Genomic DNA, 72,089 nt, shown 5'->3' with positions numbered 1-72,089 from the left:
ATTTTTTTGTGTGTGGTGAGAATGGTAAACATCTATTTTGTGATTTTGAAATATGCAATACATTATTATTGACTGTGGTAGCCATGCAGTGCGCTAAAACTTACTCCTCCACTCTAACTGAAACATTGTAGCTTTGATTCATATCTTCCCTTTCCCCATTCTCCCCTTCCTCCGCCCTCTGGTAACCATGTTCAGCTCTGTTTTGATGAGAGCTCATATGTGGCATCTAAAATAATTGATCACATTGTGATTTATACTAGCTGTATTTCATTGCTCCATAGCCATATGTGGCCAGTGACTATCATAGTGTACAGTTTAGGTCTAAATACTCCATCTAAAAGTCAAAGATTGTCATTGAATCAAGGAAAGCAAAACTTAATTTTATGCTGAAAGCCACTTTATATGAAGACACAGATAGGACAGAAGTAAAGGAATGTAAAAAGATATTCTATCCAAAGACTCATCAAAAGAAATTGAAGTTGCTGTATTAATATCAAAGTAGATTTCAAAATAAGGAGTTTACTAGAAATAAACAAAAACACTTCATAATGATGAAGTGGTAAATTCATTAAGAGAACTCATCAAGCCTAAATGTTCAGGCATCTTAATAAAAGAGCTTCAAAACAGATGAAATAAAATCTAATCGATGTGAAAAAATAACTAGGCAAACCTACACTTATAGTTGGAGATTTTAACAGCCCTCTCAGTAGCAAAGGGATAGAAGCGAGTATTTTGGGGTGATGAAAATATTCTATACCATGATAATGATAGTGGTTACATGATTATACATTTGTTATACTTAATTATTCACTTAAAATTCATGAATTTTATTAGATATAAGTTGTACTTCAATAAAGGTTGATTAAGTAAGAAAACTTTGAGCTACAAGTCATGTCTTACAAGTTGGCTTTCAAAAATTGTGTGAATATATATATATACTTATTTAAAAAATAAAACAGAAAAAAGGCTATAAAATGAAAGTAAAAGTTGTTTTCCCTTCAAATTTCCACTTTTTATTCATATTATTTCATATCACTCAACAGACACAATTTCTTATGTAAATTTCTAAAAGTCTTTAATGTACGGTATAAATAAACATTGATCAGGTATGCCTATGTTCAAAATTTTCTTTTCTTTTTTTCTTTGTATAAAAGTCAATTCATATTCTAAGACTGAAAAAAATCTTGAACACTGAAACAGGCAGGTTTACTTTGTTTTTCTTTTCTTACTGGCTGAATATTCTTGTATTGCATTGATTATTCTAATTGATTTAGCCACTTCTATACTGGGAGATATTCAGATTTCTTCTGTGTTCTGAGAAAATAAAAAATGTTACAATGGATACTCGTGGGCAGATATTTTTTCTGTCTCATACTTGCTCTTTAAGATAGATGCCTAGCCATGGACTTGTGGGGCCATTGTTTATATAAATTAGAAATTCTGATGAATGTAGTTGAACTGCGTTTCTAAAAACGTATTCATTCACTCCAACAATACCTGTTTACACATCTTCATGCTGATTTGGGGAATTATCAGACATTTTAATCTTCACCAATCTAAAAGGTAAGAACATGCTGCTTTCTTATTTTTCACTAAATTGTGACATTTTCCTTGCAATAAAAGAGGATAGAACTGTTAGGACTGTCTTTGATAGCCAGTAGACTTCAGAATGGATATATCTGCCTCCTAGAACCCCTAACTTCTGATGAAGACCTAAATGATTTCTACGGCTGCTGAGAGAAATCATCTATTTTTTTTTTAATTATTTAGGAATCCATCCTCTTTTCCTTTTATGGTCTTATTGCAGTATGTTTTCCATATAGATCTACCACTATAGATCTTACGGAGTAGAATATGTATTCACGTGTCTCTTGGAGTTTATGCTTTTAGTCTCTTTCTTTAAATACTTTTGCTCTCCCCAGTGTTGACCTCCCCATGGGCATTTAATCATGTATATGACAAACCAGCATTACATGTGATTCTCCTAGTAATGCCATATGGTTTCCCTGAATGGGAATGGATGGAGGAATTTATTGACTTTGATCATTGCACTATAACAAATACAATTATGGCATGGGAAACTTCCTACTTTAGTTCAAGAGAAAATGGGGTAACCCCCCTCCTTTGGATGATTTGCGTGTCTGAATGAATCAGGAGGTTTTCCCCAGATCCCATCCTCTTTCATATACAATAATTGTGCTGATGTGTCCATATGCATTACTGGTGAAGGATTTCTCTCCACCACTGCCTTGCCAATCAAATAATCACTCCTTAAAACAGAGGGAATGATTTAGCAGTTGAAGTGTCGGCTTTGAAACACTTAGACTTGGTGGCATCTTTTAAAGTTTCATCAGGATTGACTTAGTCCCTCATCCTGGAAATATCACAACCACATGGAACCCTAAGTCAAGGCAGAAGAGCTGTTTTTGTAAGAAACCCCGAACCTGGGGGCCCTATTTTCTCTGAGACTTTTGAACATGTAAAAGCATGTGTTTCTGAACTGTGGCCTTAACCATACAAACTAAGAACCTAAAATTCAGGTCTTTGTTACGCCCGGCCAGTTTGACAATTTTAAATGGATACTGTAGGCTGAATATTAGTACAATTTTTAACTTACAGTACTATGTGCATTTTGACATATTCAGAGTTCTTTTATTCTTTTTATAGTTCTATAGTTGTCTCTAGGAGTGAATAAGTCACTTTATTTGGGTAAATTACCAGTTGGGTGTTGTTCTCTGAAACCCTGGCAAAATTAGCCTTTTCCTTACTTTGAATTCTTAAGAAAAGGAAAAGAGAGAGTAAAGTGAGCTTCAAAGCAGGACACTCAGCTGGAATTCCTGCTTTACGCACTGTTTCCAATGGAGGCAACTGTCAGGGAGTTACATGCCCATTTAGCCTTGGCCTAGGCTCTTTAGGGACTGTCTCTGCCACTATTGTGACCTATAGTTTTGGTCAAATAATAAAGAATGAAAAAAGTCTCCTTTGCCCACAAAGCAATGGTACATGTAACACAGTATCTGAGGAAGGCACTTAGAGGTGGAAACAAGGGGTCAAAACAAGGGTCATTGGAATACAAGGAAATGTCTTTGTGTGGGAGACACAACCTGCTGTGTGATTGCCAAGCTCTCTTTGGAGGAGAATCAGGCAAATTTGTTCTCACACTTGATGGGACAGGAAGGGTCCCAGGGGTGTGCAGTCCATTAGGAAGCTGGGTCACTGAGAAACACAGGAGCCCACTTAGCACAGATCTGAATGGAAATCCTTTAAAACAATAAAAACTTAGCAGCGAGGCCCTTTGTTTCAGGCTTCAATTAAATGGCAACAGTTCTGTGTCTTTTGGCAGCCCTGAAGCTCCGGCCCTGTTGTCCCCTAAGTCTGGCACCTCACAACATCAGAGAGCTGCTTGGACAGTCCTTCTCCTGCACTCCCTCTCCAAGGTGACTATGATCTGGGCTTCCTGGGCTCCTGGGTAATTTCTCATGTGTTTTTCATCTGTGAGACCCTGCTTGTGTTCTTGTCTGGGAAGTCTGTGGCAAATCCTCCCAGCCTTGGGAACAAAGGGGGTTCTGATAAGTGTCTCATCAGCAGCTGATCTCTATTAAACAATACATGCCTTCTCTTTTTGTTTTTTTTCCCTAACATCCTGCTGGTTGCCAATGGCACTGTGTCCCCCTCGCCCAAACACCACTAAGGAATGGGATCCTTGTGACTTTTCTTTCTAAAACAGCCAGTAGGTCTCAATAAGGGCTCTTTCTTGACATCAATCACCGTCCTGTTGAGAGTCCTGACCAGGCCATTTTAATTGACCAGAACCAAATCCAGTTGTTTGGTCATGGAAAATGAATGCTATTAGATTGGTTGTCCTTTGCACACTTTGCAGAGTTAACAGTTAAACATACAAGCACTCTGTTACTAAGATGTAATCAGCCAAAATAATTTCAAAGGCGTTTTTAATCTTAAAAATTAGATGGAATTTCAGACATTATGATGAAAATAATGTTTGTAATAATAGAAGGTTCTATGACTCTTTTATTTTTCCATTACATAACTGACATTGGGATAGTATGGGTAGGTGGTTTAGGGAACTATTTAACCAGATTTGCAAATTTGGACAAATTTTTGAGCCACACAGAAAACTCAGTCTTTTTATTTATACAATGGGGATCATAATATCACTTATCTTCCAGAGATATCATGAAGATTTAGTAAAAAAGTAAATACTAGCCAACAAAAGTCTGCTTAGTATGCAGAAATTTTATAGTTGGCAAAATAAATTTAATTAAAATAACTCTATGACAATAAGGCTTTAAAAATTACAGAGGGAAAAATTATAGTTTTGTGGTCTACATTGGGTGCATTATGTCACTATGCAAGATAAACACTTTTTGTTAGCTCCTTCTTCCATTTCTACCCGGACTTGATGTATTCAGTGTTTAATTCCCCAGGGAAAATCAGGGAAGTACATGTGACTGATTTTGTTTTTTCACTCCCTTCTCTGAGTCCATGCCCCTCTCCTGTGCATATATTTCTCATAGCACTTACTAAATTGTCTTGAGATTATCCATTTACCTGTCTGAATTTCCCTCTAGGACAAGAGCTTTTTGAAGGCAGAGACTGTCTTATTTCTCTTTGTATCACGAGCACCTTTCATAACACTTGGCACATAGAGCTGTGGTAGGTCCTGAATAAATGTTTCATGACTGACCAAATGTATTTTTAAGGACTTTTTGCCAGCTTGGAGCAGTACTTAGCTATTATTAACTACAACTGGAAAAATTAAAAAAAATAAAATGTTTTCATATTGAGCAAATATTATTACAGTGAAAAATATATTTTACTTTTAGTATCAAATAATTTAAAAATAATTCTTAAATTTTTGAATGTCTGAAAAATACTGGAAAACTCATAAAAGAAAATGACAGATACCTATACATCTATCACTAAAATTAAACAAATATAAATGCTTTGCTTTAGCTTGGCTTGTTTTCTGTGTTTATAAAAAGTTTAATATTAAAGATGGAGCTACCCTCACCCACTTGAGCTTCTCATTCTCTTCCTCCCATTGCTTCTTTCTTCTGCCTCCCTCTCTGGAGGTAATTATCATACTGAAATTGTGTGTATCCTGTTTATAGTAAAATTATAAATCAACTGTATTTTTTTCTTCCATCAAAGTAGAGATTTAAAAAAAATCTTTAAAATTTTTCTCTCTTTTTTGGTAAAATGCTGTTTTCTCTTAACCCCAAAGCCATGCTATCTAGAATAGGAGAAATGTCATGGCATGTCTTTGGTTAGAGGGCCTGACTGGAGAGGGGTACTGATTTTAAACATGACCATCTCATGACTTTCGTTTGCTTAATAAAAAAGTGTGATCTGGGAATTGAGACACTTTGCATTTCTTGGTCTGAAAACCGCAAATGCTGTATCTAAGAACTAGGCACTTCATTTTTCACAATCTACATATGTTCTGGAAATAGTCATTAACCTCCTTGTCATGTGTGAATAAGAATTTTTCTGCTTGAAGAAAAAAATATTTATTTTGTTTGTTTTCCTAGCCATACACCTTCGCCTGTTCTCTTTCACTTTACTTCCCTTTGTGCATGTAACATAGCAGAGTACACCCTAGGACTTAGTGTAGTTTTACACAGCTCATTATTTCCCAGATTCACATTTTTTGAAAAAGTAAGGTTTAACTCACATATTATGAAATTCACCCTTTTAATGTGTACAATTCAGCAGATTTTAGTATATTCATGAGGTTGTGCAACTATCACCACTGTCTAATTGCAGAACATTTTCCTTATCCCAAAAAGAAACCCATGCCCATTAGCAGGCATCCCCCATTTTCTCTCCTCCCATACCCCTAAGCAATCACAAGTCTATTTTCTATTTCTATGGGTTTGCTTGTTCTGGACATTTCATACAACTGAAGTCCTAGGATATGCGACCTTTTGTGTCTGACTTCTTTGACTTAGCATGAGGTTTTGAAGTTTCATCCATCCTGTAGCATGTGTCAGTACTTCATTCTGTTTCATGACTGAATAATATTCCCTTCTATGGATATACGACATTTTATTTAATCTTTAATTGGTGATAAACTTTTGTGTGGTTTCTACTTTTTGGCTGCTATAAATAATGCTGTTATGAGTATTAACGTAAAAGTTTTGTTTTCAGTTCTCTTGGGTATATGCCTGGGAGTGTTATTACCAGGTCATATGGAACCCTACGTTTAACTTTTTGAGGAACTGCCAAATTGTTTCCCAAAGTGGCTGCATCATTTTACACTTGAGAAGCAGTGTATGAGTGTTCCAATTTTTCTTTTTTATTGCATTTTAGGTTTTGGGGTACATGTGAAGAACATGCAAGATAGTTGCATAGGTAAACACATGGCAGTGTGATTTGCTGCCTTCCTCCCCTTCACCTATATCTGGCATTTCTCCCCATGCTATCTCTCCCCAACTCCCCACCCCCGGCTGTCCCTTCCCTATTCCCCCCAACAGACCCCAGTGTGTAGGGCTCCCCTCCCTGTGTCCATGTGTTCTCATTGTTCAACACCCACCTATGAGTGAGAACATGCGGTATTTCATTTTCTGTTCTTGTGTCAGTTTGCTGAGAATGATGGTCTCCAGATTCATCCATGTCCCTACAAAGGACATGAACTCATTGTTTTTGATTGCTGCATAATATTCCGTGGTGTATATGTGTCACATTTTCCCTGTCCAGTCTATCATCGATGGCCATTTGGGTTGGTTCCAGGTCTTTGCTATTGTAAACAGTGCTGCAATGAACATTCACATGCATGTGTCCTTATAGTAGACCGATTTATAGTCCTTTGGATATATACCCAGTAATGGGATTGCTGGGTCAAATGAAATTTCTATTTCTAGGTCCTTGAGGAATCGCCACGCTGTCTTCCACAATGGTTGAACTAATTTACACTCCCACCAACAGTGTAAAAGTGTTCCTATTTCTCCACATCCTCTCCAGCATCTGTTGTCTCCAGATTTTTTAATGATCACCATTCTAACTGGCGTGAGGTGGTATCTCAATGTAGTTTTGATGTGCAGCTCTCTAATGACCACTGATGATGAGCATTTTTTCCATATGTTTGTTGGCCTCATGTATGTCTTCTTTTATAAAGTGTCTGTTCATATCCTTTGCCCACTTTTGAATGGGCTTGTTTGTTTTTTTTCTTGTAAATCTATTTGAGTTCTTTGTAAATTCTGGATATCAGCCCTTTGTCAGATGGGTAAACTGCGAAAATTTTTTCCCATTCTGTTGGTTGCCGATCCACTCTAGTGACTGTTTCTTTTGCCGTGCAGAAGCTGTGGAGTTTCATTAGGTCCCATTTGTCTATTTTGGCTTTTGTTGCCAATGCTTTTGGTGTTTTGTTCATGAAGTCCTTGCCTACTCCTATGTCCTGGATAGTTTTGCCTAGATTTCCTTCTAGGGTTTTTATGGTGCCAGGTCTTATGCTTAAGTCTTTAATCCATCTGGAGTTAATTTTAGTGTAAGGTGTCAGGAAGGGGTCCAGTTTCTGCTTTCTGCACATGGCTAGCCAGTTTTCCCAACACCATTTGTTAAATAGGGAATCCTTTCCCCATTGCTTGTTTTTGTCAGGTTTATCAAAGATTGTATAGTTGTATGTATGTTGTGTTGCCTCCGGTGCCTCTGTTTTGTTCCATTGGTCTATATCTCTGTTTTGGTACCAGTACCATGCTGTTTTGATTACTGTAGCCTTGTAGTATAGTTTGAAATCCGGTAGTGTGATGCCCCCCGCTGTGTTCTTTTTGCTTAGAATTGATTTGGCTATGCGGGCTCTCTTTTGGTTCCATATGAAGTTCATGGTGGTTTTTTCCAGTTCTGTGAAGAAAGTCAATGGTAGCTTGATGGGGATAGCGTTGATTCTGTAAATTACTTTGGGCAGTATAGCCATTTTCACGATATTAATTCTTCCTAACCATGAACATGGAATGTTTCTCCATCTGTTTGTGTCCTCTCTGATTTCGTTGAGCAGTGGTTTGTAGTTCTCCTTGAAGAGGTCCCTTACGTTCCTTGTGAGTTGTATTCCAAGGTATTTTATTCTTTTTGTAGCAATTGCGAATGGCAGTTCGCTCTTGATTTGGCTTTCTTTAAGTCTGTTATTGGTGTAGACGAATGCTTGTGATTTTTGCACATTGATTTTATATCCTGAGACTTTGCTGAAGTTGTTTATCAGTTTCAGGAGTTTTTGGGCTGAGGCAATGGGGTCTTCTAGGTATACTATCATGTCGTCTGCAAATAGAGACAATTTGGCTTCCACCTTTCCTATTTGAATACCCTTTATTTCTTTTTCTTGCCTGATTGCTCTGGCTAGAACTTCCAGTACTATATTGAATAGGAGTGGTGAGAGAGGGCATCCTTGTCTAGTGCCAGATTTCAAAGGGAATGCTTCTAGTTTTTGCCCATTCAGTATGTTATTGGCTGTTGGTTTGTCATAAATAGCTTTTATTACTTTGAGATACGTTCCATTGATACCGAGTTTATTGAGGGTTTTTAGCATAAAGGGCTGTTGAATTTTGTCAAATGCCTTCTCTGTGTCAATTGAGATAATCATGTGGTTTTTGTTTTTGGTTCTGTTTATGTGGTGAATTACGTTGATAGACTTGCGTATGTTGAACCAGCCTTGCATCCACGGGATGAATCCTACTTGATCATGATGAATAAGTTTTTTGATTTGCTGTTGCAATCGGCTTGCCAATATTTTATTGAAGATTTTTGCATCTATGTTCATCATGGATATTGGCCTGAAGTTTTCTTTTCTCGTTGGGTCTCTGCCGGGTTTTGGTATCAGGATGATGTTGGTCTCATAAAATGATTTGGGAAGGATTCCCTCTTTTTGGATTGTTTGAAATAGTTTTAGAAGGAATGGTACCAGCTCCTCCTTGTGTGTCTGGTAGAATTCGGCTGTGAACCCGTCTGGACCTGGGCTTTTTTTGTGTGGTAGGCTCTTAATTGCTGCCTCGACTTCAGACCTTGTTATTGGTCTATTCATAGTTTCAGCTTCCTCCTGGTTTAGGCTTGGGAGGACACAGGAGTCCAGGAATTTATCCATTTCTTCCAGGTTTACTAGTTTATGCGCATATAGTTGTTTGTAATATTCTCTGATGATGGTTTGAATTTCTGTGGAATCTGTGGTGATTTCCCCTTTATCATTTTTTATTGCGTCTATTTGGTTGTTCTCTCTCTTTTTTTTAATCAATCTGGCTAGTGGTCTGTCTATTTTGTTGATCTTTTCAAAAAACCAGCTCTTGGATTTATTGATTTTTTGAAGGGTATTCCGTGTCTCAATCTCCTTCAGCTCAGCTCTGATCTTAGTAATTTCTTGTCTTCTGCTGGGTTTTGAGTTTTCTTGATCTTGCTCCTCTAGCTCTTTCAATTTTGACGATAGGGTGTCAATTTTGGATCTCTCCATTCTCCTTATATGGGCACTTATTGCTATATACTTTCCTCTAGAGACTGCTTTAAATGTGTCCCAGAGGTTCTGGCACGTTGTGTCTTTGTTCTCATTGGTTTCCAAGAACTTCTTTATTTCTGCCTTCATTTCGTTGTTTACCCAGTCAACATTCAAGAGCCAGTTGTTCAGTTTCCATGAAGCTGTGCGGTTCTGGGTCGGTTTCTGAATTCTGAGTTCTAACTTGATTTCACTATGGTCTGAGAGGCTGTTTGTTATGATTTCAGTTGTTTTGCATTTGTTGAGCAGTGCTTTACTTCCAATTATGTGGTCAATTTTAGAGTAGGTGTGATGTGGTGCTGAGAAGAATGTGTATTCTGTGGATTTGGGGTGGAGAGTTCTGTAAATGTCCACCAGGTTTGCTTGCTCCAGGTCTGAGTTCAAGCCCTGGATATCCTTGTTGATTTTCTGTCTGGTTGATCTGTCTAGTATTGACAGTGGAGTGTTAAAGTCTCCCACTATTATTGTGTGGGAGTCTAAGTCCTTTTGTAAGTCATTAAGAACTTGCCTTATGTATCTGGGTGCTCCTGTGTTGGGTCCATATATGTTTAGGATCGTTAGCTCTTCTTGTTGTATCGATCCTTTTACCATTATGTAATGGCCTTCTTTGTCTCTTTTGATCTTTGTTGCTTTAAAGTCTATTTTATCAGAGATGAGAATTGCAACTCCTGCTTTTTTTTTGCTTTCCATTAGCTTGGTAAATCTTCCTCCATCCCTTTATTTTGAGCCTTTGTGTATCCTTGCATGTGAGATGGGTTTCCTGGATACAGCACACTGATGGGTTTTGGATTTTTATCCAATTTGCCAGTCTGTGTCTTTTGATTGGTGCATTTAGTCCATTTACATTTAGGGTTAATATTGTTATGTGTGAATTTGATACTGCCATTTTGATGCTAAGTGGCTGTTTTGCCTGTTAGTTGTTGTAGATTCTTCATTATGTTGATGCTCTTTAGCATTCAGTGTGATTTTGGAATGGCTGGTACTGATTGATCCTTTCTATGTGTAGTGCCTCTTTTAGGAGCTCTTGTAAAGCAGGCCTGGTGGTGACAAAATCTCTGAGTACTTGCTTGTTCACAAAGGATTTTATTCTTCCTTCACTTCTGAAGCTCAGTTTGGCTGGATATGAAATTCTGGGTTGAAAGTTCTTTTCTTTAAGAATGTTGAATATTGGCCCCCACTCTCTTCTGGCTTGTAGTGTTTCTGCCGAGAGATCTGCTGTGAGTCTGATGGGCTTCCCTTTGTGGGTGACCCGACCTTTCTCTCTGGCTGCCCTTAGTATTCTCTCCTTTATTTCAACCCTGTTGAATCTGACGATTATGTGCCTTGGGGTTGCTCTTCTTGCGGAATATCTTTGTGGTGTTCTCTGTATTTCCTGCAATTGAGTGTTGGCTTGTCTTGCTAGGTGGGGGAAATTTTCCTGGATGATGTCCTGAAGAGTATTTTCCAGCTTGGATTCATTCTCTTAGTCCCCTTCTGGTACACCTATCAAACGTAGGTTAGGTCTTTTCACATAGTCCCACATTTCTTGGAGACTTTGTTCATTCCTTTTTGTGCTTTTTTCTCTGATCTTGGTTTCTCGTTTTATTTCATTGAGTTGGTCTTCGACTTCTGATATTCTTTCTTCTGCTTGGTCAATTCGGCTATTGAAACTTGCGTTTGCTTCGCGAAGTTCTCGTATTGTGTTTTTCAGCTCCTTTAATTCATTCATATTCCTCTCTAAGGTATCCATTCTTATCATTTCCTCGAATCTTTTTTCAAATCTTTTTTCAAGGTTCTTAGTTTCTTTGCATTGATTTAATACATGATCTTTTAGCTCACAAAAGTTTCTCATTATCCATCTTCTGAAGTCTAATTCCGTCATTTCGTCACAGTCATTCTCCGTCCAGCTTTGCTCCCTTGCTGGTGAGGAGTTTTGGTCCTTTCTAGGAGGCGAGGTGTTCTGGTTTTGGGTGTTTTCCTCCTTTTTGCGCTGGTTTCTTCCCATCTTTGTGGATTTGTCCGCTGGTCGTCTGCGTAGTTGCTGACTTTTCGTTTGGGTCTCGTTTGCGGATTCAAAGAGAAGAGCTCCAATCCTGGGTTGTTCTCACAGCACCATCTTGAGTCCTCTCCAGGATTCCATTACTCTTAATCATGTGCAGACAACCGGAAATGAGCACACATCTAGGGAAAACCTCTCTCCGCAGACACAACGAGAACTCCAATCCTGGGTTGTTCTCACAGCGCCATCTTGAGTCCTCCGGCCAAGATCCTATTTTTCAAGCCAAAAATCAGTCAACGGCTCTCGAGGCAGCACATTTTCACTTCCTGGAGTAGAGCTTGGCCGGCTCCCAGCCGTATGCTGAGCGCCCCCTCCAGCCGGGGTCTCAGCCGCACAGCGGCACAGTCTCTTCTAGGGTTTTTATGGTGTTAGGTCTTATGTTTAAGTCTTTAATCCATCTGGAGTTAATTTTAGTGTAAGGTGTCAGGAAGGGGTCCAGTTTCTGCTTTCTGCACATAGCTAGCCAGTTTTCCCAACACCATTTATTAAAGAGGGAATCTTTCCCCATTGCTTGTTTTTGTCAGGTTTATCAAAGATTGTATGGTTGCAGATATGTTGTGTTGCCTCCAAGGCCTCTGTTCTGTTCCATTGGTCTATATCTCTGTTTTGGTAGCAGTACCATGCTGTTTTGATTACTGTATCCTTGTAGTATAGTTTGAAGTCCAGTAGTGTGATGCCTCCTGCTGTGTTCTTTTTACTTAGAATTTACTTGGCTATGCGGGCTCTCTTTTGGTTCTATATGAAGTTTAAGGTGTTTTTTTCCAGTTCTGTGAAGAAGGTCATTGGTAGCTTGATGGGGATAGCATTGAATCTGTAAATTACTTTGGGTAGTATGGCCATTTTCACAATATTGATTCTTCCTAGCCATGAACATGGAATGTTTCTCCATCTGTTTGTGTCCTGTCTTATTTCGTTGAGCAGTGGTTTGTAGTTCTCCTTGAACAGGTCCTTTACGTACCTTGTTAGTTGTATTCCTAGGTATTTTATTCTCCTTGTAGCAATTGTGAATGGCAGTTTGTTCTTGATTTGTCTCTCTTTAAGTCTCTTATTGGTGTAGACGAATGCTTGTGATTTTTGCACATTGATTTTGTATCCTGAGACTTTGCTGAAGTTGCTTATCAGTTTCAAGAGATTTTGGGCTGAGATGATGGGGTCTTCTAGATATACTATCATGTTGTCTGCAAATAGAGACAATTTCACTTCCTCCTTTCCTATTTGAATACCCTTTATTTCTTTTTCTTGCCTGATTGCTCTAGCTAGAACTTCCAGTACTATATTAAATAAGAGTGGTGAGAGAGGACATCCTTGTCTAGTGCCAGATTTCAAAGGGAATACTTCCAGTTTTTGTCCATTCAGTATGATATTGGCTGTTGGTTTGTCATAAATAGCTTTTATTATTTTGAGGTATGTTCCTTCAATACCAAGTTTATTGAGGGTTTTTAGCATAAAGGGCTGTTGAATTTTGTCAAAGGCCTTCTCTGCATCAATTGAGATAATCATGTGGTTTTTGTTTTTGGTTCTATTTATGCGGTGAATTACATTTATAGACTTGCGTATGTTGAACCAGCCTTGCATCCAATTTTTCTACATTCTTAGCAATACTTGTTATGGTTTGTCTTTTTGATTATAGCCATCTAGTGGATGTGAAGCTGTATCTCATTATGGTTTTGATTTGCATTTCCCTAAAGACTAATGATAGTGAACATCTTTTCATATGCATATTGGCCACCTGTACATATTCTTTGGAGAAATGTCTATTCTAATCCTTTGCTCGTATATTAACTGAATTGTCTTCTATTGTTGAGTTGTAATATCTCAACAATAAGAGCTCTTACAACTCAACAATAAAGGATTCTGGAAACTAGATTCTTTTCCAGATGTATGATTTGGGAACTAGTGTAGCCATTATGGAAAATGGTGTGGAGATTCCTCAAAAAATAAAAAATAGAACTACCATGTGATACATCAATTCCTTTCCTGGGTATGTATCCAAAAGAGCTGTTGTGTACGTGTGTGTGTGTGTGTGTGTGTGTGTATGTTTTCATGGAAGCAGGTTGAATTTCATCAAATGCTTTTTTTCCATTACTATTGAGATGATTATGTGGTTTCTTTGGTTGATATTCTGTTAATATGTTGTAAACAATTGATTAGTTTTGATATGTTGAAACAACCTTGTATTCCTCAGATAAATCTCACTTGATTATGGCATATAATTATTGTTATATGTTATTGAAATCAGTTTGTTAATATTTTGTTGAGAATTTTTGTATCTATATTTACTACATGTATAAGAGCTGGTGTTCCATAGCTTTTTTTTTTCTTGTGATCACTTTGTCTAATTTTGGAATCGGGTTAATACAGGCCTCATGGAATGATATGGGAAATACTTCTTCCTTTTCTATTTTTTGAAAATGTTTGTGAAGAATTAGTGTTAATTATTCTTATTAAACATTTGGTAGAATTTACCAGTGAAACCGTTTGGTTCTGACCTTTTTTTGGTAGGATTTTTTTTGATTATTAATTTAATATTTTCATTTGCTATAGATTCACTCAAATTTTCTATTTCTCCTTGAATCAGTTTAGGTAGACTGTATTCATTTAGGAATTTGTCCATTTCATCGAAGTTATCTAATTTGTTGGCATATGATTGCTTATAATATTCTCTAGTAATTGTTTTTATTTCTCTAAGATTGGTAGTAATGTTCCCTCTTTCATTTCTGATTCATAATTTGAGTCTTTTTTCTTTTTCACCAGAGGATTTATTAATTGTGTTGATCTTTTCAAGAAACAAACCATCAGACTTTGGGGGAAGATAGCAGATAGGAAACAGGGCTAATGTGCAGCTCCCACGTGAACGGACAGAGTAGCGTGTGGAGACGCACATTGTGATCTTTTCTCCAAGGATTGCTGCAGGAACATACCAGGAAAACTGAAATAATTCACAAATCCTTTGAAAGAAGCCACAAATCCTTTGAAAGAAGCAGCATGCCACTGCAAATTCCATGAAACTGGTGAAAAACTGTGAGTTCCCAAAGTGTGAGTGGGGATACTACCTCCAAACACACATCCCGCCTGGGGAATCTGAAAATCTAGATCACAGGAGAAGGAGTCAACCTTACCTAGAAATGAAATGCTTCACTTAAAAGACAAAGAATGGCAAAATGATTAAAAATCCACCGACCAAGTGTCTGTCTTCAAGAGACTCACTAAACACATAACGACTCACGTAAGCTTAAGGCAATGGGGTGGAAAAAGATATTCCACACAAATGGAAACCAAAAGTGAGCAGGAGTAGCTATTCTTTTATCAGATGAAAGAGACTTTAAAGCAACAATAGTAAAAAAAGGCAAAGAGGGACATTATATAATGGAAAAAAGGAATAGTCCAACAGGAAACTATCACATTTCTAAATATAGTTGCACCTAATGCTGGAGCTCCCAAATTTATAAAACAATTACTACTAAACCTAAGAAATGAGATAGATGGCATTTGTAATACTAGTGGGGGACTTCAACAGCACTAGACAGGTCATCAAGACAGAAAGTCAACAAAGAATCAATTGACTTAAACAATGCCACAGAACATATGGACTTAACATTCTACCTAACAACTGCAGAATATACATTCTTTTCTTCAACCCAGGGAACATTCTTCAAGATAGACCAGATGATAGACCACAAAAAGCCTCAGTATATTTAAGAAAATCAAAAGTATCCTCTCAGACCACACTGGAATAAAACTGGAAGTTAACTCCAAAAGGAACCTTCAAAACTATAAAAACCCATGGAAATGATATAATCTGCTCTTGAATAATCTTTGGCTCAACAATGAAATCAAGATGGAAATTAAAAAATTCTTTGAACTGAGCAATAAGTGTTACAAGTTATCAAAACTTCTGGGGTACAGCAAAAGCAATGCTAAGAGGAAAGTTTATAGCATTAAATGTCTACATCATAAAGTCTGAAAGAGTGCTAATAAACCATCTGTCACACTTCAAGGAACTAAAGAAACAAGAACAAACCAAACTCAAACTCAGTAGAAGAAGATAAATAATAAAGATAAGATCAGAACTAAACAAAATTGAAACAATAAATTAATACAAAAGATAAATGAAACAAAAAGCTGGATCTTTGAAACGATAAACAAAATTGATAGACCATTAGTGTGATTAACCAAGAAAAGAATAGAGAAGATCTAAATAAGCTCAATTAGAAATAAATTAGGAAATTTTACAACTGATATCACAGAAATACAAAAGATCATTCAAGGCTACTATGAACACATTTACACATACAAACTAAAACATCTAGAGGTGATGGATATATCTCTGGAAATGTACATCCCCCCTCAGATTAAATCATAAATAAATAGAAACTCTGAACAGATCAATAACAAGTAGCAAGACTGAAACAGTAATTAAAGAATTACCAACAAAAAAAGTCCAGGACCAGATGGATTCACAGCTGAATTCTATCAGACATTGAAAGAAGAATTGGTACCAGTCTTACTAAAATTATTCCAAAATATAGGGAAGGAGGGAATCCTTTTCAAATCATTCTACGAAGCCAGCATCACCCTAATACCAAAACCAGGAAAGGAAACAACAAAAAAGAAAATTACAGACAACATCCCTGATGACATAGATGCAAAATCCCAACAAATACTAGCTAATCAAATCCAACAAAATATCAAAAAGATAATCCACTGTGATTAAGTGGGTTTCATACCAGTGAGTCAAGGATGGTTTAACATATACAAGTTAATAAATATGATACACCACATAAACAGAATTGAAAACAAAAACCATATTAGGTAAGTGCAAAAGTAATTGTAGTCTTTACATTGTTGGAATTTGCTGTTTGATATGGGAATACATTCTTAAATAAATGTGGTTAAGTTATACATCATTTTAATGGACATTTCTTGCTTTACGTATTTTTGCCAATGACTTATTTGCTATTTATTTATGTTTATTTTATTCTATGGAAATGATGTTACATAAAAAGCAAACGAGTGATTTTCTTATTTGAGTCCAAAATGGGTTGTATCACAGTGGAGACAACTTGCAACATCAGCAACACATTTGACCTGGAACTGCTAACAAATGTACAGTGCAGTGGTGGTTCAAAAAGTTTGCAAAGGCGACAAGAGCCTTGAAGATGAGGTGCATAGTGGCTGGCCATCAGAAGTTGACAACGACCAATTGAGAGCAATTATTGAAGCTGATCCTTTTACAACTACATGAGAAATTGCAGAAGAACTCAACATCTACCATTCTATGGTCAATTAGCATTTGACACAAATTAAAAAGGTGGAAAGCTCAATAAGTGGGTGCCTCATGAGTGAAAACAAAAAGAAATTGTCATTTTGAAGTGTCATGTTCTCTTATTCTTTGCAAAAACAATGAAACATTTCTTGATCAGATTGTAACATGCGCTGAAAAGTGGATTTTGAATGACAACTGGCAATGGCCAGCTCAGTGGTTGGACTGAGAAGAAGCTCCAAAACACTTCTCAAGGCCAAACTTGCACCACAGAGGTTATCATCACTGTTTGGTGGTGTGCTGCCAGTCTTATCTACTACAGCTTTCTGAATCCTGGCAAAACCATTATATCTGAGAAATATGCTCAGGAAATCGATGAAAACTGCAATGTCTGCAGCTGGCATTGGTCAACAGAAAGGGCCTAATTCTTCTCCACAACAATGCCTAACTGCACATTGCACAACCAATGCTTCAAAAAATTAAATGCATTGGACTATGAAGTTTTGTCTCATCTGCCATATGCAATTGACCTTTCACCAACTGACTACCACTTCTTTAAGCAGCTCAACAGCTTTTGACAGGTAAAACACTTTTGCAACCAGCAGGATGTAGAAAATGCTTTTCAAGAGTTCATTGAATATCAAAGCACAGATTTTTATGCTACAGGAATGAACAAACTTATTTCTCATTGGCAAAAATGTGTTGATTATAATCGTTCCTGTTTTGATTAACAAAGATGTGGTTTGAATCTAGTTATAATGACTGAAAATTCATGATCAACTGCAATTACTTGTGCACCAAGCTCATATGATCATCTCAATAGGTGCAGGAAAAAAATTTGACAAAATCCAGCATCTTTTTATAATTAAAACCCTCAGCAAAGTTGGCATAGAAGGGATATACCTCAAGGTAATAAAAGCCATCTATGAAAAACCTACAGCCAACACTATACTGAATAGGGACATACTGAAAAGCATTTTCCCTGAGAACTGAGACATGACAGAGAGGCCCACTTCCACCACTTGTATCCAATATAGTACTGGAAGTCCTAGCCAGAGCAATCAGACATGAAAGAAACAAAGGATGTCAAAATCAGTAAAGAGGATGTTGAACTGTTGTTGTTTGCTGACGATAGGATTGTACACATAGAAAACCCTAAAGACTCATCCAGAAACTCCTAGATCTGATAAATGAATTCAGTAAAGTCTCAGGATATGAAATCAAGGTACCCAAATTAGTGGGACTGCTGTACACCAACAATGACCAAGCTGAGAAACAAATCAAGAACTCAATTCCTTTTACAATAGCTGTAAAAAAGTTAAAATACTTAGGACTATACTTAACTGAGAAGGTGAAAGATCTCTACAAGAAAAGTTACAAAACATTGTTGAAAGAAATCATTGATGACTCAAACAAATGGAAACACATCCCATGCTCATAGATAGGTAGAATCTATAGTGCGAAAATGACCATACTGCCAAAAGCAGTCTACAGATTCAGTGCAATTCCCATCAAAATAACACCATGGTTCTTTACAAAACTAGAAGAAACAATCTGAAAATTCATATGAAACAAACAAAAAAAAGACCCAGATAGTCAAAGCAAGACTAAACAAAAGAACAAATCTGGAGGTATCGCATTATCCACCTTCAAACGATGCTACAAATCTATAGTTACCAAAACAGCATGATCCTGGTGTAAAAATAGGCATGTCGACCAATGGAACAGAATAGAGAACCCAAAATGAAGCCAAATACTTGCAGCCAACTGATCTTTGACAAAGCAAGTGAAAACACAAAGTGGGGAAAGGACACCCTATATCAACAAATAGAGCTGGGATAATTGGCAAGCTACATTTAGAAAAATGAAATGGATCCTCATCTCTCACCTTATGCAAAAATCAACTCAAGATGGATCAAAAACAATCTAAGACCTGAAACTAAAAATTTGAGAAGGGAACACTGGCAAAACTCTTCTAGACATTGGCTTAGGCAAAGAGTCCATGACCAAGAACCCACAAGCAAATGCAAGAGAAACAAAAATAAATAGATGGGACCTAATTAAACTAAAAAGCTTCTGCACTGTAACAGAAACTATCAGCAGAGTAGACAGACAACCCACAAAATGGGAGAAAATATTTGCAAACTATGCCTTCGACAAAGGCCTAATATCCAGAATCTACAAGAAACTCAAACTAATCAGCAAGAAAAAAACAAATGATCCCATCAAAAAGTGGACAAAACTGAATAGACATTTCTCAAAAGAAGATATACAAATGGCCAACAAACAAAATAATGGCATTTGCAGCAACTTGGATGGAGTTGGAAACCAGTATTCTAAGTGAAGTAACTCAGTAATGGAAAGCCAAATGTTTTATCTTCTTGCTTATAAGTAGGAGTTAAGCTGTGAGAATGTAAGGCATAAGAATGATATCATGGACTTTTAGGATTTGGGGGAAGAGGGAGTGGGGCATAAAGGACTACACATCGAGTACATTGTGCACTACTTGGGTGATGGGTGCACCAAAAACTCAGAAATTACCACTAAAGAACTGATCTATGCAAACAAAAACCACCAGAAAATGATTGAAATAAAAAAAATTTAAAGAAGATAAAAATAAAGAGAAAGAAGGAAAACCTTTTGAAGTATGACACAGAAGCCATACAATATGACTATAGAATAATATGTATTTTTAATTTTTTTAATCTTACTATACCAAATAGAAAATCATCAAATATTTGATAGCACACTCTTCCCACAAGGAGTGTATGAGAAAACGTCATCCTATATATTGCCATACTGAAATTTGGGACTATCTAACTAAAGAAAAATTCATACGTTCTTGGACTCAATGAAAATTTGCTTTTAAATACTTATTTTAGAAATATAATTGCACATTTAAAGGAAACATATATAAGGTCATTGTATACTTCAATACTGCTTATAATAGCAAAAGATTGAAAACAACAACTTAAAATTCCATTAAGAGGGGTCTTGTTCTTGTTAAAATATTATATAAATTACACGATGAACAACTAAAAATTGTGCACCTGTATAGAGAATACCAATACTCTATCCTTACTGATAAAGAAATACTGCAAAATATTTGGTCAAGTAAAAAAGGCATGGAAGGAAACTGTACGCGTATTGTGCTAAAAATTTTATGGGGGAGAGAAAAAAATGTGTACCTGTAAAACTTGTAGACTGTTCCTCCAAAAATATATAAGCTTGTAAGAGAGAATGCATCTGGGGTGGAGAAATGGATGGCTGAGTAGATGAAATGGAAATAAACTTAATTTTCATCATTAAAAAGACCATCCGTTTTGTTGATAACTTCTCTATTTTATTCATTTCCACTCTATTATGTATTATTTGCTTCCTTTGTTAGCTCTGGTTTTAATTTACTCCTTTTCTAGTTTCTTCACCTTTGAGTTTAAGTTACTGATTTGAGATCTTCATTCTTTTGAAAGTAAGTATTTACAGTTATAACTTTCCCTTTGAACACTGCTTTTATTGCATCCCATGCATTTTGGTATGTTGTGTTTTTGTTTTCATTCATCTTGAAGTATTTTCTAAATTCCCTTGTGACTTCTTCTTTGATTAATTATGTGACGTATATCATTTAAATTCCACATATTTGGTAATTTCCCAAATTTCCTGTTGTTACTTATTTTAAATTTACTGCTATTGTGGTTAGAGAGCACATCTTGTACTATTGTAGTATAATTTTTTTTTTCAACTTATTGGCACTCATTGATACGAGTTAATGGTTTCTTTTTGGTTACTTGTTTTCAACAAAATTTAAGAAATAAGATCTTTGGAATGTGGATCAGCAAAAGGCAAGTAATTAAAATTTAGAGATAAGCTTTTCTACTGGGGGAAAAGACAAAGAAAACAGATGTAGCAATAAGTATTGAAGTAACATTAATTTTTGATTTTGACTAATCCAGCTATGAAATTCTCTTCTTTCTTAAAATTTATCTTATTTGTTTTTAATAGTCTGTGGTTTCAATTAAATGCATTAAAATTCACAGTGATTTCAATCCCAAATACACTTACTCCTGTTTATTTTCATAGTCACTTAAATATAGAGTAGGGATGGCTGGTCTTTTTTTCCTATTCTGCCAAGTGGCCTTTGTCTTAGTCAGCTTGGGATGCTATAATAAAATACAATAAAGCAAGTGGCTTAAACAACAGACATTTATTTCTCACAGTTCTTGAGGCTGAGAAGTCTAAGATCAAGGTGCTGGCAGATTTGGTTCCTGGCAAGAGCCGTCTTCCTGATTTGAAGACAAATTATCTTCTCATGTTGTCTTCACTTGGCAGAGAGAGCTCTGGTCTCTTCCTTTTCTTTTAAGTACACTAGTCTCATCATGGGATCCTCAGCTTCATCTAAACCTAAATTCCTCCCAAAGTCTCCATAACTGAATACCATCACATTGAGGGTTAGAGCTTCAAGATACAAATTTAGGAGGAATACAACCATTGAATCCATAACATCGTCTTTCTTGAGAGGTATGGGTTTCAACTAGAGTCAGTCATACTTCATGCATGCTTCATAGTTATATTTTTCTCTAATTATACCTTTTCTTTATAATCTGTTTATCTCTATTCTGAAGGACATGATGCAGATTTGAGTTTTTCAAAGTTCATCAATATTTTAATATTCCTTTGCCTTTGTGAACTCTCAGTTTTTGCCTGAGTGACTTACTTGACATGTGATTGTTCTGGTGATCGTTTGTGAGAACCTGAGTGGAGAACAAGCAAGTTTAGTAAACCCAGGACCTGTTGGAAAATGTGGCTGAGATTAAGGATCCATGTAAATAAAGAACTATCCTTCATTTGTTCAACAAATATTAAAAGAACTCCTACTGTATTGCCAGACACTGTTCAACAGTTAAGAAAAAAAGAAAGACAAAGTTTCTGGCCTCATGGAGCTCACATGCTTGTGAAGGAGAAAAGAACAAAGAAAAAAGGGAACAAATATATGTGTCCTGTTTTAATAGATTCTAAGAATAATAATAAAGCATGTCAGGGATAATATTTAATCATATTTAAATAAGGACATATGGTCAGGGAAGGCCTTTCTGATAAAAAGCCATTTATCTGAAACATGAATAAAAAGTCATTTATCTCTATGAACATCTTGAGATGAAAAAGCAAGCCTTTGAGCTAGGAGTGTGCTGGGTGAGTGAAAGGAGCAACAAGGAGCCAGTCTGACAGGAAACTGAAGGTGCGAGCCAACAGGCAAGGGCAGAGGGTTAACATGGCCAGGCCAATTAGAGCTTTGCAGCCCATGGTAAGAACTCCCATTTTGTCTGAGTTGGGTGGGAACCGTTGGAAGTTTTCAGCAGAGAAATGACAAGATCCAACTTAGGCTTTAAAAGTATCACTTGGGCTTTTGTGTGGAAAACTCATTGTAAGGGAACAGGATTAGAAGCGAACAGACAATTTCTAATGTAGAAAACCGTGTCATATTCCAGGCAAGTTATGGTGCTGATCTGCACAATGGTGGGAGCAGGGTTCTAGAAAAGAGAAAGGAAATATCAAGTACAGTATGTTTGGGATGGTGAGATGGAAATGGAGGGGCTACGTGACTTTTCTTATCACTTTTCTTTTTAATTAGGTATAGAATCTACAGGAACAGCATAAAGATTTACCCTCAGATGAACTCTTCAGTATTTGTTACCCAAATTAATAAATAAAATTATTGCCAATACCTTGAAAGCCTTTGTGATCACCTCCCCACCTCCCCAATTACACTCCTCTCCTGTCTCCCAGGTGTAACATCATCCTGCCTTGTTTTGATAATTCTCTTGTGTTTCTTTGTAGATTAATAAGTGACATATATATTCATACATGATATATATGTATGGCTTAGTTTTGAAAAACTGTAGCAAGCACAAACCTACCTTTGTAGAAAAAAGATGAGATAGAGAGTTCTGGGAGAAGATGACTGAATGGAATTGTATGGTCACAATCTGGCGTCAGGTTCTCTGAAAGTTTATAAGACGTCCATCTGGGGAAGTCATCAGGCAAAATCTTGAGAAACAGTGTGCTGGTATATCAGAGTTGGGCCAGCAAGCCAGACTGCTTCATGGGGGATGTACTTGTCTAGCAGGAAAGTCGTAGAGGAGAGAATTGTTCTGTATTTTCTTCTTCTCCGCTTACCACTGCTACTAAGCTTCTAAGCCTACCTCCTGCTCTCAGGAGCAGATCTAAGTGGCATACATCTGTGGGGTGAACTGCATGTTCTCAGCTGATCTAGGCTGTGGGAAATGGGTGGAGACCAGTAAATTCAGCAGGTGGTTAAGATGAGCCAAATACAAATAAAAGCCTGGGCTGGCTCACCCAGGCATTTTCAACTCATGATTAAAAGGAGATAGATACATGGCAGCAGTGTCTTGATGATAGTCTTCAATGTGCTTTTGTATCTTGAGTCAGTCTTTTTCCAATCTTAAGTCATTGCTTTCTCTTTCTGGAACAGCTGTCATCCTGGGATCTCCCTTCACCATACTCCTGGGAGCTCCTACAATTTTATCCTGCCCCCTGCATCTGATGTTTTTTGAGGTTTGGGCTTAAATATATCATTATTACTCTTTTATACAGTCAATAATAATTTAGATTAACTTCCATATATACCAAATTTGATGCTCTTAATCCCTCTAGGACCATTGTCTTTTTGTGTAAAGAACACCCTTTGGGCTGGGCACAATGGCTCATGCCTGTAATCCCAGCACTTTGGGAGGCCGAAGTGGGTGGACCACCTGAGGTCGGGAGTTTGAGATAAGCCTGGTCAATGTGGTGAAACCTCTTCTCTACCAAAAACACAAAAATTAGCCAGGCGTGGTGGTGGGCGCCTATAATCCCAGCTACTCAAGAGACTGAGGCAGGAGAATTGCTTGAACCCGGGAGGCGGAGGTTGCAGTGACCCAAGATCATGCCACTGCACTTCAGCCTGGGCAACAGCCAGATTCTGTCTGAAAAACACCCTTTGGGAATTTCTTTGGTGCATGTCTGTTACAGGTAAACTCTTTGGAGTTTCTTCTCACTATTTAAAAATATCTTTGTTTTACCTTTATTCTGCAATAAGAATAATCAGTAATTTTAAAAATATTTATGTGAAAATTTATTGAGCTTTACATTCTTTCTCTCAGTGTTATTTGCATGAGCCTGTTTGGCCCGCATGAATGGCTCTTTTGTGCCTCTCAGCCCATCCGCATTCAGTCATCTGGCTCCTCTAAACATGAAAACATCAGCATCTTTTCATCAATTCCATCCTCCCTCCCCTTTCCTCACTGGTTGGCCCTGTTTCATGTAGAGAGCATCTCCTGATATTCTAGACTTTCTTGGTCCTCTCTTTTGCCTTCAGACCTTATTTTACATTCTCCTGTCTAGCAGACATGCTTTGCCCATTCACTCCATGGTAGGCACAGTGTTCTTGGTTAGGCTTGCATCTCCGTCCTTGACTGCTACCCAAGTTCCCTTCCAGCTATGTCGCTATCCAGCCACCCTGGATAAATATCTCTCCAAGTTTGGCTTGAATCCTCAAAGCTCTGACTTCAGAACAATTTCTGTGGATACAACTTCTGGTAGATTGGTTCAAAAATTAAAACTCTGCTGACAACACATTTAATAGAAAAAGGGACAGAGAAGTTGAGGTGTTCTCTCACAGTTTTTCAAGGTTGAAATGTAAACATTACTTTGAAGAAACCAAATGAAAATTCCAACGTATGCACATGAAACTTTGGTTAAGTAAATATAAATTTTACTTCAAATATGTAAGCAATTTCCCTGTATTGGGGGTTTAGTACAATGTTTTATGATTTTTAAGTCTTACTGAAAATAAGTAAAAAAAAATTATTCTCAGATAATCAGATATGATTAGACCTTGCCACTTTATCGAATTACTGGAACTAAAAGGTAAGTTGGTAAAGGGAAAGATATATTACCAAATAATTTTCACATTATTACAAATAAAATAAAATCTGGCTTAAAACATACATTTGTCGGAGTCCTGTTAAAACAATTGATATTACAGTGGCTCTGTTTGACTGATTGAATACTTTTAAATAAAAGTTCTAGAATCTAAATTTAAGCTAAGATTTGTCCCCAGAACTCGGCCTGAATTTGGTTTCTTTTTGAATAGAGCATGCTATCAAGAAAATGGCTTTTATAACAGGTTGTGGAAAAAAGTCGCAACTCAGTTTGCGGCTCTGATTTTCTCTGTGTGAGGAGGACTTACTTTGTCGGCCTGGATCTTATTTTTCCCAGTTATGAAATGGGGAGACTGATTGTTGCAACGTATTCTGTGAGCTTGAGATGAAAGATAACTATTACAGCGCAAAGAATAACCAGACATTTTACTACATTTGTCTTACTCTGATTTGAAATTTGTGCTCTTTTTCCAGTCTCATAAAGAAAACAACATCTGCATATTTCATCCTGCGGTGATGAATTGTAAGAAGGGATGTGGAAGTCAGCTCTGAATTTCCTTTTCTTTTGGTGTGTGTAAACCCAGTCTTTCATGTTATTGCCCTGTTATTTTTGTGGTTTCCTTTCTTCTGCGTCAACTGCATTCGTGTGAAGGGCTTTCTCCAAGATTAAATGTTTGCCTCATTGGCTGCATTTCTGAATTTTCATCTGCCAAAGTCTTTACATGCAGACTGCATAAAGCCAAGTTTTTCCAGTTGAAAATCTGACTATATCCTGGTGCCTCATTACGGTCAGAACCTTGATAGAAATTAGGCAATTGTTGTAATGCAGTATTGAATATGAATATGAAATTGTGACGTGGAGAGGGAGGTGGAAGAGTACAGAGAGAAGATCTTTTCCATCCAGGAGTCTCTGATTAGACAGAAATGGTGCCAGCAAAAAAAAAAAAAAGACTGGAGCTGCAAAAGTCAGACAAGTTAGGAAAGGTGGGTGTGTTCGGGGTATTCCTCCATTCAAGAAAGTTGTTCCATTTTTGGAAACTGGAGCTAGTCTGAATTTATGAGGTTAGTACTACAGCTGGGAAGCTGAATCTGTGGGCTCAGTGGAATGTGCAGAATGCTTTTGATCAGTTTCCCTACTTGGGATTGAATGAGGGGGCATAAAAAGAATGTTATCAAAATAGGCTAAAAGGATTACTCAAGTTCTGGGATAAATCTTAGCTTGATTTAGATTCTACAGAATTTCCCTATTGATATCATTGGTACAGAGAAACTGTGACTTTTTATAATTTTTGGTATATGAAAAGTGCACAGAATATTTCATTATCTCCACCAGCCTTTGCAGGTCTCCTATTATTCTCTTCCCCTGCACCTCAAGGAATCTGACACCAGCTTTGCCATTGGAAATATAATATGGAAATGAACATGAAGACAGTTTTAATGACTTTAAAAGCAAGGATTGCAAAACTCTCTTTTTCTTCTGAAAGAAACTTTGGTAGGAGCCTATTTATAAAGTTTATTGCCCTTATCTGTCATTTTCCTCCTGTGTTCAAGGACTCCACAGACAGTTTCCTCACAACATACACAGGCAGTAACACAGCCTGATGCCAAGAATATCCTCAAGGATGTCGATCCTTTATTCCGTGGGTGGATCACTAGCCCGAGGTCACTCATATTGTTGGAGGAGAAACTGGGATCAAACCACAGCCCTAGTCTCAAGTCCTATACAAATAATTGTCAGCAGATGTCCTAAAATATATGGACAGTTTGCTGGTGCAAGACATTTTTACAGTAAAGAAGGAAGAAGACAGTCATACAGCTAGGTACTTTTATTTGTGTAAAGAGTGCCCAAGGAAAGAGATTAGTCTATTGGACCCTGGAGACCAAAATCTTGAACTGATCCTGTTACTAGTTGCTCTGGTTCTGAACAATTCATTTAGTTGTTCTGTGTCTATGTTTGCTCATTCAAAAATGACTGTGGCAATGTCTGATCTATCTGAACAGGATTTCTTTGAGGATTAAAGAATGATGTGGAAAGTGAAGTGTTATATAAACATGTAATATTTGGCATTGGCATTATATTTATCAAAGGCAACAAAAAGAACCCTTTAAAGCAAGTTTGCATTTGATAGACTCTAAGTAAGTTTTGTTAAATGAAAAAGAAACTGCAGAATGCTGGAGGAGGGGGGTCTGAGCAGTCATTTTACAGATTGCGAAACCAAGGCTCAGAATACTAAGTGACTTAAGTGGCTCTCCTAACTTGTTCATGGCAGGGGCCCCTGTCATGTCCCCATGTCCTGACTCCTATTCTGTTGCTCTATAGATGTCATTGCCTCTCTTAGGGACCTCTACGGTTGTTTATACCCTAGCTGCAGAATTAAACAAGAGGAAATCTAGCTATAGGTAATACTTTCTTAAAAGATTTAAAACTACCTAGATGAGCCATTTTATTTTATTTTTTATTATTATTTTTTTCTTATTTTTTTATTGCATTTTAGGTTTTGGGGTACATGTGCAGAGCATGCAATACAGTTGCATAGGTACACACATGGCAGTGTGTTCTGTTTGCTTTCACCCCTTCACCCACATTTGGCGTTTTTCTCCCCAGGCTATCCCTCCCCACCACCCCCTCCCACTGGCCCTCCCCTTTTCCCCCCAATAGACCCCAGTGTTTAGTACTCCCCTTTCTGTGTCCATGTGTTCTCATTTTTCATCACCCGCCTATGAGTGAGAATATGTGGTGTTTCATTTTCTGTTCTTGTGTCAGTTTGCTGAGAATGATGTTCTCCAGATTCATCCATGTCCCTACAAACGACACGAACTCATCATTTCTGATTGCTGCATAATATTCCATGGTGTATATGTGCCACATTTTCCCAATCCAGTCTATCATCAATGGGCATTTGGGTTGATTCCAGGTCTTTGCTATTGTAAACAGTGCTGCAATAAACATTCGTGTACATGTGTCCTTATAGGAGAATGATTTATAGTCCTTTGGGTATATACCCAGTAATGGGATTGCTGGGTCAAATGGAATTTCTATTTCTAAGGCCTTGAGGAATCGCCACACTGTCTTCCACAATGGTTGGACTAATTTACACTCCCACCAACAGTGTAAAAGTGTTCCTTTTTCTCCACATCCTCTCCAGCATCTGTTGTCTCCAGATTTTTTAATGATCGCCATTCTAACTGGCGTGAGATGGTATCTCAATGCGGTTTTGATTTGCATCTCTCTGATGACCAGTGACCATGAGCATTTTTTCATATGATTGTTGGCCTCATATATGTCTTCTTTCGTAAAGTGTCGGTTCATATCCTTTGCCCACTTTTGAATGGGCTTGTTTGTTTTTTTCTTGTAAATCTGTTTGAGTTCTTTGTAAATTCTGGATATCAGCCCTTTGTCAGATGGGTAAACTGCAAAATTTTTTCCCATTCTGTTGGTTGCCGATCCACTCTAGTGACTGTTTCTTTTGCCGTGCAGAAGCTGTGGAGTTTCATTAGGTCCCATTTGTCTATTTTGGCTTTTGTTGCCAATGCTTTTGGTGTTTTGTTCATGAAGTCCTTGCCTACTCCTATGTCCTGGATAGTTTTGCCCAGATTTCCTTCTAGGGTTTTTATGGTGCCAGGTCTTATGTTTAAGTCTTTAATCCATCTGGAGTTAATTTTAGTGTAAGGTGTCAGGAAGGGGTCCAGTTTCTGCTTTCTGCACATGGCTAGCCAGTTTTCCCAACACCATTTGTTAAATAGGGAATCCTTTCCCCATTGCTTGTTTTTGTCAGGTTTATCAAAGATTGTATAGTTGTAGATATGTTGTGTTTCCTCCGGTGCCTCTGTTTTGTTCCATTGGTCTATATCTCTGTTTTGGTACCAGTACCATGCTGTTTTGATTACTGTAGCCTTGTAGTATAGTTTGAAATCCAGTAGTGTGATGCCCCCCGCTGTGTTCTTTTTGCTTAGAATTGATTTGGCTATGCGGGCTCTCTTTTGGTTCCATATGAAGTTCATGGTGTTTTTTTCCAGTTCTGTGAAGAAAGTCAATGGTAGCTTGATGGGGATAGCATTGATTCTGTAAATTACTTTGGGCAGTATAGCCATTTTCACGATATTAATTCTTCCTAACCATGAACATGGGATGTTTCTCCATCTGTTTGTGTCCTCTCTGATTTCGTTGAGCAGTGGCTTGTAGTTCTCCTTGAAGAGGTCTCTTACGTTCCTTGTGAGTTGTATTCCAAGGTATTTTATTCTTTTTGTAGCAATTGTGAATGGCAGTTCGTTCTTGATTTGGCTTTCTTTAAGTCTGTTATTGGTGTAGACGAATGCTTGTGATTTTTGCACATTGATTTTATATCCTGAGACTTTGCTGAAGTTGCTTATCAGTTTCAGGAGTTTTGGGGCTGAGGTGATGGGGTCTTCTAGGTATACTATCATGTCGTCTGCAAATAGAGACAATTTGGCTTCCACCTTTCCTATTTGAATACCCTTTATTTCTTTTTCTTGCCTGATTGCTCTGGCTAGAACTTCCAGTACTATATTGAATAGGAGTGGTGAGAGAGGGCATCCTTGTGCCGGATTTCAAATGGAATGCTTCCAATTTTTGCCCATTCAGTATGATATTAGCTGTTGGTTTGTCATAAATAGCTTTTATTACTTTGAGATACGTTCCATCGATACCGAGTTTATTGAGGGTTTTCAGCATAAAGGGCTGTTGTATTTTGTCAAATGCCTTCTCTGCGTCAATTGAGATAATCATGTGGTTTTTGTTTTTGGTTCTGTTTATGTGGTGAATTACGTTGATAGACTTGTATGTTGAACCAGCCTTGCATCCCCGGGATGAATCCTACTTGATCATGATGAATAAGTTTTTTGATTTGCTGTTGCAATCGGCTTGCCAATATTTTATTGAAGATTTTTGCATCTATGTTCATCATGGATATTGGCCTAAAGTTTTCTTTTCTCGTTGGGTCTCTGCCGGGTTTTGGTATCAGGATGATGTTGGTCTCATAAAATGATTTGGGAAGGATTCCCTCTTTTTGGATTGTTTGAAATAGTTTTAGAAGAAATGGTGCCAGCTCCTCCTTGTGTGTCTGGTAGAATTCGGCTGTGAACCCGTCTGGACCTTGGCTTTTTTTGTGTGGTAGGCTCTTAATTGCTGCCTCGACTTCAGACCTTGTTATTGGTCTATTCATAGTTTCAGCTTCCTCCTGGTTTAGGCTTGGGAGGACACAGGAATCCAGGAATTTGTCCATTTCTTCCAGGTTTACTAGTTTATGTGCATAGAGTTGTTTGTAATATTCTCTGATGATGGTTTGAATTTCTGTGGAGTCTGTGGTGATTTCCCCTTTATCATTTTTTATTGCATCTATTTGGTTGTTCTCTCTTTTATTTTTAATCAATCTGGCTAGTGGTCTGTCTATTTTGTTGATCTTTTCAAAAAACCAGCTCTTGGATTTATTGATTTTTTGAAGGGTTTTTCGTGTCTCAATCTCCTTCAGTTCAGCTCTGATCTTAGTTATTTCTTGTCTTCTGCTGGGTTTTGAGTTTTTTTGATCTTGCTCCTCTAGCTCTTTCAATTTTGACGATAGGGTGTCAATTTTGGATCTCTCCATTCTCCTCATATGGGCACTTATTGCTATATACTTTCCTCTAGAGACTGCTTTAAATGTGTCCCAGAGGTTCTGGCACGTTGTGTCTTCGTTCTCATTGGTTTCGAAGAACTACTTTATTTCTGCCTTCATTTCATTTTTTACCCAGTCAACATTCAAGAGCCAGTTGTTCACTTTCCATGAAGCTGTGCGGTTCTGGGTTGGTTTCTGAATTCTCAGTTCTAACTTGATTGCATTATGGTCTGAGAGGCTGTTTGTTATGATTTCAGTTGTTTTGCATTTGCTGAGCAGTGCTTTACTTCCAATTATGTGGTCAATTTTTGAGTAGGTGTGATGTGGTGCTGAGAAGAATGTATATTCTTTGGATTTGGGGTGGAGAGTTCTGTAAATGTCTATCAGGTTTGCTTGCTCCAGGTCTGAGTTCAAGCCCTGGATATCCTTGTTGATTTTCTGTCTGGTTGATCTGTCTAATATTGACAGTGGAGTGTTAAAGTCTCCCACTATTATTGTGTGGGAGTCTAAGTCTCTTTGTAAGTCATTGAGAACTTGCCTTATATATCTGGGTGCTCCTGTATTGGGTCCATATACGTTTAGGATCGTTAGCTCTTCTTGTTGTATCGATCCTTTTACCATTATGTAATGGCCTTCTTTGTCTCTTTTGATCTTTGTTGCTTTAAAGTCTATTTTATCAGAGATGGGAATTGCAACTCCTGCTTTTTTTTGCTCTCCATTAGCTTGGTAAATCTTCCTCCATCCCTTTATTTTGAGTCTTTGTGTATCCTTGCATGTGAAATGGGTTTCCTGAATACAGCACACTGATGGGTTTTGGATTTTTATCCAATTTGCCAGTCTGTGTCTTTTGATTGGTGCATTTAGTCCATTTACATTTAGGGTTAATATTGTTATGTGTGAATTTGATACTGCCATTTTGATGCTAAGTGGCTGTTTTGCCCATTAGTTGTTGTAGATTCTTCATTATGTTGATGCTCTTTAGCATTTAGTGTGATTTTGGAATGGCTGGTACTGGTTGTTCCTTTCTATGTGTAGTGCCTCTTTCAGGACCTCTTGTAAAGCAGGCCTGGTGGTGACAAAATCTCTGAGTACTTGCTTGTTCACAAAGGATTTTATTTTTCCTTCATTTATGAAGCTCTCTTTGGCTGGATATAAAATTCTGGGTTGAAAGTTCTTTTCTTTAAGAATGTTGAATATTGGCCCCCACTCTCTTCTGGCTTGTAGTGTTTCTGCCAAGAGATCTGCTGTGAGTCTGATGGGCTTCCCTTTGTGGGTGACCCAACCTTTCTTTCTGGCTGCCCTTAGTATTTTCTCCTTTATTTCAACCTTGTTGAATCTGACGATTATGTGCCTTGGGGTAGCTCTTCTTGTGGAATATCTTTGTGGTGTTCTCTGTATTTCCTGCATTTGAGTGTTGACCTGTCTTGCTAGGTGGGGGAAATTTTCCTGGATGATGTCCTGAAGAGTATTTTCCAGCTTGGATTCATTCTCTTCGTCCCCTTCTGGTACACGTATCAAACGTAGGTTAGGTCTTTTCACATAGTCCCACATTTCTTGGAGACTTTGTTTATTCCTTTTTGCGTTTTTTTCTCTGATCTTCGTTTCTCGTTTTATTTCATTGAGTTGATCTTCGACTTCAGATATTCTTTCTTCTGCTTGGTCAGTTCGGCTATTGAAACTTGTGCATGCTTCGCGAAGTTCTCATATTGTGTTTTTCAGCTCCTTTAGTTCATTCACATTCCTCTCTAAGTTATCCATTCTTGTCATCATTTCCTCAAATCTTTTTTCAAGGTTCTTAGTTTCTTTGCATTGATTTAGAACATGTTCTTTTAGCTCATGGAAGTTTCTCATTATCCATCTTCTGAAGTCTAATTCCGTCATTTCATCACAGTCATTCTCTGTCCAGCTTTGTTCCCTTGCTGGTGAGGAGTTTTGGTCCTTTCTAGGAGGCGAGGTGTTCTGGTTTCGGGTGTTTTCCTCCTTTTTGTGCTGGTTTCTTCCCATCTTTGTGGATTTATCCACTTGTCGTCTGTTTAGTTGCTGACTTTTCGATTGGGTCTTTTAGTGGACACCCAGATTGTTGGTGATGAAGTATTTCTGTTACTTGGTTTTCCTTCTACCAGTCTAGCGCCTTCGCTGTACGACTGCTGAGGTCCACTCCAGGCCCTGCTTGTCTGGGGTGCACCTGTAGCAGCTGTGGCACAGCGAGGGATGCTACCAGTTTCTTTTTCTGCTATCTTTGTTCCAGGATGATGCCTGCCAAATGTCAGTCTTTTGGATATAGAGGGGTCAGGGAGCGGCTTGAGGAGACAGTCTGTACTTTATAGGAGCTCAATTGCTGAGCTGTGAGCTCTGTTGTTCATTCAGGGCTGTTAGGCTGCTATGTTTGATTCTGCTGCAACAGAGCTCATTAAAAAACCCCTTTTTTTCTCAAATGCTCTGTCTTGGGGGGTTGGGGCTTTGTTTTTGGATGTCTGTTGAGGTGTGCTGCCCAGCTAGGAGGCAGTCTAATCACTATTTGACTGCCAAGGCTCCACCCTGCTGTTGTGAGGCTCGCCCTGTTGCTGCAGGCTCTTGCTGTTCTGCTGCGTTCTCCACCACAGGCTACGCCCTGCAGCGGAGTCTCTCTGTTGTGGCGGGTTGCCTCGGCAATGGCAGGCTGCGTCAGCAGTGGGCGTGTATCTCAGTAGGGGCAGGTTGCCTCGGTAATGGTGGATGCCCCTCCCCCACGGAGCGCCTCAGGGACAGTCTCCACGGCGAGCATTTGGAATCACCGTTTTTTCTGTCCCACTGCGCTATCCCACACGCTGTGTCCCTGCAATCCCCTGGGCTGGCCCACTGCCCGAGTCCCTTTCAGTCTCAAGTTCAGCCCTCTCAAGTCTCAGGTTGCCATTTCAACAGGGCACCCGGACAAGCGCGCCCTGTGGGGATCGCTGGGTAGGGCCGGCCGCCGCCACCCCGGCTGCCGGCTTCTCCAGGCAGAGCCTCTGCCTGGTGTCCCGCGTCTCCTTTATACTTGGGAATTTCCCCGTTCTGTGGGCAACAAAGATCAGTCTGAAAATGCAGCTTTGACTCACCTCTCCGCGGATTAACCGAGAGCTTAAATCCTGGGTTGTGGTCACAGCACCATCTTGAGTTCCTCCGATGAGCCATTTTAAACTTTCTTAATCTGTTTTTTTCCCCTACAGCTCTGTTCCCAGAGAAATATTATAAATACAGGAATGAAGAAACAAATATTAACTATAAATTATTATTTCCATTTCAAAAAGTTGTGAAAGGTTTCTGGAGCTTCCAAGATTCATTCAAGTTGGCTTCTAAAAATATTTTCTTAAAGTTGTAAAATATTTTCCTAAAATTGTAAATGTAATTACTGGTGTAATGGGAGGAACAAGTATTATTTCAAACTTTTCCCCTTAGTTTCTTCCTAATTAAAAATAACCAAGAGCACCAAAATTTATTCAACAATACAATGTTTATTGTTTAAAAATACTGATGTAATATTAAAAGATACTGGTAAGAACTGAGTAAGGTAGCACATTCCTGTGGTCCCATATTCTTGGAAGCATGAGGTGGGAGGAGCACTTGAGTCTGGGAGTTCAAGTCCAGCCTGGGCAATGCAGTGAGGCCCTGTCTCAAAACAAAAAGCATTTTCAGTTAGGTTTATTCTAAAGTCAGGAGCGCCAGATTCAGTTTAAACCCATCACTGTAAAAATTCATCTTGTCAACCCTTTAGCTCAATTCATCATATGTCAGTTTTGATTCTTGATCATGAGGGGATTTCAGCACACAGTAATAATGACTCCCTGGTCATATTCCAACTACACTTAAGCATTTGTTTTTTGCTCCATGACTTAATGTCATGTATCACTGAAAAATTAGGACAATAATCCACAGAAAGAGGCAAAAATATTTACTTAATTGAAGAGGAGACAGATATGTATACAACATAAAAATAAATATCTTGTTCCCTTAAGTACACTTAGGTTTCTTTTGTTATTGACTAGAAATAATTAAAAATCTTGACCTCCTAAGGCATTTGTTGAGGGAGAGCGAAAGAAATGGAGCTAATTCACTCAAATCTGGATGGGGGGGGAATCCAAACAACCAAGCTAGAAACATTGGAATTTCTTTAAAGTCATGAGGGAAAACATACAATATAACATTTATAGCCATCTTTACATGATTCAAGTATTGCTTCTTGGATGGATCTGTCTCAAGCATGAAGTGAGTTCAACAGCACAGCTCCCTTTTGGTGTGGCAAGAACAGAAGAAAAAATAAGCAGTTCTCTGAAAGGCACTTCAAAAATGAGAATCATAGCACAGCAGTGTTTATTTAAAAATTTACACATTCTGAGCCCTTTTAAAAACAAGATGAAGCAGTAACGTTTTCTCTGTGCTGTTACTGAAATCTACAATTTAAGAACTCAGTCTCTGACCTGTGGGCTTCTAAGATCCTATTCAGCCAAGTTGAGCACTCTCAAGGAAACACTTCTTTATACCTTTACCTTCACCTTTATTTGGAAAACCAGTGCTGGGGCCATAACACAGCAGTTGTGGCAAAAGGTGACTAGAAGGTCACCATCCACTATTACCTAATTGACTGAGGCTCTTAGAGTCATAGAAATGTAGAAGCAGTGGTGAAGGTGAATAACTAGCAACAGCTTTGAGATGTTCCCACAGTTTTCTTGGATGCCTGCTAGAACCAGTTCCAGAGGCAATAAACAAACAAACAAAAAAAGAAATAGTTATAAAATGGGAGGAGATAATGTCCTGAGCTAAATACCGTCTGAAAGACTCCATTTCTCGAAATAGGGTTTTATATGCCACTCAGGAGTTCTTTGGATCTCTTTTTGAAAAATGAGCTCATCCTTTGGGTTTGAGGCACTTGTTCTTTGAGCCAGTTTAGGTCTTTCTTGAAGTTCTCCCATTCTTTCTGATGTACTGCTCTCTGATCCTTATTGACGATCAAGGCAGTGAGGAAATAGGGTTGACTACAGCATACAGAGCTTGAACGAGAAGTAAAGTCAGAACATGGGTTGCCAGAGCCAGGCATGTAATCTGTGCTTGCAGGTGAGGATACACCAAGATCTCATTACATGGGTGGTCTGCATATTTGGAAGGGAAAGCAAAAATAACTGACACGGGAAAGGGAGGCCAATCTATAGAAAAGAGTAAATGCTTGGAGGTGCTTCTGGGAGTGAGGACCACCAATTAAAGGCAAACTCTCTCATACCCTCTTGAGTTAAGTTGCTTTAATTAAGGTTCCAGAACAGAAGGTGTTGAAGAAGTTAGACTCTAGACCACCAAGGTTTTCTTGTTTAACCAGATTTGGATAACCTCTAGAAAATATGTTTAGCATTACAAGCCTCTTTGACATAGATATTTTGTCCATTTTTTCCTGAAAAGGGGTGTCATAGTTTAGGTTCCCAGGAATCAGACTCTGATACACTGAGATTTGTGTACAGTGGGTGTGTCGGAAAGGGCTCTTGGCAGCAATATCTTTGAGGGGTAAAGAATACAAGATTAGGCAGAGAAGAAGTTGAATTACAATTTTGCAATAAAAGTCTTGGCTATTCCTATGGAGAGTTCTGGAGCTGGGGGTAGTCCTTGGGCCGAGGATGTTAGTTCTTAATAAAAATCAGTCACCAGATGAACAAAAAAATGATTTTTATCCCTATTGGGCAGATAAAGAAATAGACACCAAGTTGAAAAGTAACTGCTTTTCAAACTGCTTCAAAGTTACATAGCTTTTAGGTCGAATAGCTTAGGCTGTTTCTGGTGGGGCCCAACTCCAGACTCATGGCTGAGCCAGATAATATATCACCCCTGGCGGAGGGGTACAGGTTATGGTCTCCTATCGAACAGTGACCTAAGTAAAATAAATGTGCTTTGAGTTTCTGTGAAATTAAAATGTGCATATCTTTTGGTTTTGCATAATGTAGATAATTTTGCATATTTAATCACAAATTATTTTTTGACTGGTAAAATTTTCAAACAATTTTTTTGACACCAAAATTTTATCTTTCGACTTATAGCTTAATGGTAACCTCAGAATAATACTCTTCTTATATCTCATGTTAGCTGACCTTTTCTTAAAATAGATCAGAAGACCATCTCAATGTGCTAAACACTGTTCCTTAAATTAAAATACACCAAAATAACAAACGTTGTGTAACTTTTATAGTTTAGAGAGTTATCCACATAATCCACACAGTGTGGGTTTGAGGTAATGTTGCCAGAGCATACATGTGAAATCTGTGGCTATGAAAGGTTGTGAGATTTGCCTGAGGTTACAGTCATTGCAGGTGATCCCGGCCTCCTGTACATCTTACCTGGGTCTGCATGCTCTGCGTGCTCCATACGCTGCCTCACTCCAGTGAACATTCCACCATGGCTCTGCATCCTGGAAGTGGTGTGTTGTACTTATGAATCAATGGGAGGACCAGGGCTGGTGTGCTTTCAGTGTGAGAGGCACAGCCAAACCCACTGCAAAGAGGGATCAGAACTCTGATCTCCCATGAGCACTGAAGAAAAATAATTGCTTCTGGAAAGAGATTTAAGGGTTTAATATAACTCATTATCTGTTTTTTTTGGATGCACCCTCTGCTATTAGTCAACATGATTTGGGCTTGGACACCACAAATAACAGAAAATATTGATCCTACAGCTTGTGAGAAGCCTGAAACGGGCATGAGTTTATCTTGATGCTTCCATAAATGGTAACTTGTATTTCAGTTATTTGAAGCTTTCTTGATTATTATGATTTGAAAGGGATCCAGCTAAAACATAATTTGTTTGGATTTATGGGTCAACGATTTCACTTCTAGTGGCAAAAAATATACTACAAAAAAAGGCTATGTCTATTTTCTTAACTTTCCTTTCCTTTTCGGTCACTTAGCCAGAGTGAGGTCCTGGAGGATATTCTGCACATGTTTGAGTGTGGGGAAAATGAGCGTGTGTGTGAGAGAAGAGCAAGCAAAGGGAGCTGGCTACATCTCAGTGTGTTAGATAACGGTGAGCTTGGCTTGTTAAATAGACCAAACCTGTGAGGAACAGCTTTGAGAGTGATTGGCTAGGGTTTGCTCTCACAGCGCTTAGTAACACTAACAGTGCAAATAACACTTAATAGCACTTGGTAATACTGCTTAATAAGTGTGATTCGGTGATGTGTGTATCACCTAGTATGTGCTGGGAGATGATTTCCTGGAGGCGGTGGTCGGGACTATCATACCTCCATGGCAGCACCTAGACTCCGTGTTTTCCAGAGTGGTTGTCTTGGAAAGAGCCACAAGGCTGCAGTACATTGCTAGGTGGGTCTAGCCTCTGCTCAGGCCAGGGTAGTGCCACTTTTGCTGGGGACAATGACCAAAGTTGTATTCCTGCCAATAATGAAGATAGACATTTTTAGAGCAGATGAACAGGACAAGAAAAGATGACAGTTCCTAGGTTCTCTATGATTACAATGAAAGCAGTAAGAGATGAAATATCCATGGGGATACAAAAACATTTACTATGTGTTGTCAGGAAGTGAAAGCTCTAATTATAATAAATAACCTGGGAAATAAAATACCAGTGATAGAAGTCTTATCATATGACAATTGTAGTAATTTTAAAGAGGACTAACAGGCTTTGGGGCTTGAGGGTTACCGAAAATATTCAGGGCTGAATCCAATAATTGTGTTGCAGGTGTTAGTGCTGAAAACCTTAAAAATGTCCATTAACTTGATTGTAGTTGCTTCTGGGAATTAATCCTAAATAGATAATTAAGAACGTATGCGAACAATTAACTACAAGAAATGTCTTTGAAACTTGTTTATATTAGTTAAAAATTGAGGCAATGAAATGTTGGAAACCAGAGATTTGTTAAATCGATTAGGATATAATAGAATCTCATTTAGTCCTTAAATATGAGATAGAAATATGCCTAGTGGGATATGATGGCTCTCACCTGTAATCCCAGCACTTTGAGAGGCCAAAGCAGGTGGATTGTTTGAGCCCAGGAGTTCAAGACCAGCCTGGGCAGCATGGTAAAACCCTGTCTCTACAAAAAAAATGCAAAAATTAGCTGGATGTGGTAGTGTGCACCTGTGGTCCCAGCCACTCGGAGGTGAGGTAGGAGGAACACCTGAGCCCAGGAGGCAGCGGCTGTAGTGAGCCGAGATTGCACCACTGCACTCCAACCTGGGTGACAGAGCGAAACCCTGTCTCAAGAAAAAAAAAAAAGGCCTAGTATCTGGGGTTATAAAATAATCTGTACCATAAATTCCCATGACATGATTTTACCTGCAGAACAAACCTGCACATACATTGCTGAACCTAAAATAAACATTTAAAAAATAATAGAAAGAGAAATATGCGTATTTATATGTAACATATATATGCTTTATATATAACTTCAAAACACTTCGAACTCACCAAAAAGTTGAAGGAATGGTGCAGTGAATATTTGTTAACAACATGTCTCTGTGGGTACGTTCTTTCTTTTGGCCCAACCTTCTGAAAATGGTCTACCAATGTCATGAAATTTCACCTCTTAATACTTCTTTGGCACTCCTTTCAAGAGTAAGAGTCTTCTCTTTCACAACACCATTACCACACCTAAGAAAATAATCATTAATTCAATAAGAGCATTTGCAAACGTACTCAAATTGTCCTAAAATATTGTTTATCTATTTTTTTCTGATTTTACTTCCAATGAAATTTTAATCACAGCGTAGCTATTGTATATCTTTAGTAGTTCTCAATCTTTGAACATTGTCTCCTCTGTTTTTTGATGACTTCAAATCCTTTGGGAAGTCCAGGATAACCATCATGCAGAATGCCCAACATCTTGGATTAACTTGTTTCATCATGATTAGATTTGGTTCAACATTTCAAGCAAGAACACTTTATAGGCGATGTGCATACTTCTCACTGCATTGCATCAGGAAACATATAGTATCAGGCCACCAAATTACTGGTAAAGTCAAGCTTCACTGATTGGGGGATAACAGGTGCCTTTATTTTAAGGGCACATTTCCCCCTTTGTAATTAAAAAGGGGTGATATTTTTGCAATGTAGATGTACATTTTTCAACATAGAAAAATATTTATGTTCTATTAAGTATGGATAGAAAATTACAAATTGTAGGCAGCTTAATCATGTTAAAATTATGTATATATACACAGGGCAAGATCTGGAAGAATACATATCCCAAATCAATTACACTGGTTAATTATGTCAAGATTGTGTGATTATACGTGATTTAAATTTTGCCTTTTTTATTTGATTATTTTCCTTCTTCTTATGATGACTCTACATAATTTATATTATTTAAAAAGTGAATAGAATGAATTGGCTGTGGCTGATGTGTTACCCTCTGTTTTAGATAGGTGAATATAGTATATTTGTCTTCATATATCCCCTCCCTGCTTTGGTGGCACTAATGTTGAAGAGGTTGTCTGCAGGACTGAAGTTACTCTCATTTTAATACCAGGTCCTACCGGGCATATTTCTCTAGGAGGAAACGGTTACATTAATTCAAGGGTGGAATTCTCATATGGTCTTCTCTCCAGAATTTCAACATATTTATTTTAATAAGTGCAGTGTAGCAGTGACACAATTTAAAATAAAGTCATCACAGAATTTAATGCACTTGTTTGCTTCTTGCTCCAGGATGTGTAAAAATGTCCTAATTCTGACCAGTATTTTTGCATTTTGCCCCCAAAAGTGAATATATTATGATTATGACCTACAGTGATTTGACCTCTTTGCAAATGTCTTCTGGTAATTTCAGTAAAGGAAGTAAACTTTATTCAGCAGAGTCACAGATCTCTTGAGTCAAGGAGACGGGAACTTAGGCTCATCTTGTCTGCTGACACCTAAGTGTATGCCAGGCGGTAGGGCCACCAAAGACCAGAGGCATAGTATCTGGGACAAGGCTAGGAAACCATGTTGGCGAAATGACAGAGTTGAAGACGGCCAGATCACAGCCTCTGGCTGCCTTTGTTATGGATACGCAGCCTGTTGTTGCTGGAAGCAAAGGCTGCCACAGGCGTTCAGTGGAAGCTGACCAGGCAGGAGGAAATGATGTTGGGTTCTCTCCTTGGGGGAAGCTTCGTTTCATCACTCGGAAGGCAGACAGGCTGGTGCAAAAGGAAACCCACACCTAGTAACTGATACACAGCAGTGACGTCCTGCTGGGAGATCTGAGGAACAGGGCGAGATGGAATTTTGCATTCCATTAACTGCAAGCAGGACATGAGGGATTAAAAGGGACTTGGAGTGGGTAGCTCGAAGCTAAAAATTATTTACTAGGCTGAAGAACTTAATTCGCCACCATTAGTATATATCTGTAAGAGTAACACTCTGAAATACTTGTGGAAAATATAATAAGACTGGCTCCAGGTAAAACTGGTGAATGGGTAGTGTAAATTCACAGTATCCTACTTCTATTTCAATACCTGTCTGTGCCAACCCTGGCACTCCATTTTCTTACTGCTATATTCTTTTCCACTGAAGAATCTGCTCTCTCTTTTATATTTTCAAATTCAGGGAGTAAACTCGCCTTGGTAATCCTTGGAACTGAGCATCAAAAAACTGGGCTCAAGTTTCAATTCCTTCACATACTGGTTATATGAACTGGATCAGACCTGTTAACCTCTCTTAGCCTCAGTTTTATCATCCGTAGATAAGAATCATAAACTGATATTTAACTTAGATTTTCCTGTGTAGTCAAGAAGGGAAGAAGATGGGCTCTAACATTTGTTAAGCATCTCCCAAAGGCCAGACTCTGTGCTGAATAACCTGTGCAGCAGTGATCTCTGTTTGAGCCCAGGCTCCAGTCACCATTTGGAGTCTGGAATGTCTATGCATGTCTGGTGACCTGGCAAGATGGACCTCTCCAGTGGTTTGAGGGAACTAAGAAGCGTCCTTGCAGAGAAGTTATCCCAAGGGAAGAACAAGTTCAACAGATAAGCTTAGTTCTATAATACCTTATTAGCAGGGAAGAGTTTCTGAATAAAGCATAGTGTTTGTCGCTTATAACATTCATGGGTCCAGCCTTTCATAGATTTACACCTGAAGCCTATAATAAATGGAGCTATAAATGAAAAAAAAAAAACCTTTTAAAAACAAGGCTTTGTAAGAAACGGAAACAAACAGTGCTGCTTTCACACCTTTGCGGAAAAACATAATGCTAGTAGTGGAGAAGCTGCATTCTCTCTGTGGTAGTTTATGTACAAGATGGCTACCATCAATTCCTTCTATTCCTACATGTCATTCCCCAGCCAAGGAGTAGAATCCATTTCTCCAATTCCTTTGAAACTGAACTGACTTTAGTGATTTGTTTGACTACTGGACTGTAACAGAAGTAATTTTCAGGGATTTCTGAGCCTTACCCATAAGAAGCCTTGAAGCTTCCATTTGAGTCTCTTGGAATGATTTTTCTCTTGAACTCTAAGCTACCATGTAAGAAGTCCAACTACCTCAAGATCATCATTCATGAAAAGTCCAGACCACGTGGATAGGCCCTGGAGGATGAGACAGCACGTGGAGAGAGAGAGAGAGAGGCCAAGGAGTACTGAAGCACCAGACATCGAAACAGCCAGTCATAATAGAATAAGAGTCTCAATTCCCAGCTGCCCCATGGGGATGGCACTAGGAGCAGAGATGAGCCACCCAGCCCAGCTCTCCGCACATAGAAGAATAAACAAAACAGCATAGTCGTTTACAGTCACTAAGTGGCTTTAAAAAGAAGAGAAGACCGTATGTGTGCAAGCCCTTCAAGTGTTCTAAACATCATGTCCATGAGCTCTTTTTGTAAAATAAAACAAGTTTCAAAAGTTATTTCTGTGAAATAATAGAGAAATTTTATGGCTGGAAATGAGGGAATGGTTAAGGTTGGACACTCATGGGAGAGAACAGGCGGACTGTTGTTTAGTTGGCTATGAACACTTCAACCATGACCTGCCTCCTGGTCATGCTTGGGTTCCCACAGGAAGAAATGGGGCAGATGGTATCTTGGAGGCCTATGGATGAGCTTTCATAGATCCCCTCAGTAGGAGTTCAAATCAAGAAGGCTTTGGGAGACCCTGGCTCCTTCATGTCCAGAATTGGTCCTGGCATCCCAAGTTATATTGAACTGGGTTATGTTGAAGTGGCTTCAGTGTATGGACACAAAGAATCTCTGGGGTAATAGACAAAGTCAATATATACCTATGAATTATGTTATTTGTTCATAATGGATGCTTCTTTATAATGTTGATGCCCAAGCTGGGAGGTCTCCTTATGAGAGTTAAAATGCAAACAGAAACCATGTGGAAATGATTGAGTACAAAGAAAAACATCAGGTCGTTTTGGCCCTGTGCAAAAGACCCAGGATACTACATCAGCCATTCTGTGGTTGGTGAATTAGACTTAGTCATTCAAGGCCAACACCCCCATGTTAAGGGTGTTAGAACTCACTGACTGGCAGTGCACCATCTATGCTAGTCGCCCTGCACTTTGGCAGGGGGTGAGGTTCTGTTGTTCAGGAGAGGCACTCTTGGCAAACTGCATTCCTGTTTGAGGACTAAACAATTAACAAAGCGATAATTCTCCTTCAATGTTGGAAGTACAAGGGAGTCAATGTACTGATGCTGAGTTGAAGCAGACGTGTCGGCAGATAGAGTGATACATTTATTCCAGGGGCCATGAAGAGGTTATCATGATTCTACTATATTACAAGTTTACATCAGGTACTTTTTCCAGGAAACTTTCTCCCGCTAGCTGGTTCAGGTGTGGAGATATACAAGTCCTGAACCAGGAGATCTTTGTGTCTGTGGATTCAAGAAGGTACTTATTCACTGAGGTGCGCATCTTACACTTGGCCGTGACTTACCCTTGGCCATTGTATGTGTTGAGTCGTTTTCTTTTTATTAGTCATAAAAATAATCACTCTGTGTTGGACCGTCATTGTGTTCTATTTTTCTGGGATTTTATTTTATTTTTTAATTGTTTTTCACTAACTTGAAAACAATGTGTTTTTAGGCTCCAGGTTGTCTGCTCACTAGTGAGAGGGGTCTTGGGTCAGGTCACTCAGATTCTCACAGGATTCATTACTCACCTACATTGTGGTCTGTCATGTACACCATACGCCAATTGCAGGTAACTATATAGCAGGCTTTTGTCTCTAATAATGGAGCAGGAAATCAGAGGTAACAACTACTTCCTGACAAATTCAGTTCTCTCTCTCTCACTGAGTAGATGTTCTTTTGATTACTTAAACATAGAGGGGAAAACAAGTTCCAACCTCTGTGGGCACGCTTTGGCTAGAACGCCATCCAAACCCTGTGGGGCCACTAGGGAGGCCTTGTTTTTACCCAAGTCTATTTCTGTGTAGTAGGAACCCTGTATAGGAAATTAGTAATTAAATACATTCATTATCAGAATATGCAGGGAATTTTGTTTAAAATTGTTTCACAAAATGAGGGGCAAACTAGGTCTTCCCTTTATTCCTAATATTCCTGAGATTAGTACTCGGACCTAGGGCAAGCTTGATCCCGTGCCAATACCATTGTCTGAACTGAGGGTTTTGCCTCTCTGAGGTTTGCATCCATATAGATGGAAGGTTTGTCTGGTCAGGTCTACATGTCCAGTGAAAATGAAAAGGTGGCATGCATTCTGCTCTCACCCACTCAGGAGATTTGGGGCTAGAAAAGCAGATTTAAAAATTTGCACTGGTAGGCAGTGAGACCGAGCCTTCCTATAACAGGGAGAGAGTCAACTATGTGTCTGTGTCAGTGCTGTTGTGCTTGGGCAGAGAAAAATACAGAAAATAATACGTTCAGATTTGCACATACTTTGAAGAGGAGATCAAAGGACTGTGTCTCAGATGAATGTTACTGTTTGGTTTATGTGCAGAAGTTTGTTGGCGCTTTGAGGTTACTTCCGCAAAAATGTAAGTGAAGAAAATAAGAAACCAGCAACTCAGGAGAGATGCAGGAGCATGTTCAAGGGATCTGAATGCATTGGCAGGGGAAGATCTTTGCTCTAACTTCTCATAACTAAGATCTCTTATCCTGGCATAGTCTGAGCAAATTTAAGGGAGGATAAAAATTATTCTTTGGAAGGAAAGTATGAAAGGGAGATGGAAGATAAGGACAAGAAAAAAAAGGATTCTATGTTAAAACTTCTTATTCCAGACCCAGAAGCAAAAGGTATATAGTAATTATATCCTTTTTGACATATGTTCATGCAGAAAAGAGAATAAGAGAGACCCAGGGTTGCTACTACATACCATTCTTTGAAAGTGGTTTGCCTCAATTTGATGCCTCCCAGATGGATGCTTTTTTTTTTTTTTTTTTTTTGTGAGATAGGGTGTCACCATGTTTGGCCAGGCTGGTCTTGAACTCCTGGGCTCATGCCATCCTCTCCTTTTGGCCTCCAAAAGTGCTGGGATTACAGGGGTTGGCCATGATGCCCAGCCTTCAGACAGTTGCTTTTAAAAGTTCTATGTGGCCTCTTCAAGATGTAACATTTGAGTTGTTAGGTGGAGGTAGAGTGCAAGATATTCAGTCTGAGAGCCAGTCGTTATAACCAACAGCTCTTTTGTCGTGGTGAAGCTATGAAGAAAGGCAGCAAGTCACATGGTGAAAGGATTCAGCTTTCCCTTCCACTTTAATACCTGGACCGGGGACACATTTGGTAAAGCCCAGTGGAGAAAGGTATCCTTGTCAAAGTTGTATCCATTGTATGGATGAATAAAAGCTTTTGTCTCTTAGGATGTCAGTCCAGCACCATCCATCGGAATTAAGTTCACTCAAAAATTTAAAGCAAACCACCCCCTACAACTTTTCCTACATCCCTGCAGGATTATATTACTGTAATCAAAGAGAATCCAGAGAGAAATGGCCTTGCAGGTTATCGGGTTCATCCTCTGTTCTTGCAGGTTTCTTCCTTCAGCAGCACCACTACTGTTTGGCTCTGTCCGGTTTCCAGGGTCCTGAGTGAGGGAGCTTCCCGCCTTTCCCCTGGGAGACCATTCTCAAAGCCAGCAGTTCTCACTGCCAGGAAGTCTCTGATACGCATCTAGAGTTTTCCCTTCTTCAGCTGTATCTCGTTACAGCCAGGAACAGCCTTTGTACCCAGCCTCTCTCCGCTGTGTTTCCCACCTTGGCCTTCGTGAGCTACACTATATGAAAACTGCTTTCGGGTCTTGTATTTTCCTCTACACATCCTGCTTTCAGTTCTGAAGATGGCAGAGGTTGCTCTGTGAGACTCCCTCTACCATATTTTGTTTGCCTCTTTCTGCATATGTGAGCACACAACATACTGTCTCATCTTCAAAATAAAGTTGGGTGTTACTAACAACTTGCTTTTGTAGCTTTTGTCATTCTTCTTCCCCCACAGAAGCTAATTTAACCTAATCATAAAGCTCTAGTATGTTTTTCCAATAGGCTTATTCTTCACAGGGTAACTTTGTGTTAATTTTGAGGACCACGAATCAGCCTGTGCAAAAATGGCGAGGAAGAGAAATTTAGTCAAGAATGACAGATGCTCTGAAGCAACAAGATGAAAAATCAACTTTAGAAGAAAAGCCTGCAGCATTGTCTGCAGCGTGGCTTTATCAGGTTGCATGTCGTTGGGGATCTTGAAGTGCATGTCCTTCTTTTTTTTATTTTAAACAGAGTCTTGCTCTGTCGCCAAGTGTCAGGCTGGAGTGCAGTGGCATGATCTTGGTTCACTGCAACCTCCGCCTCCTGGGTTCAAACAATTCTCCTGCCTCAGCCTCCCAAGTAGCTGGGACCACAGTCACGTGCCACCACGCCCAGCTAATTTTTGTATTTTTTAGTAGAGACGGGGTTTCACAATGGTCTCGATCTCTTGACCTCGTGATCCACCCACCTTGGCCACCCAAAGTGCTGGGATTACAGGAGTGAGCCACCGTGCCCGGCCAGTGAATGTCCTTTCTATTGTGCACTATGGACTCAACGGTGGACTTTGGTGAGCATCAAAGGCTTTGTGGTCATCCTGGACTGAGGGCAACTCAGGAACAACTCCAGATTTCAGAGTGCTTCCAGGTCATCCCAGCTGGACTCTCGAATTGGGAGGGTCCTATATACTACATCTGATGTGGAGGGAAATCCCCTTTCCTCTGAACATTAGGAGACAAGGCAATTGTGGCAATGTTCTTAGCAAAAGTCAAGGCTCTGGAGATAGATGGAAGTATTCAAGCCCTGGCTCTGTGACTTCCGTATGAATTTAGGCAAGTGAATTAATCTTTCTTCTGTTCAGTTTTCTTATCTGTAGAAGGCAACAATAATCATAAATACCCCATGGGATGTGGGCAAGGATGGAGCTGATAATGCTTATAAAATAGTGCACACTGTTTGTTACATTATAAACACTCATACCATGCCTGAAGTGTGCCTAGAATATATTTCTGAAGTGGCTTTGCCAAATTTATCTACAAGGTTGCTCATTGCAATATTATTGTGGTAAAAAATTGGAAATAACCAACATATCCAACAATACAGGATAAGTGTCTAAAAAAATTTGTCAACAATTGAAGCTAATTTTAGAAGAGTAGAGTACAAAGCTGTACAGTGTCCTCAATTTCATATTTATATATCTGTTCTGTGAAAATACACAATATACATGTGTTGATACTGGATGTGAGTGCACCAAAATTTTAACATTTTGCGGATGCTCTCTTTCCCCATCATTAGCAGGCATTACTTTAGTTTGCATCTTTTTCCAGAAATGGCATGCTTGATAATCTCAGTCTCTGAAATAATATGTATTTCTGTTAAAGAATATGTGTTGTCTGGGTGCAGTGGCTCATGCCTATAATCCCAGCACTTTGGGAGGCCGAGGCAGGCAGATCACCTGAGAGTGGGACTTGGGGACCAGCCTAACCAACATGGAGAAACCCCGTCTTTACTAAAAATACAAAATTAGCTTGGCTTGGTGATGCATACCTGTAATTCCATCTACTCAGGAGGCTGAGGCAGAAGAATACCTTGAACCCAGGAGGCAGCAGTTGCAGTGAGCCAAGATCACGCCATTGCACTCCAGCCTGGGCAACAAGAGCGAAACTCAATCTCAAAAGAAAAAGAAAAAGAAAAAGAAAAAGAAAAAAAAGAATTGTGTTATCTAGAATGAGAAATCTCCTCAGCCTAAGCCTCTGCAAAGCCCTTCTTCCCTGCATTCAGCACCTAGACATATTTTTAAATCAGCAAAAATGAGGTGTAAAAAATGATTTCCTTGATAAGTAGTATCTTGCAGGCTGTTATTACCCAACTCATTGGAGGTAGGCAGCAGGACCCATGGTAGGTTTCCTGCCTTTGAGCTCTCTCCACTTTCTGTTCTTGGTAAGCTCTCAAAGTCACTTTCCTGCTCAGGGAGACCTTGTCATCCCCTGTGCAGGAATAAAAATGACTTATGGTCTTTAAAATAGATGTATCGGAATTTGAATCCTAGCCTTGATGCTCAAGAGTTTTACGTCTTCGAGCATGGAGAAAGAAGGAAGCAGAGTCCATATCTATAAGGTGTGCTGGGATACACTTTACATAAACGTTAAACTAGAGGCCAGATGCAGTGTCTCAGACCTGTAATCCCAGCACTTTGGGAGGCTGAGGTGTGCGGATCACTTGAGGTCAGGAGTTGGGACCAGTCTGAGCAACATGGTGAAACACCATCTCTACTAAAAACACAAAAATTAGGCCGGGCACGGAGGCTGATGCCTGGAATCCCAGCACTTTGGGAGGCTGAGGCGGGCAGATCATGAGGTCAAGAGATCAAGACCATCCTGGCCAACATGGTGAAACTCTGTCTCTACTAAAAATACAAAAAATTAGCTAGGCTTGGTGGCACATGCCTGTAATCCCAGCTACTCAGGAGGCTGAACCCAGGAGGTGGAGGTTGCGGTGAGCCAAGATCGCGCCATTGCACTCCAGCCTGGGTAACAAGAACGAAACTCTGTCTCAAAAAAAAAAAAACCAGGAAACCAAAACACCCACAAAAATTAGCTGGGTGTGGTGGTGCATGCCTGTAATTCCAGCTACTTTGGAGGCTGAGGCACTTGAACTCGGGAGGTGGAGGTTGCAGTGAGCCAAGATCATGCCACTGCACTACAGCCTGGGTGACAGAGTGAGACTTTGTCTCAAAAAAAAAAAAAGTTAAGCTAGAGATCACACAGTGGGACAGTGTGGTTGGACAATGACTCAACCCCAAGTCTGCACACTGCACATCCTCTCTTTTTCACTCTGCGTCTAACAGTCGAACTAGTGCGAATTGGTTTTCTTGTCTACAAAGAGGGAATAATAAGGAGATTGAATGAGGTGATCTTTTTGGAAGTGGATGGAACATGATACATGTCCAACTTGCAACCATGTGATGGAGGTCTTGGATGAAGAAACCAAAAGGGGCTTACTTAGAGCCAGGAACAGAACTTCAGATTTCTGATTTCTAGGTTAGTAGTCTCTCCACCAATATGTACACTCTGATACATACTATAATTATTTCCATTAGAAAAATTAGAAGTAAATGCATTGTTCCTGTTTTATGTTCAGATCAAAAGGAATTCTTGATCCTGATAAAACATTGACACCCCTAGTTTACCCTATTTTGTGTTCAGTGTCATATCATGAAAGATATCTTTAAGTGAAATAATTGACTGATATTGATGGTTTTAAAAGTGAAACCATATGACAAATTGCCTTTCAAGAGCTAGGAAATGAACTCCCGCTGCTGTTCTCTCAGTCTTTGTCTTGTTTGAAATATTTAGATCTCATAAGCAGAATGGCAGGAGCTGGGTCTTCTCTATATTTTGCCAACCCCAGCGAGGTACTTACTGCACCATCAGGGTGAGTGGTCAGCAGTTTTGGGGACAACCCATCGAGGGGTACGGTTAGCTGTGGTTTAACTTCATCTCAGAATAGTAGATATTTCACAAATTATATTTTGCAAATGAGTTATTTTAAATAGCTGAGATGCCCTATCTTATACGGCCCATGGTTGTGATATTTAAATTATGAGCAACATCATTTTCATTGTTTTTATTATAGTCCTTTTTTTCCTGCCAAACCCAAGATGGCTGACGGAGTACTCCTAGTTCCCACAGTGGCTCAGGGCTGCAATCTGCCCTGTGTCTGTTCCCCTGACCTCAAGCACACAAAGTAGGCTTCTAAAGATTCCACTGTTTGCTTCAAGCCTCACACTGAGTCCCTGCTGTTGACCACATTTTGAATGTTTTTCTAATGATTTTTCAACTACTTCCTTGAAAAAAAAGTTCATTTCTGAAATCATCTGTTGGTAATTAGGGTAACCAGCTACTTGTCTTCTATTAAAAGGCCTAGATCAGGATTTCATGGGGAGTGGCAATCAAAGTCAGCTTTGTATCGCAAAGGAGTACAGGTTCATTTGGAGAGTTTTGAATTCACGTTGATTCTGCAATCTGGAAGATTTGGTCAATACATGGCAAAGTTGCCGGTAATGATGACAATTGAAATTTGTGAAGTGACATATAATTAAAAAGCAACTCATGAAACCAGTAATTCATCCAACAGAATTTCCTAAGGCTCTGCTACATGGTCTATTCTCAAAAAATTCATAGGTAAGTAAACTCTAATAATTTCTTTGGTCCTCACAATAACTGTGTGAGGCAGGATTTATTTTTCTGATATATGATTATTTAGGGTGGGAGCAATTCGTTTCTGGGAACAGTGAAACTGACGTTGGTATTTTCATACATGTATAGGTCAGAACTGGTCTTCAAATCCAGGACCTCTTGCTCCAAGTTTTGCTTTTTCCCATGAACGTGGACTCGACTCAGATGTCTGCATCTCATTCCAATTGTCAATGCTACATAGTTGGGAGACTGCAAACATTACTTAACTGTTTTCAGCTTCTGCCTCCCCATCTGTAAGATGAGGAACATCGTTCTGGTTACCTTTTAGAGTTATTGTCAGGATTACAGGAGCTATGCATGCGGAGCATTTAGCACAGTGCCCAGCACATATAAACATCTCAACAAATGCTCTTTCTGTGATAGAAATAACAAGAATGACTATGAAAATCATTCGTATGATTATAGCTAGAGTATGAAGCTCGCCTACCGGACACTCTTACAAGATCCTCAAGAAAAATGTCCCACAGACGTGCAGTGGGAACAAGGAGGTTACATCAGTTTCCATATTTTGCTAGTGATTATGAAATTAAAAATATAACTTAAATAGATGATTTACTTTTTCAATAATAAATATTTCTCAAGAACATATTGTGTGTCTGGGTTGGGCATGGTGGTTTATGCCTATAATCCCAGTACTTTGGGAGGCTGAGATAGACAGATTGCTTGAGCCCAGGAATCAGGATTTTGAGGACCAGCCTGGGTAACATAGACCCTGTCTTTTGTTTAACAAGAACAAAAAAAAGAATATATTATGTGTCAGATGTGGATCTAGATGCTGGAAACTTACATTCTAGAAGCTAATCTTTAATCATCAGAATAGTATAATATTGTGAAAATTATCCACATGAGTATTTTCCATGTGAATAAAATGTGACTTGGAGAGTTCTATAATTTGTATATAGTCACCTGGCTGGTAAGCTGCTGGGTGAGGATGCTAATTCAGGCCTTTTGCCACCAAGTACAGGGCTGCTGCTATTAGTCTGTAGCAAGAGAGCTTCTTCATTCCAGAGTCAGCCTTCCTTTCCTTGATGAAGGGGTGGAAGTGACTGTAATATACAATATACATTAGGCAAATCGAAAGTCTTAAGTTATTGTAATTATAATTTATTTGGAAAGGCCCAAATAGGAAATTATTTTTAAAAAGAAGTAAACAAGAAACAGATTCATTGAGAGGTGAAATGGTAGATTCCTCTATTTCCACATAGATTTGTTCCATAGACAGGGGGATATTTAACCTGAAAATCATCAAAAGATACTCTAAAATCTTTTTTTTTTCCTCACAACCAGATTCACAGATTCACATGCATGCACAGAGGGCCCTCTCTTGTGTGCAACGTAAATATCTAAACTCAGGCAGTCACTAGCTAACATGAGGCTTTTACATTGACACTCAGTATGTGTTAAATTGAATTAAATTATTTTGCAGTCTAAAACAAGTAAAATTATCATAAGGTCATCATTTACGTACAATACTTGAAGAGGCCTATTTCATCGAGATTTTTTTTCTTTCTTTTACTAATGAATTTTATATTCCAGCCATTTCTTTTTTGGGTGTTATTTATTTATTATCGTTTTTAATTTAAATCTGAAATTCAGTACTGGTCACATACCTTATGTGCTTATTATCAGGTACTTTTTGCCAGGGGTTTTCGAAAGAATTGTTCCCTGTCTGAACTTGTACTTTTTCCCTCATAACCTGGGGCAGCAGGGTCCAGGACAACAATTTATAAAGGTGTAGTTTTGTCCAATACATGAAGAAGTAGGTGAGGACTCGAGAGCCCACAGACAAATTATAGGGTGAACTTTAAAAATCCTTAATAACCAAAATCCTACCATAAGGTCACCAGGAGAATAGGACTGCTTCATCATTTATTCATTAACATTTATATTTCTCTAGCTGGCCTTTTCTGTAGAACTCCTTGAAAACCTGTTACCAATCCACCCACTTACCATAATAGGTAGATGTAGTGGGTCCATCACTAATTTTCTATGGTTGTATCGAATTCTAAGCCTGAATTCTAAGCTTCAAAATTAGTGGAAAATAAATAGCACTTTTTTTTTTAGATGGAGTCTTGCTCTGTTGCCCAGGCTGGAGTGCAGTGGCGCAATTGGGTAATTGCAACCTCCACCTCCTGGGTTCAAATGATTTGCCTGCTCAGCCCCTTGAGTAGCTGGGACTACAGGCTCATGCCACCACACCCAGCTAATTTTTCTATTTTTAGTAGAGACAGGATTTCACCATGTTGGCCAGGCTGGTCTCAAACTCCTGACCTAAGGTGATCCACCTGCCTCAGTCTCCCAAAGTTCTGGGATTATAGGCATGAGCCACTGTTCCTGGCCCATATTTTTTCCTCATTACCTAGTTCACTGATCAATATCTCTAACTGGCCAGGGACTGGGAAGAACTACAGAGCACCAATCAGTGTAAACTCGTCTTTTCCAGTCTCCCCACCTGTGGGTATAGATGGGTTGTAATAGCATCAAAGCTCAGATTTTGCTGGCTCTTTCCTTTACTTGGTGATGGATGCCCCCTCTCTTCCCAAATGTTCCTATGAGTCCCTGTGGGTTTTGTGCATGTGTTTAGCGTAACCTCCACCCCCGACTCTTTCAGGCTCCATGCCTGTTCTGCCTGGCATCATTATGGATGCTCTGAATTCCTGAGGTGCCCAGTTATGCAGTGTCTTACGGTGATGCAGGAGAGTGCTGTCTTACAGTTGGTTATAGGAGTCTTAAAAGAACTCTTTCCATGATGCAATGTTTTGCAGAGTTTTGAAAGAAAGAAGCCTGCCTTCTTTACTCATAACCCTCTTGCTTTCAAGGTTGAAAATGGTGGATATTGGGCTGGCAGGAAAATTGGAGTAATAGAAATGTCAGCAGTATTCCTTCCCTTCAACCAATGCTCTTGGCTACACTCTGAGGTTGTGAGAGTTCCCAGGAGGTACCCCAGGCCACAGGCTAATGGCTTCAGAGTCCTTCCCTACAACTTGGCCACACGGACCCAAATATATATGAATCCCACTTAGACTCAAGCTCCAATCTTTACTGCATATTCCCAAGTGGAAGATAAATTGTTTTTGACCGCTTTTAGAGAAAACCTGCTTAACTATAATAGCAGTGATCTAAAAACTTTCACATGTGAATTAAATGATGCCTCGGTGGGGACAGAGAAATAAAAGGGACTAAAACTCTAAATTTCAAGATGATGAAATAATAATAGTAGAAAAACGGACAATTCTGCATTCAATACAAGTGAGACTTCTACTTAATAAAAGCCCCAATGAAATACTGCATATTCTTAAAGCAGATGAACAATTATACAGGAAATAGGGAAGTCTAAACCTTATAGTCTGTTACTATTTGTACCTAAAGTCTGCAAATTTCAAAGGGCAATTAAGAAATTATTAATCATGGTGTAGAGTAATGGAGGATGTTTTTCACAAACATCATCTTTCCCACTTAGTGACCTCCTGTTTTGGGAGATGGTCATGAGCAACCATAAACTTGATACCTTTATCTGTTTGGGCTGAGCAGATTAGACTGGGTGTCAGGTTGTACCAGGAGTGAGTGGATAGAAGCACAGCTGCCCTTGATGAGCAGAACTGAAATCATCACTCAGGCAATCGCCAGTGAAAGCCTTGAGTGAATACCTCTAAAACCCCAGTCTCCGTTTAAAAATGAATTGCATTTGACATTGGAAACACACCTCATGGATCTCATGTGGATGACTTTCCTTTGAGGTCTGCAGTGTTCACTGCTGTGCTGCAGATGTGCCCAACTACAAAATGTAATTGGGATGATCCAAATCTTTAATCGGACAATGAGAACCGATCATGAGCAACCAGGAAATGGGATGAATTCAAAAGTTCCATAATGTGGGAGGCTCAATCAGTTTCCCCAAAAGTATGTAATAATACCCAATTAGTCCCAAACACACTCTCATTTTGGTAATAACCACTACAATCATCTGTAGGAATATGAAGAATTATTGTGCATTACATTGCTGATTTTTCCTGAGAGCCTTCTTTTGGTAATACTGTACTCAGCTTGTATATTCCTTGTTCTGTTTCTTTGTCTTTTCCTCTAACTTGACAGGTTTATAGAATCAGTACTGAAAAAACGCAAGTATAATCTTGGGAGTGAAAATTGAAATTCTGGGCCTCAAACAACATTTTTGGGACCTCTGGGCTGCTGCTTCTTTATTCTGCCCATACCTGCCAGTCATCTATTCAGAGTTGGTGCTATTTCCCCAAGGTGGCCCAATAACTCCCGGCTCCCACACCTGTCACCTGGCCTTTCTTCTGTTGTATGATGTGACATTACTGGACTTAGCGTTTGTATGTCTATTTTTGGATTGGGTTTCTGAACCTTTGTTGCATACTCTGAGCAGGTTATTTTTGGTTCCTGTAGAGAATTTGGAAGACTTCTCTGCCAAAACATCTCTGTGTATTGAGTGGGATGAGAAAATAAGCTGTAAAGATTTTATTGAATGACAAGAATTACTTAATGTCTCACAAAGTAAGTCTTCAACTAAGTGTTTGTTGAACTCAGGGAAGTTGGAAAGTTTTGCAAAAATAAATTGAATTCCCTTCTTTCCTGGTATTTCTCTTGAGTATAATGCATCGGAGCAATTAGTGATTTAGTTATTTGGAAAAAGTAAGATTCCTCATCTATGCATAAACTCTGGTCTTTAAAAAAAAAAATTGGTGTCCCTGAGGTTTACACAGATTTAGTTAAATAACCCTGTAAATCTACATTACAATCCTTCAAAATTATAAAATAAAGAAATAATGAAAAAAAGAAGAAAAGAAGAAAGGAAACCTCTTTCCCAGTTGGTCCCCAATTCCCACCACCACCAAAAACTTCCAAAGTTCTAAATTTGCTTTCCATTAAGACAGTGGTTAGACAGCAGCTGTTTAGCCTCTTAAGAGAATACACGATATGGTAATAAACATCATTTCAGAAATAGGCTTTTTGTTCACTTTCCTAAGAAGCACAGTAATGAGCTCTGCATGTTCACTACACGTTTTACTCCAGACCCTGACTTTAACAGGGGAGCGGGGCGGGGGGGGGGGGGGGGCGGCACTGCGATTGTTTTACTCCCTACCTAGAAAATGGACATGTTTGTTTTGTCTTTCAATTCCAGTCACCCTTGACTATGCAGTGCATTGTAAAATGCTCTTTGAAGTCCATGTGTCATCTATTTAAAATGAACACCACAGGTTGGCGTGTGTTGCTTCTCTCTCCAATTGTGCTTGGTGTCCCAGTTTCTCTGGGGAAAGTTCAAATCTGACAGTACCCTTCCCTTATTGTTAGAAGTCCATGCATCATGTTGGATTTGCCAGATAGAATCTGAACGTTTATGACTGCTAGCTTTCTGTTTGTGTAGGAATCCAATTTATAGGGAAATACAGGGTGATGATTTTAATGCAATCAAATGTCTTGAAGAGTACTCCCTGGATGTCTCATGCTCTGTGTTCCACTGGCTGTGGATAACAACTGATGTGGCTTCTGTTTTTTTGTTTTTGTTTTTGTTTTGAGATGGAGTCTCACTCTGTCTCCTAGGCTGGGGTGCAGTGGCACGATCTCGGCTCCCTGAAACCTCCTCCTCTAGGGTTCAAGTAATTCTCCTGTCTCAGCCTCCTGAGTAACTGGGACTACAGGCACCTGCCACCATGCCCTGCTAATTTTTGTACTTTTAGCAGAGACAGGGCTTCACCTTATTGATCAGGCTGGTCTCAATCTCCTGACCTCAGGTGATCCACCTGCCTTGGCCTCCCAAAATGCTGGGATTACAGGCGTGAGCCACCACACCCAGCTATGGCTTCTCTTTTTCTATAGCACTGGGCAGTCCTGAGGAAAGTAAGAAGAAGACAGATATGGTTCAGGACCATTGTTTGTGGAAGAAGATGTGTGTGGAAGGGAGAAAAAAACTAGAATTTAAGAACGTCCTAGTGTGTGTTTCAGAACTCTATTTGCGAGTCCACCGAAGCAACCGGATATGTCTTATATACTAATGTTGAGTCTGGACATCTGAAAAGTTACTAATAAAATATTCTTTGGGATGGCATGTACTCTGCTCTATGAGGGCATAGCACTGTATGGTTTACAAGATGCTGTTTATTTTTTTTCACATTATTCATTTAATCCTCATAACATTGCTATGAAATTGAGGCCATTATTTCTCTTTTCTAAATAAGAAGAGAGCACAGGTTTTGAAAGAGTGATGTTGGGTTCAGATTCTTGTTCTGCCATCTCACTTTATCCCACCTAGGGATTAAACAAGACAACTTTTGAAAAGTGTTTAGGGGCTCAACAAAAATTTTTCTCGCCCTTTTCCCTCCCTCCCATCTTTGCCAGCTGTATAGATTAACTACAGGGAAAGTGATCGTGAGACTGAAGCTAAGCATTAGTTGTATATTGAATAATTAACGTAATGGCTTCCTTAGCCTGTTTCTGTTGATAATCAGTATTGTATAGAACTGGGCCTATAAAGCTTAAGGGTGAAATTAGTCATTGAAGAGAAGCAAAATGCAGGCTCCAAGTAATCTGAGGGATGTTGCTTTTTGATTTTGACATATTATTTAGGTATGAGTTGATGAATCATACTTTTCTATTATAAATTTAAATCTGTGATCCACTTGACTCTCTGATCTTGAGCCTCTCACTTACAAAACAGAAGGTTCTGAATAGTTGTTATGACTTTGAAGGAAATGCTGAAAATCATTTTGCCACCTCTTTCATTTTACGGAGGTAATGTGATTTGTTCAAAGTCAAGCAGATGAAACTGGACCTGAACTCAGTTCTTCTTTTTAGCCATGTAACCTCTTAACCCTTGGGCTAATGCACTTTCCATTATATATTGTGATTAAAATAAACTCATTTTGATAAGTGAAAATGAAGTGGTTATAAATTGCAATGTGTGGACCTTACCTGGATCCTGATCCAAACCAACAACAAGTTTTAAAAATGATGAACTTCAAGAGATGATTGCAAATGAAAACTCTGAGCAGATATTAAGGAATTATTATTTTGTTTTTAGATGTGGTCATGGGACTGTGGTTATGTTAAGAAAAATATAGAATTATCTTTAAGGGATCCTTAGTAAAATATTAATGAATGAAATGATACGTCTTGGATTTGCTTCAAATCATATAGTGGAGGTAGGTACAGAAGAAACAAGATTTACCTTGAATTGGTAATGTTTGAGTAGGGTGATGAGTATATGGGGGTTCATTATGCTATTCTATCTTAATGTGTGTTTGAAACTCTCCATTAATAAAGAAAAATACATGACCAGTTATATTTCTGTCTATACTTGGTGTTCTCACTGTAAGACTTTTCATGTGTCTTCTATTTTGTGTACACAAGGAAGCAATAATTTTTTTTTTTCTGAGATGGAGTTTTACTGTTGTTACCCAGACTGGAGTGCAATGGCGTGATCTCGGCTCACCGCAACCTCCACCTTCTGGGTTCAAGCAATTCTCCTGCCTCAGCCTCCCGAGTAGCTGGGACTACAGGTGCGCACCACTATGCCCAGCTAATTTTTGTATTTTTAGTAGAGATGGGGTTTCACCTTGTTGACCAGGATGATCTCGACCTCTTGACCTCGTGATCCACCTGCCTCAACCTCCCAAAGTGCTGGGATTATAGGCGTGAGCCACCACGCCCGGACGGAAGCAATAAATTATTGTATATTCTTCTCCCAAGAAATTGGTTTTGCTTTTTTTCTGAATCATAAAATTAAACTCATCCTCCTTTTAGTTTTGGATATTAGAAAGCTTACGGCAAAATTTGTGGCAAAACACATATTCTTTTATTTATTCAACCGAACTGAAGTGATGCTAAGATTTACTTCTTTGTCCTCTACCCAGTTTTTCACGAGCAGGGATTCTAGACAGTTAATTTGAAGAGTACATGGTACCGTGGTTTAAGTCCCAGGATTAGACTATCTGAGCTTGTGTAGTCCAGCTTTGCCGCAATTGATAAACTAGCCTCTGTAACTCAGAGTATCTGTACAATGGAGATAATGACAGAACTTACCTCAAAGGTAAATATGAGGGTTAAATAAAACAATATCTTTTTTTTTTGCCCTTAGAAACAGGGTTGAGTCCATGGGAAACACTTCATAAATTTTTGCTTTTATTAATATTATCAGTAAATAATTATTGTGTACCACTATATGCTAAACAGGAGGCTGGGGAGGGAGATTTCAACAGTGTCCTAATTTCATTTTGGATTATATCTTAAGTGTCACATTTCATTTGAATCCAACAATATTTAAATTTATATTTTCCTGTTATATTTTATGTATTTATATAATCATTTATGCATCATTTTAAGAATAAGGTAGGATATAAATAAAAATATTGCTCTTAGGATTATGTTCATGCCTAATTCTAGGCATATTTAAAGTAATGATTTGAAAAGTAAAGTATTTGATAAACTAGTTACCCCTGGGAGTTGCATGGTTTAAAATTCAAAAACATAGTAGTGACATAACAAAAATCTGAAGTCAGTGAATGCTGAAATTTGAGAGAGAGTTTCTAAGTTTCTAAATTGAAATTATCTCACCCTGGCACGGTGGCTCACATCTGTAATCTCAGCACGTTGGGAGGCCAAGGCAGGTGAATCACTTGAGGTCAGGAGTTCAAGACCAGTCTGGACAACATGGTGAAACCCTATCACTACAAAAAATACAAAAATTAGCTGGGTGTGGAGGTGCATGTCTATAGTCCAAGCTATTCGTGAGGCTTAGGCAGGAGAATTGCTTGAACCTGGGAGGTGGAGGTTTCATTGAGCTGAGATCACACCACTGTGCTCCAGCCTGGGCAACAGAGCAAGACTCTGTCTCAAAACAAAACAAAAACTTCTTAGCTGTGGGAATGAAAGTATCTGCAAGGGAATTTGGAGGAAAGAGACTTTCCTTAGCTGTGGGAACAAAAGTTATCTGAAAAGGGATTTGGAGGAAAGAGACTTTATTTGAGTGAACAGTCTGCAAACCAGGGAGATGAACACTTCGATGTGAAACAAAGGTGTGTTTCAGAGAACAGTGGGAGGGTTTGGGTTTTATAGCAAACATTTCCATCAGGGTTCCCAACCAGGTATATTCAAACATGTGAAGGTCTGGCAAACTTGTGTAGTTCTGATTGGTCTCTAGAGTTGAGTTCTGATTGGTTGATACAACTGAGCCCTTATTGACTGTTACATCTGAGACCTGATCGTCGAGGTAGGTGAGCATTGATTGTGTTGGCTCAGGTGAGCTCTGAAAGTCCCAAAGTTAAATAGAGGTGTGGGTTTTTGGGAAACTCAGAGAACCTGTGTGACCAAGTCAGCTGCTTGGCTCTATTTAAAATTTAGGCCCGGTTAGCCACTCAGGATCTGTCTTAAAGGACTGGCTTGTTCAGGTTTCACATTTGGTCACAGTTCGTACTCAACTTTCCCTGTTATAAATCACTCTTTTCATATATTTCACATTTATCTATTTTTTATTCTTCTTATTTAATTTTACTTACTTACTAAATCAAGTGTGTTGTTATGCCAGCAGATCTTCAGGGACTTAACAGAGTTTGACCCACCTGTTATCGTACAACTTTCCCCACTGTTCTGGGATCTGTTGATAGATAATAGCTTAGTGGTTGGTCTGGGCCTAAGAAGGCGTTCTCAGGGTGCACAGTAATGTATGAGTCTGCATAGGCACCAGCTCCTAGATCGACCTTAACTTATAACTTGTTCAGCATGGTATTTAGAAAAGTGATGGGTTCATATTAATGCCCAATCAACTGGGGGGAAAAATAACATTTAAAAGCCATCATTATTTTAAAATTAGCAGACTTCAAGAAAGTATACAAAATCAGTATTCTAATTTTTAAAAGGTAATGCCAATTTTTTAATCCATGATATTAATGTAAAATTTCCTGAATTTGATAAGTCTACTATGGTTATGTAGGAGAAAGTCCTTCCTCTTATGAAAGGCATACTGAAGAGTTTAGGAGTAAAGGGACATCATGTCTGCAACTTACAAATGGTTGAGAGAATGAAGGACAACAAATCAGAAAAAATATATAAACAATTTGTTGATCTGGGTAAAGGATATATGGAAATTCCTTGTCCTACCTATTTTTGTAACATTTCCATACATTTGAAATTACATTAATATAAAAAGATTTAAAAGGTAATGAGAGGATTCTCTACTTAAAATAGTGAGATATATTTGGGAGTGATGTTTCAGTCTAGAAGACATTTTTTCCTTCCTGACTTATCATCACTGCCACGAAGAAGAGAAGAGCTGCTTCTCTGTCCATAGGCAGAGGAAAATGCCTAGAAACATTAGTATATTCTGGCGTGCAATATTAAGCTTAACTTAGAAATGGAACATGAAAAAAGGATCCAGAATATGTCACCTTTCTGGCATTTCAAGGCCCAGTGAACTCTGAATGATGAAATCATGACCACCAAAAACCAGTAACAAAGATTGTCCTCATTCATAGATTGCTGAGTTAGAAAGCTTAAATGAATTATTCTTGTGCTTCTCCCACAGAACACAGTGTTGTAACAAACCTGACAACAACAAGCCATATTCCTAAATTAAAGTTAAGTGTTAGCCTGGCCAACATGGTGAAACCCTGTCTCTACTAAAAACACAAAAATTAGCCGGGTGTAGTGGCACATGCCTATAGTCCCAACTACTTGGGAGGCTGAAGCAGGAGAATTGCTTGAACCCTGAAGGTTGAGGCTGCGGTCAGCCAAAATCATGCCACTGTACTCCAGCCTGGATGGCACAGTGAGACCCCACCCTCCACCACTTTCTCCCACAGCAAAGCTTTCAGAGTAAATTTCAACCCATGTTTGAGGCTACAAATTGAGAGAGTTTCCCCAAATTGTCTAAATAACTGACTTTTTCATCTTTGGAAAGATACATGGTTAGAGTCAAATCAATAATTTCCACTTGACGTACGCGCTTCTACTTATGTATTGAGGGATATGCAACTGGTCAGGGTTGGAATTCTTTGAATGCAAATAACTAGGAAAATTACAAAAATGTCCTGAATGTTGTAGGTTGAAATCTCAGTGAAAAGCTGATTAGTGATAATTTCAAGCATTTATTGAAATAATGACAGCTCCACACATAAAACTAAGAATCTATTGCATACAATGTGCTATAGGAGAAATGAAAGGGAAGAACAATGTTAATACATAGTTCCTATGATGAAGTTGCTTGGTTCTAATGGGGACGTAAGATGAATATACTCAAGGCAATAGAAGATCAAGTACGGTGTGTCAATGAGAGCGCTACTCATGGAGTTGGTGATCTCAGTTGGTCCCTGTTAACTGACCTCAACACAGCTCTCTACCCTTACTTGTCTGCAGTTCTCTTACCTGTGCAATGAAGGGTTGAGCTCCAGATTCTCTTCTAATGCTAAATTGTATTGTCTATCATTACATCAGAAAATTCAGCTTCTCCAGTGGTAGTAACATTGTTAGAAATGTGTTATATATGTGAAATAATTGTTCAACGATCTAGTCTTATACAATATGAAGAATTATTTTTGAGATTTTCTAAGTGCTGGAAGGTCAATCTCCAAATATTTTAGGTAATTTTTCCTTTAGAAGACGAGAAACTCTTTGAATTTATATTTTTAGCTCACTCTGGCATTTAAGCCCTGAATCATTCTATTTGAAAACATTGTTTTTTAAATGTCAAAATATGAAATATTTATAACACAGATCTACAATGATTGAATAAGCTATTAATATAATTCTAACACCAATAAAACAAGGTGCATGTTGTTACAACCCTGGAGAAAGAAAGGGATAAGAAATTCAATTACATTGGAAGAGTCAAAAGCTCTCCTGAGTGCGGACAATATACAGTAGTTACATCCTGACAAGCTGAGAATTCTGGTGCTGGGGGAAGGGTGGTGTGGTATGTGGAATCCTTCCTCTCCAAAAACAAACAAGCAAACAAACAAACAAATAGAACCCCAACAAAACAACAACAAAAAGAGTTAGCAAATCATGCCGGAATTACGGTTACTTCTTTCTGTATGTTACAGATTATAAACTTTGGTCTGCCTTTTTGCTGATTTTCACCATACAGATAGGACTGCTTTAAGAAATTCTGACCTCTGAAAATCCCCACTTAGGCAACACATCAGTTCTGGAGTGATCATTTCCTTGGCAAAATTACTTTACACAGCCACAGAAGTAGCCATAGGGTACCTAGGTGTAAAGTAACCTTCCTTGGCAAGGTTACATTAAACAGCCATAGAGGTAGCCATATATGTTACTTCTCAGCACATAGAAAGTATAATTTGATTTGCCAAGCAAATTCACTATTAAAACCGAGAATATAGTGATCTCTTTTTGAAGATTCTCCAAATCAAGCAAACAAACAAAATCAGACACTGAAAGAACCTCTTCAAAACTCAGAGATGATAAAATACAGAATTACTTAGTAAATTTATCATATGAAGGGTCTCAAGACAAAATTATTTTCAATGGCAATACATTAGGTCTGCAATCTCTTAGACACAGTTCTGGAATATGAAAACTTGGAACACTAATTTTTTTCTCCCTACTTTATTTGATAGCAAAACTTGAGCTGATCTGAACAAATTTGGTAGGAAACCCGATTTAAAATGATGTCTTTTTATAGTCTTATTTACTACATGTACTGTGAATACTGGTGATTTTCTCTACAGAAATATTAATGGACTTAATTATATAATATTATGCCAGACTCTGCTCATGTGATATGTAATATGCAGCTGAGGTACTGTATTATCTTTCTAAAATACAAAAATTTCTGAATTTTGAAGTATAAATGGCTACATGGGTTTCAGATACAGAATTATGGACTATAATTCAATTTAGTTGAGCTGACATTGAATCTTCCCATTTATATGGATTTGTTTTTTAAATCATACTACTGTAGCTTTGTGTTTATTTACAGCTATTCCTTCCTTTGTCTCTTTCACCTTCCTGAAGAGTTGACTATAAAGTGAACATTTCCGTGTGAATCATATTTTCCCATGGATTACTGTAGATTCCCAAAGATACTGGAAACCCACAGATACTACTAACATAGAATACCTATGACTATAAATGAAACAGTTTGGTTTTATAATAAAAATAACAAAGTAGCATAATTATAAAATCATATAATTAAAAGGGGAAGTTAATATTTTTGTTAATATTCCAAAGTGAAGCTATACATTTGAAATGTAAAGTGCTTAGTAGCTTACAAAAGAAAGCAGTATAAATACTTTCTTTTGACCCTGCTGCCAACTTTCTGAGTGCCCTTAGCCAGGCACTTTATAATGATAGATCTAATCTCTTTCCAGATTTAAATCTTATAGACTTATAATCTGTTTTCCACAGTTTAATTTAAAAAGCTTATTATGTCCTGCTTAACTAAAAAATAAAATTCGAATATTGTCTAGGATTTTAGAAAAGCCATTTTTTTTTTCCTTTGGGGTCTGTCTTTTTAAATTTTTTAAATTGAATTTAATTTTATGATAAGTTCTGGGATACATGTGCAGGATGCGCAGGTTTGTTAGACAGGTAAACGTGTGCCATGGTGGTTTGCTGCATCCATCAACCCGTTACCTGGGTATTAAGCCCAACATACATTCACTATTTATCCTGAAGCTCTCGCTTCCCCAATTCCTCCCCGCCAACAGGGAGTTGGCGCCTCGTGTGCCTGTGTTCTCATTGTTCAGCTCCCACTAATAAGTGAGAACAAAGAGTGGTTGGTTTTTTGTTCCTGGATTAGTTTGCTGAGGATAATGGCTTTAAACTTCATGTATGTCCTACAAAGTGTAACTGGGTTTTTTCTCCGATGTCGGTTATAGTTGTGGGTTCTGGCCTCCAACCTCTTAAGGAATAAGCGGTGGGGCCACTGCAGGTGGGCCATAGGCTTGTAAAGTGAATATAGAACCCAAAACAGTGTTGCAGAAAGGTAATTTTATTTACTTAGAGAAAAGAGAAGGAAAGGAGACGAGAAAGGCTTCCAGGAAGAGTGTGGAAGGGGATTCCAGAGGGAAAATCCTGGAGGGAGCTACCACCGTGTGGGAAGGGATTCCAGAAAGCTGGAAAATCCGGTGCATCTGAGGGAGCACGGGCTTTTATTCTGGGAGAAACCCCCACCTTCTCCAAGACCCTGGGTCAATGAAAGGAGTTCCTTAGAACTTCCGCTGGAGTGATTGACTTTTAGTTTCTTCCCGTACCGCGAAATTCAAACATAAACTGTTGAATCTCCCAGATGGAGAGATGGGAGAGGGGCACGGCGCCGGGAAATTCTTGCCCTTAAGCTACTCCCACTCATGGACCCAGAAAGAGAACACACTCCCTCAAAAGAACATGACCTTTTTCCTTTTTATGGTGGCCTGGTATTCCGTGGACACTTTTACACTGTTGGTGGTGTCCGACCTACCCTCTGCGGGAGGACTGAGCTCGTTAGGAAAAAACCGGACCGCAGGTTAGAGGAAATTCCTTAAGTTCAGGCTTTATTGAGAGGAAAGAGCCTCCAGGCAGACCAGCCGGGAGGAAGAGGAAAATGGCCTCCCAGCTCAGAGGAGCAGAGCTCTTTTATAGGGGGCTGAAGGGCTGAGGGAGTGGGAAGCTGAGGGAGCTGAGGTGGCAGGCAACGGTTGGTCAGTTTAAACAGCTAGGCAGGGAAGTCGGGCGGCAGGAAACTGGGAAGAGCTAATGAGGCGGGCGGTGATTGGTCAACCGGTTGCCGGGCGGGAGGTGGCTGCGGCCGGGCGGGAAGGCTAGAGCGGTATGTAGAGTGAGAGATAAGGGAGCCTCTTCGTGGGGGAGGGAAAGAGAGCTTTCACGGTAGGGGCAGAGTTTTCCAAACAGGTGGGAGTGTAAATTAGTTCAAACATTGTGGAATAGTGTGGTGGTGCCTCAAAGAATAGAAAAGTCAAATCTTTTTATCATGACCATGAAAATGAGATGTGCTACCCAGGGAAGTGCTGAATGAGTATTCTATAAGGCTCACAAGAGAATTTTCCGGGGCACAGAGCTCAAAATGCTGGAAGGACAGGGACAGGAAGAAACACATGCAGTGTGGTGGAAGGGCTCGAAAAAGGTAGGTCAATGGGTAAACACTGAATCAGGCCAATTATGTTCTTTCTTGTAGGGCCTCCAACCATAAAAAGGAAAATTGAAGAAAAGTAAAATAGATGGGTGTTAAGGGAATAGGAAAGGGATGAATCTTTTCTTGAAATAGATAGAAAACAAACACATATATAGTTATTTTTTCAGAGCCATTAGTAGCACAGTAGAACAAAGCCTGAGAGGTTTCAATACCTGGGAAATGTGCTAGGAGATTCTCAAGATGTAATAGAGACTTGACTAGTTTAAGGCAAACTAAAAAGATGTGAGGTCAATTAAATTATTTAAGGCTGCAGCCAGAGCAGAAGAGATTCAGCAGTAATTGAGAGCAATGAAAGAATAGTTTCAGTATTTCTTTAAACTGTTTTCTAAATAGTGTATATCATCTTTTAAATCCCGCCATACTATGTAGACTGTGCTTGTATGAAATGAAATTTAGAAATGTACCAGCCATGTTAAAGTCAAGAAAAATATGTAAATGTAGGTTGTCAGTGTTTGTGAATCAGATTGATTAGGGAGGCGGTCAGGGAAAGGCCAGAGTTGAGACTTTAATATTCTAAGTAGGCTTGTACTTAGAATACAATACTTGTAATATTCTAAGTAGAACTCTCACGTGGTTCTGTGGTCTGGAGAAAGCCCAATCTACCTCTGCTTACTGTATAATTGGAATGGCTTTTATGCCTTTTATTGCTGCATTCCATCATGTCATAAGAATGATGTTCCCCTTCACCTTCCCAGAGCTGAGACAGCTCCAATAAGATTACTGAAACACCTTCTCAAATGATCCCTTTATCTTCTATAGACAAGAAAATCAACTATACTGGTGTGATCGTTTTATATCACAGCAAATGGCCTTTGTCCACACATCACAAGGTGGCCACAATCCTCCAGACATTGAGAATAAGTTTCAGGCAGGAAGAAAGTAGGGAGGCCTTTTCTGTGAAGAGGTTTTTTTTTTTTTTTTTTTTTTTTAATGAGAGGAGTCTTTCCAGAAGATTTTGATATATTTTATTGGCCAGGCTGTTCCTTATGCCCACTCCTATATGCCAAGGGGACAAGGGAAGCACAAAGATCTATCCCCTCAAAAAACTGATTCTTGTAGTATGGAATTAAAGGGAAATTCACATTAGCTAGGCACACATTATGATTGATATGTGTTGCCAAAATTTACCTCCAGGTTTTTGCTTCTCTATGCCGATATGATGCTTACCATGCAGATATTTTTATGTAACCAAATTTATTATCTTTTTATTTTATGGTGTTTGCATTTTACTTCATAATTAGGATGATTTTGCCAATTTTGTTTTTTTAAGTAAACTTTTTATCTTGAGATAGTGGTAGATTTATATGCAGTTGTAAGAAATAATATAGAAAGATCCCATGTCCTTTACTATTTCTCCTAATGATTGTAGCATCTTGCAAGATTATAGTACAATATCACAACCAGGTATTGATACTGGTAATCAAGATACAGAATATTTCCATCACCACAAAGATCCCTCATGTTGATTTTATAGCCATATCACTTCACTCTTGCCTTCAAGTCATCCTTAATCCCTGGCAACCACAAATCTGGTCTCCATTTTAAAAATTTTGTCATTTCAATAATGTCATATAAATGGAATCATACAGTATGTAATCTTTTGAGACTGGCTTTTTTTTCCTACTCAGTGTAATTCTCTAGAGATCCATTCAAGTTGCTGTGTGTATTGTCAGTTTGTTCCTTGCAATTGCTCAGTGGTATTCTATGGTATGGGTGTAGCACAGCTTGCTTAACCATTCACCCGCGGAAAGACATCTGGATTGGTTCCAGTTTTCTGATACTACAAATAAAGTTGCTATAAACATTCATATGCAGGTTTTTGTGTTTTCATTTCTCTAGAATAAATGCCCCAGAGTGCAACTGGTGGTTTATATGGTAAGTGTGTGTTTAATTTTTTTTTAGAAACTGCTGAACTGTTTTCCAGAGTGGCTGTAGCATTTTATGTTCCCATTAGTAATGTGTGAATGATTCAGTTTCTCTGCATCTATTTGATGTCACCATTTTTTTATTTTAGTCATTTTGATAGGTACGTAGTGATATCTCACTGTGGTTTAAATTTAATTTGATGTTTATCTTATATGCTTATTAGCTTTAGAATTTTGAGGGTAGACTTATTGGGATTTTGTACATACACAATTATGTGATCTGCAAATAAGGACACTTTTATTTGTCCATTCCATCAGTATTGCTTTCACTTACCTTTCTTGCCTTATCTGGTGGCTAGAACTTCCAGTACCATGTTGGATAAAAGTAGATATTCTTTCCTTGTTCTGGATCTTAAAGAAAAAGGGTTCAATTTGTCCTTGTTAAGTATGTATTAGCTGTAGGCTAATGATTTTTCAATGATCTGTATCTTCTTTAGGAAGTTTCCCCTATTCCTAATTTTCTGAGAGTTTTTATCATAAAGGGGTATTGAATTTTATCAAATGCTTTTTTTTCCATCAATAGATATCACATCATTTTTATTCTTTTGCCTGTCAGTATAGTGGATTAAACAGATTGGTTTTTAAATACTGAGCAAGCCTTGCATCTCTGGAATTAACTCACTTGCTCATGATCTACAATTCTTTTGACATATTGCATGAATTATGTTTCATAATATTTTATTACAGATTTTTGTGTCTATATTCTTGAGGTATAGTGGTCTGCAGTTTCCTTTGTTTATGTTGTTTGGTTTTGGTATCAAGGTAATGCTAGTTCATAAAACACATTGGAAAGTGTTTCCTCCTCTTCCATTTTCTGAAGTAGATTGTATAGAAACTTTGTTAATTCTTTAAATGTTGGATAGAATTTTCGGTGAAACCATCTGGACCTGGAGATTTCTGTTTTGGGTTTTAAAATTTTGAATTCAATTTCCTTATTAGGATAGAACTATTCAAATCATGTATTTCATTTTGGATAAGTTATGGAAGTTTGTGCTTTCCCAACAATTTATTCATTTTTTTTTAAGTTCTCAAATGTATGTGTGTAAAGTTGTTCATAGTATTCTCTTATCTTTTTATGTCTCCAGGGTTTTTAGTGCTTTCTTCTGTTTCATTTCTGACATCGGTAATTTGTGTCTTCTCTTTTTTTTAATTGTCAGTTTTGCTGGTGTTTTGTCAATTTTATTATTCTTTTCAAATAATTAGCTTTTTGTTTTATTTTCCCCATTACTTTTCTGTTTTCAATTTCATTGATTTCTATACTTTATCATTTTTCTTTTGAGTTCATCTTGGTCTTCTGTTCTAGATTCTTTTGGTGGGGGGGTTAGATTATTGATTTGAGACTCTTGCTCTTTTGAATGCTCCAATTTGGTGCTATGAATATCTCTTTCAGCATTGGTTTAGCTCTGTCCAATGAATTTTGGTATGTTGCATTTTTATTTTCATTCAGTCAAATGCATTGAAAAATTTTCTCCTAAGATGTCCTGTTTAAACTATGTCAATTGTATTTTTTGAAGTGGTTTTGGTGTATTCCCAAGGCTATACAACCATCACCACTAATTCCAGCACGTTTTCATCAGCCCCAAAGAAACCACGTACCCAGTAGCAGTCACTGTGCATTCCTCCCTGCTACCAGTCCCTGTCAACCACTGATCTATTCTCTGTCTCTACGATTTGCCTATTCTGGATGTTTCATATAAGTGGAATCATACAATAGGTGACCTTTTGTGTCTGACTCCGTTGGCTTAGCATAGAGTTTTCAGGGTTCATCCATGTTGTAGCATACATCAGTACTTCATAGTTCTTCATGACTGAATAATATCATTGTGTGGATATAACACATTTTGTTTATGCATTTGTCAGTTGATGGACATTAGAGTTGTTCCCACTTTTTGCCTGTTATGAATAATGGTACTATAAACATTCACATACATGAATGCTTTTGTGTGAACTTATATTTTCAGTTTCCTTGGTTATATTCCTAAGAGTGAAATTATTGGGTCGCATAGCTATGTTTACCTTTTTGAGGAACTAACAAACTGCCTTCCAAAACAGCTACCCCTACATTCTGTTTTAAATATATATTATTGTATATTTTATTCTTCTTGGACTTTAAAAAATATATTTTTATTTTCGCTTCATTTTAAAATATATTTACATTTTAGATTTATCTGAACTTTGTTTTGAAATTAGAGGTGAGGTAGGAAAACAAGTCATATTTTTTCTGAAGGGGCTGTTTATTCATCCAAACACCATCTTTTTATTACTAGTTAAAATGTCTCCTTTACACATACTAAATTTCCATAGGTAATTAGATCTATTTTTGACCTTTTTTGTTTCATTAGTATGATTTTTTATTTATGAACCAATACCACACTGTTTTCATTATTTTAGTTTTCTTGTATAATTTCAGGACTAGTTCTCCCTCATTATCTGCTTTTTCAAAAAGGTTTCCAACTCCTCTTGCTTGTTTATCCACTCTTACCGATGTAGTTTATTTGCCACTAGTAGTCCTTGGGGAGATTCACTTCTATCTCTCAAAAAACAAGTAAGAAAAAATTTACAGAGTGAAGGAAGATGATGTTACTTTCTTTGCTGTAGAAGTTATGGAATATGATGTTAATTTAAATCATAGCTTTTTTAGCCTGAGATCTTTCTTGGTTGTTGCTTCATCAATTTACCATTGGGCTGGTAGATATCTGGGTGAAGGCTAGTATATCTAGATTGGAACAATATATGCTACCTTTCCTCTACTTAGAGCGTTAGGCTAATGATTTCAAATTTTACTTCTTTTCAACTCAGATTCATGGTTTGGACGTATTAATTCAGAACCCAAATAATTATCTGTAAGTTATTAAACCAACTGTATAAAAGGAAGTGTATACAATTTACTAAATGATTCACTAAATTATAATAACACGAATTTAATACGAGTGTTGAATACTGCTTGGCTGTTAAAAAATTACTTATATGTAGGTTACACCTGGGGTCTATGGGTGCAGTCCTTCTACCTTCTCCTAAGAATCACTGTGAAGCTGTTATTGGTTCTTGAACAGGCCAACGATTTATTTGAAGTAATTCCACTTTGCAAAGAAACTGTGACAATCGTACGTTGCCAAGATGAAATGGAAGAGAGGTTGGACACCTGTAGGCCAGTTAAAATATGTGATACAAGCAAAACAATTTATGGCCTGGTGATAGGAAGAAGAACAGATTTGAGAAATAACACAAAAGGAATTTGAAGGTAGAATCAAAGGAACTTGATCATTGGTTGTATTGTTTTCAGCATGAGATATAGTACGTGGAGGTGTTAATGATAGTTTCTTCACAATTTGCCTCTCCTAGAAGGCCTGTTTCCATGAATGTCCCTCAGCTCTGCTCTGGCCAGTGCTCTGTTGCCCTCTGTTTGCTTTATAATGATGGTTTTTACACTGTGGTACGTTGCTACTTTCACAAATGTCAAGTGGCCTTATGCTTGTGCACAATTTCTTCTCACACAGTCTGTGTGCTCTCTTAGGCAGGATGTGTTCTGCTTATTTTGTGGAATCTAATGGAGGTATTCTAACTATGATAGGGTTTTAATAAATATTGTTAACTGAGAGAATGACCTGGGGAAGAGAAAGTGCCAAACGGGGAAGTGATGCAACACGGGAAGATTCAGGAAAATAGACAGGGTTCCCAAGTGCCTTTCTGATGACAAAAGTAGAAATAATCAAAGGAGACCTCCTGTGGGAGGTGGATTCTTCTAGAACAGACCACCCCACCATTTAATCAAGTCTGGTCAGTATCATGGGGAGCTATTTCTTCAGGCTACAGATGGTGCACACCAGGCCAAAAGCCTCCCACAGTCTTCATTAACACACGGATGACACCTGCACGTGCACACACACACATACACACACACACACACCAGTTGGTCAAAAAAAGACCCACCCAATGAGGAAAAAAAACACATTCCAAGAAAAAGAGATAGTTTATGTGTTTCAGTTTCTCAGCATCTGCAGCTGTCATCTGTTTTAAGTTTGGCAATTTTTATTAAGGCAAAGTGACACATGCTGTCACAGGAACTGCTCCAGCTCACACTCCCCAGCAGGTCACCGGTATCCCCTGGTGTGCTGAGACATGATATGTTTCCTGCCAGTGGATAAGGAGGAGGGAAAGCTCTGCTCAGCATCAATTTCTAGTTTAACACAGAAACAGAGAAGCCATGGGTAGACATGTGAAATGCAGAGTACAGTTACCCCTTTTAAGGAGTTCGTCCATTAATTTCACAAATGATTATTAAGTACTCAGATTCCCTCATAGTGATTGTATCTTCCTGTGGAGATACAATTGATAAGATAGTTGGCTTGCCATCAGCAGGGTGACTTGGACTGTGATTTTCATTTGCGGTCCATTCACATGACCCATCTGTTCCACCGCAACCCAGTCTCCATCTGAGATCAAGATGCCTGGGTTTGGGATTAGCGCCTGTATAATCGGAGATGAAAACAGGGCTAACTGGTCCACATTTCAACCAAATCAGTGATTCTGAGCTTCATTAGCACCAATTAAGTGAATGGATGAATGGACCACAATAATCTGGAGGTAAGGCCTGGCCACGAGTACTTGATCTCTGGCAAACTCTGGGACTAATTCCATATTTATATGCTTTGGAGGAGCATCTGATAGCAGTTGTGGCAATATATGTGGATCTTCTTTCAAGGACATCTCACTACACAGTAGTGAAAGAACAATGTTGCAAACACCTTTTCCTGGAGTAACAACTGTGGCTCATGTCACCCACTTGAGATTGATCCTGATGTCTACCCAACACTGAGAAAATGAGGAAAAAAGAAAGTGGGGGCTGAGACTGGAGATTTCTAGACACCCATTTGGTGCCTTGCAGGACATGAGGCAACATGAATACTCTCAAAATGTAGACATTGTACAGTTCTAGACAGAGAGTAGCGGTAGCCTTTTAATGACAATCAGTCTCTTCTCGAAGGATGGATTGGGCAATTTGGCTTG

At 38.6% G+C, this 72,089-nt stretch overlaps 1 long non-coding RNA gene across 1 annotated transcript; it reads right to left on the bottom strand.

Annotated features, from left to right (window-relative positions):
* Positions 1 to 34,415: 34,415 nt before the first annotated feature.
* On the bottom strand, positions 34,416 to 39,463 carry LOC118152974 (uncharacterized). The gene is made up of 3 exons (XR_004742068.3): positions 38,756 to 39,463; positions 37,572 to 37,719; positions 34,416 to 36,884 (listed from the first exon to the last, which is right to left on the bottom strand). It is a non-coding gene; the product is annotated as an uncharacterized LOC118152974 (long non-coding RNA).
* Positions 39,464 to 72,089: the final 32,626 nt, after the last annotated feature.

This window comes from Callithrix jacchus, chromosome 4, assembly GCF_049354715.1.
Source record: "Callithrix jacchus isolate 240 chromosome 4, calJac240_pri, whole genome shotgun sequence".
Taxonomy (NCBI): domain Eukaryota; kingdom Metazoa; phylum Chordata; class Mammalia; order Primates; family Cebidae; genus Callithrix; species Callithrix jacchus.
This window is presented reverse-complemented; position numbering and strand designations above follow the sequence as displayed.